This window comes from Lissotriton vulgaris, chromosome 11, assembly GCF_964263255.1.
Source record: "Lissotriton vulgaris chromosome 11, aLisVul1.2, whole genome shotgun sequence".
Classification (NCBI taxonomy): domain Eukaryota; kingdom Metazoa; phylum Chordata; class Amphibia; order Caudata; family Salamandridae; genus Lissotriton; species Lissotriton vulgaris.
This window is the reverse complement of record NC_141699.1, coordinates 1013995646-1014067734: the sequence shown is the minus strand read 5'-3', so window position 1 is coordinate 1014067734 and position 72089 is coordinate 1013995646.

The following is a 72089-nucleotide window of genomic DNA, read 5'->3' as shown; positions in this document are numbered from 1 at the left end:
GGTGAAGAGCAAGTCCAAGAACTACATCATGAACTTTTTTGCTGTCTCAGTGCAGAGCCGAGCTCCTATTGTGTCGCGGGACATGGCTTTCACAATGCAGCTTCAAGCACACGTTCCGTTTCACCCCAAGCTAAATTAAGCTTGCCTAAACCACGCATATGTGTGGTGAAGGTAGTCTGCGTTCTAGCTTACTAAGGAACTGGAAGGCAGGGCCTGCATGAAGGACGGGGATGCGGAGAGGTAAATTGACTGGGGGATAGGTTTGAAAGGAGGGAGCCCATTTTAGGGCTCAGGGTGGGGGGTGTCAGACAGGGGTAGGTTTTAACGGAGGGGGCTGGTTTTAGGTTTAAAGGAAGGGGGCGGTTTTAAGGCTCAGGGCAAGGTGATGAGGGTTTTACGGTAGGGGCAGAGTTTTAGGAATCAAGGCAAGGGTGTCGTGTTGCCCCTTTAAGTTTTGCTTAGAATTGTTTTGCCTTAATGTTCTTTTATGTCACTGGATTCTCTTCCTGGCTTCTGTGTGTTACAGTTGCTGGGAAGAAGTCCTGTGTAGGTTGTACCCTACCTTGCTCCTGTGTTTCCTTCCAATAAATCTACTTTATTCACCTTTATCTGTGTGGACTCAACACTACAATTTTGGCGACGAGATCTTGGAAGCACTAGGAACCCATGAACCCTGATGATTTTGATTTTTACTTGTTTTCCTTTTCTCATATTTACAAGGAAAATTTTTTATTGTCTAATTTTCTTTTACTACTGAATTTTCATCTCCTTGGATTACACCTTTACATTTGGGAACCTTCCTTCTGGAATTCCGCCTTCACTGCTGCTATTTGACTCGACCTTCACTACCTCCAACTGCCTCCACTCTACCTACGCCATGTGAGTAACTTTTTTTTTGTTATTCTGAGATCGCTCCCGCTTGCGCTATCAATTCTGACGATTCCAACTTTAATTGAAGCGCAGCGCCGGGCTAAATTACTTTCAGAAAAACCCATGGCATGAGTGCATTTTTTGAATAACCGGATTCAAGGCAGTGAGCGTTTCAGTCTCGAGCGCTCCCTACCTCGAGCGCTGGCATTCTCGAGCGTCTCCATTTCCTCGCAGCAACTCTCGTTCTCGAGTGCTGCCATTCTTCGAGTCTCCTGCTCCGCTACGATTGACGGCGCGTCATATGCTCGTCATTTCACTGATTTTGACGGCGCGCCATCTCCTACGTTTGACGCACGTTACGCGTTGACGAAAGACGCCGGCAGCCATATTTGTTTATCAGCGTTTCCACAACAACGTAGTAACGCGTCAACGCTGCATCTGTTCTTCGTCAGCGCTGCATATATTTTCGTCAAGCGTTGTGTTTCCATAACAACGTGTCAACGCTTCAACGCTGCATCTGTTCCTCGTCAGCGCTGCATCCTTTTTCTTCAAGCGTTATCCTACAGCTCCTCTTCATTCAATTCCAAGCAGTTCAAGGCAGTTCCCAACAACATTTTCAGCATTTATTTACACAAGTAAGACTATTTATTTCATTTTATTTTTCCTTATTGTCAATCTTCTCATGGCTACTCAGAACTTCACAATTCAATCGCCTCAAGCCTTTTGGCCTTCTGGATCAGAACCCTGCATGAAGTGGTTGCAATGGAAGGCATATTTCTTAAACTTTATTGACACCATCGATGAAGAGGCAAAGATGAAGCCTGAAAGGAAAAAGAAATTGTTTTTACATTCTCTTGGTGCTGGAGGTTTAAAAGTATATGAAGAAATGTCAAAATGTACTGGTGGTGGAGATTCTAATGTATTTGATGATATTCTAATTGATTTTGATAACCACTTTTCTCCTAAAGTATGCATTGGTATTACCAGGTATAAATTTTTTCGCAGGAAACAGCAACCTGGGGAGACTATAGATGTTTATATTTCTGAATTGAAAAAAATTGCTGAAGACTGTAAGTTTGATCACCTTCAAGAACAATTTATAAGGGATCAAGTTGTGATGCATGCGTCAGATCCATCAATCCAAGATAGACTTTGGATTAATGGTGATTCCGACCTCAAAGATATTTTAGCTATTGTTAGGAAAGCTGAACTTTCTGGTCGCAGCGCTAAAGCTATTAAGGTTAATGAGAAAGTCTCTCAGGATTCTAACGTTGTTTCGGAGCATACTGTTTCCAGAGTTCAAAGTAAGTCTAGTTATAAACAAAAGTTTCAAAATAAATCTAAGCCTGTGGAGGTTAAGAAGACGGATAAAAATCCAGACAACCTCAAGTGTTTCAGGTGTGGAAGTAGTTCACATCTAGCTAACTTTAAAATGTGTCCTGCCATTAAGGAAAAATGTTCCAATTGTGGGTTAATTGGTCATTATTCCAGAGCTTGCCACAGGTCTAAGGGTAAAAAAGTAAAAGTGATTTATGATTCCTCTGATTCTAGTGATGAAGAAAATCTGGTTAGAAAGGTTTTACATTGTTCTGTAGAAGAGGAATGCGTTAAAAAAATTTCACATTGCTCTATGGAAGATGAATGTGTTCAGAAACCACTTGAGAAAGTTTTTATCTTCAACATCAATGACTCCTTCAAAGGAAATGTTCTTAAAAAACCTATGTGTGACATGAGAATTGGCGGGGTTCCCATCAACATTTATGCTGATTCTGGTTCCCCGTACACTATTGTCAACGAAAAAGTGTGGAATTCTGATTTTGCACAATACTTAGGTAATGATTTTTATGCTTCTGATATTTCTCCTGAGGGGTATTTGGGAGAAAAGATTGAAATTGTTGGTTTCAAACCCTTAAAATTCAGATTTAAAGATAGGAATTCCTTAGGGAAACTCTATGTTTCTAAACGTGGCCCTTCTGTCCTTGGATGGAGAGATCAATACAATTTAGATATTATTCTTAATCCTAACAGTCCCGAACCTGTTTTAATAATTGATGACGGTGAGAAAATTGGAGATTCCATGCTTAAAAAGTATCCAAAAGTTTTTAGTGGGAAAATTGGTAATCTACAAGGATTTTCTCATCGCATTATTTTAAGAAGTGACGCTAAACCTAAAATTTTTAAGGCTAGAAACATACCTATCTTGGTTCGCAATGATGTTGAAAAAGAATTAGACAAGTTGGTTAAGGAGGACATCATTGAAGCCATAGAATCCTCTGAATGGATTTCTCCAGTAGTTATCGCCAGACGTGCGAATGGCAAAATTAGGCTATGTGTTGACCTTCGCCATTTGAATGAGAACATTGTTATTGACAAATTTCCGTTACCCAAGATTTCTGAAATGTTGTCTTCCGTTAAAGGTGCCACCATTTTTTCTACTTTGGATCTTTCTGCTGCATACCATCAGATTTCCTTGGATAACGACAGCAGACACCTTACTGCATTTATCACCCCGATGGGTTGTTTTCAATTTAAGAGGATGCCATTCGGCTTAGCCTCTGCTGCTGCCATTTTCCAACGTGTAATGCACCAATTATTTGGCAAACATCCCAAAATTAAATTTTTCCAGGACGACATTTTAATTTATGGTGTGGATGAATCAGAGCACAACTCTATTCTTGAAGAGGTTCTTAAAATCCTGGACAGTAAAGGGTTAACCATTGAGTTCTCCAAGTGTCATTTTGGAGTTAAATCCGTAACCTACTTAGGCCATGTTCTATGCTCTGATGGTGTTTCAACTAAACCCAAACTTGTTGACGCCATTAAAGAAGCTCCTTCTCCTACCAGCAAGGATGATGTCCGTTCATTCCTTGGCATGGTAGAGTTCTACTCTAAATTTGTCAAAGGGTTTTCTAGCAAAGTTTTTAATATCAGACAACTTTTGAAAAGTAAGGTCAAATTTGAGTGGTCTGCCCTTTGTGAGAACGAATTCAATGGTATTAAGTCAGATATCATTAATGCCCCAGTGTTATCCCCGTTTGACTTAGACCTTGAGTCTGTTATTACGGTCGATGCCAGTAATAAGGGTTTAGGCAGCGTCCTTTCTCAAATCGATGATTCTGGGAAAGAACACATTGTCGCTTTTGCATCCAGGGCTCTTTCTGTTCCTGAAAGCAAATTTTCTGTTATTGAAAAAGAAACTCTTGCTGTTGTATGGTCCCTAGAACATTTTCGAAGTTTTGTATGGGGCAAACGTTGTATAGTCAGAACTGACCATAAACCCCTTACCAAACTCCTCTCTACTGATGGCCTTTACAATGCCACTGCTAGAATTGCTAGGATGACTATGCGCTTACAAGATTTTATAATCAAAATTGTATATTTCCCTGGCAAAAACAATGTTATTGCTGATTTTCTTTCACGCATGCCCTCAGACTTGCAAGAGTGTACAATTAGTGAATGGGATTCCCTTCAAGTTGCTCTCATTCATGATGATAATCCTTTTTGCATTGAGAAGAAAGTTTGGACTGATGAGTATGTTAAAGACAAGGTTCTGACCTCTGTTGTTTCTTTTATTCGTAAGGGGTGGGTGGAAAAAAGTAAGTTACCATCTGATCTTAAACCATTCTGGGAGGTCAGAAATGAACTCACTGTTTTAGATGATACGATTTTTCGTGGTGATAAAGCCGTTCCTCCTGCAACGTTGAGGCACTCTATTTTAGTGTTATGCCACAAAGATCATTGTGGTATTGTTAAGACCAAGCAAAATATCAAGCAATGGTACTGGTGGCCAGGTATTGACGTGATGTCTGAAAGAATGGTTCGAGAATGTGTGGTTTGTTCCAACTCTGACAAGGTTCTCAATACTTTGAAACCTGACATGTGTGTGCCTACAATTCCTGATGGTCCTTGGCATACTGTTGCTATGGATATTATGGGACCTATCGGAATTGGTCACAAATTCGTGATTTCTATCATTGATATTTTTTCAAGATGGCCCTGCATTACCATTGTGGATAAAGTTGACTCAGCCACAGTTTTAGAGTTTATTGATAGAGTCTTTATGGAAGAGGGCCTCCCTACACAAATCATTAGTGACAATGGTGTCCAGTTCTTATCTAAACTGGCTAAATCTTACTTTGACAAGACTGGCATAATCCATAAAACCACTTCATTATATAATCCGAGTGGTAACGGATTATGCGAGAGATTCAATAAAGTTTTGAAAAGTGCCATTCAACTTGCCACAATGAAAGGAGATGATTGGGAACTTGGTGTTTACAAAGCTGTCTGGTCCTATAGAACCAATATTCATGATGCACTTAAGATGTCTCCTTTTGAGATTATGAGAGGCCGTGTTGCTAGAACCAAGTATAACCCAAATTGGTTGCATAAAAAAGACTGTTTAAATATATGCATGAATGAAATTAAAGACAATATTGTTGAGAAACATCTCCAATACAAGAAGGATTTTGATAGTAAGTTTGCTTCTGGCTCCACTAGTGTTAAAACTGGAATGATGGTCAAAGTTAAAAAACCATGGAGAGTTCGCAAAGGTGAATCTCAGTTTTCCAAACCCTTAATGATCAAAAAAGTTTTACGCAATGCCGTCCTTTTGAGTGATGGTAAGGTTTGGAATTTGAAGAGAATTGCTATTTACAAAGGAAAAGATGTTTCCTGCTCTGTTAATCCTGCAAGTTCACCTAACATATCTTCTAATCCTTCTATGGTTCAAAAAGAGGATCATGGTGGTTTTCTCTTTTCTGAAAATATTTCTACTCCACCTGAAATTGGAATTGTTCCTGCCCCACCTGGAACTACGCCTGTTCCTGAGGCTCCTAGTAAGAATGCTTTGGTTTCCTCTGGAAATGTTAATGATGCTCACAAGGTTGTTGATTCTTCCAATTGCCGCACCAACCACACCAGTATTGCTAATTCCAATTGTATAGATAATTTTGTTACTGGTAAGAAACGTGTATGTTCCAAACCCATATGGTTACGTGATTTTGTCTGTTGATTCATTTTGTTTTTTTTGTTTTTCATAAGGAAGAAGATGTGTCGTGTTGCCCCTTTAAGTTTTGCTTAGAATTGTTTTGCCTTAATGTTCTTTTATGTCACTGGATTCTCTTCCTGGCTTCTGTGTGTTACAGTTGCTGGGAAGAAGTCCTGTGTAGGTTGTACCCTACCTTGCTCCTGTGTTTCCTTCCAATAAATCTACTTTATTCACCTTTATCTGTGTGGACTCAACACTACAAAGGGGTAAGAGGCAGTTTTCAGAGCAGGGGGCAATGTTTAAGGTTCAGGGCTGGGGTCAGGTTAGGTTTTAAGGTAGTGGACAGAGTTATAGGGCTCCGAAAGATAATCTGAGTTATATGTCTGCACTTTAGACAGGGAAAGTGCATATGGGCTGCTCACCTTTGTCTTGAGCCGGGGCAACTGTTCATGATGCAATCCCAGGGACGTATCATGAGCAGCAGCTCTGGCACAGTGCACAGCCGAATGCCAGTTTTCTTGTGTTTGAGGTGCTTGAAGTCCGAAAAGATAACACAGAATTTCTGCAATTTAAGGCATGGACTTTCGATAGAGCAAGTCGTAAACAGTGAGAGGAAGTGACTTTTTCTAACTTGTGCTGTCACGATATGTATGGGCTTCAGACACCTTAAACCAGTGCTCAGCTCTGAGCCAGTGCAACTCTTCATCTTAGGGTCCCTAGTCAGGGCCGGACTGAGAATGCAAACCTCCCCTAGCAATTAAGTCGGACCGCCCCTGGGGTGGGTAAAGAGGTTGCTGGTGCTCCCACCGGTCCAAAACCAGCTCCAACCCTTCTGCCCCACTGGGAAAATGCCCGGTGTCCTCTATGGCCAGTCCAGCCCTAGATCCTGAAATAGGAAACAAGGAAAGTATTGGCACTAAGAGTCGGTCAAAGCACTGATGCTGGTCACTCATTGGATAGTTCATAGTAATGATGAAGCAAACGTAAATCTGGTGATGTGGCTTCCTCCTGGAGTGACCCCGAAATAAGGGACACCTTGTACTAAACTGCAACATTCACTGTATCATTCAAAATTGATGCTTCTCCTAAAGTTTGGGAAATTATAGATTTTCTGTTAAATTATGTTTTGGTGCCATATTAAACAGTCTGACAATACAGAGAAGGGTCGAAAGTCTTTGCTGCACATTATTAATTGTTTATGTCAGCTTTGTCCTAGAGCGTTCTGCAAAAGGAAACCAAATTGAGCACAACAACTTCTTTAAAATCCTTATTTACAACATTTTCTTTCAAAGCTCAAGCGAATGTTTGATTGATCACTGTCCTTTATAATGCGCTCGTCATTATTATGATGTATTGACAAGTGGGAGATAACGACTCGGCAGACATCTTTTTGATACGCTTAATGTTCGACTGTCTGGTCCTTCTCGCTTCATGTTACCATTTTGTTGCTGCATTTTTATTATCTTTTGATTTTTCCTGTGCATTTGCTCTCCCTCGTCACAGACAGTATCGAGTAATGCGTGAAGAATTGAGAGGAAACGCTATTTCTTAGCCCTCCTGCTAAGTTCGAAGAATGAGCTACTTGTACCTCTTAATTCCTTTCTAGGTCTGGCACTAATGGCCCATTACCGCCATTCAAGTCAAACGTATTGTAATTGAATAAAAGAATGTGAACATAGTGCAGTTTTCCACCAGAGCTCATTGATTCACTGCACTGCGACCTTCTCGCTGTAGGAACAAGGGCTGCATTGTGTGTGCATCTAGCTCACTTAAATAGTCCGGGCAGATTTACAAGCCCCTTGCGAAACTTTTGCGCCGCCGTTGTGTCACTTGTGTGATGCAGCGGCAGCGGAAAAAATGCGACCAATTTACAACGTGACGCATGTAGGGAGATGTGTCACAATATACCTGTGTCAGGTATAATGTATGCAGGGTGGGCATTGCCATGCAGGAAAGCCTTGTAAAAGTGTAAATACAGCGCATCCATGGTGGCGCAAGTGATTCTCAGGGTGGTGCAGGGAAAGTGACGCATCTCTACAGATGCATCACTTTCTTGTAAATCTGCCCCTCCATATCTGTCGCAAGATCCTACGTAAATATGTGACCTGCAATATTACGCTTCTGGGCTTGAGAGCTTTGAAATTTTGTCTTAACCTATTACATGCATTCACCCAATACTATGTTTTAAATCGAGCCTGCGGAGTTAATTTCAGTCACAAATTATAAAATTCAGTCTAAAACTATTAAGGCTCCGCTCCCCAAATTTGTCTATACTTCTAAAAAAGAAACATTGGAGCTGAAAACTACCTTTTTCCCCAAGCTATATTTTCTTTACATCTCATAAGTTCATTGTGTGTGTCAAAAATTGTTATTTTCTCCACGTGTACAATGATTTTCCATAAATATGTCATGGTCGTGGGGCATCGCCAGTGAACATTCTTAAAGCATTTTCCCATTTTAATTATAGAAAGGTTAATGCTTAATCAAACTTCATCTCGGGGCACAATATCAAGGGCAGTATCGCTGCTTTAGCGGCACTTTTTGCTGCTTAAGCGGTGATATTTTCATTGCCCTATTTACAAGATGGTGCTAACATGCATTAGCGCATGTTAGCACCCGTTTTCCCGACGCCTCGCTTTGCATCTCCAATGAGATGCAAAGTGAGCATCACTGGGAGTACCCCTGATGGACTACCTTGTAAAATATCGCTAGATGTACATCGCCATATTTACAAGGAGTCCTGCGCATTTTAGCAGACGTTAGTTTTTGGCGAAAAACACGTTTTTTGCCAAAAACTAATGTCTGCTAAAATGCTGACTTACCTATACCTAACAATGGGGGTGGATTATGCTGATAAAACCACATGGTCATATCAGCAAGGTTATTGCTGTTTTCCATGGAACATCGCTGGAAAACCAGCGATGTTCCATGGAAAAAAAACGCTATCGCTGTAAATTATCGCCATTGCGCTATGCGCTGTTGATACAGCGATACCATGGCGATAACTGCCAGCGATAGCCGGTGATAAGTAAGTTCTCGCTAAGAGCGTGTAGCAATAATTATTGATGCAGCTTGATAATATGCCCCCTCCATTTTCTCAAATCATCGTTAAATTTGCGCTGCTGGCTATCAGTCCTGCTTACCATATTTTCTTGACATGCAAGGAGAGTTATTTATATAAATGAAAAAGATCATTCTGTCTAACATAGCTCTATGAGGTAAATTTCAGACCAGTGCTTGAGAACATGAAAAGTTGTGCCAAATTGTTCTTGCAATGCATAATGAGGGCTAGCAGATCAGGTGAGGTAACACAGAGGTTTTGTAGAGGAAATGATGAGTCAGTTGAAGACACCTAGGAAATCTAAAAGACCAGTGACGAAATCTTAATTTTTCCAATTGACAGACTGGAATTACCTCAAAATGTAGGCATTTGGGAAAAACCTATATTCAACAAAGATCTAATACCATGTAATGCCCTTCCGCTGCACATTGATTTGAAGCTGACTCCCCCCACTCAATCTAACATTCAAAGGCCACAAATGTAAAGCAATGCTCAGCTAATTTCTTTGAAGTCCTCGTATTCTTCAATTCTTCTTCTTTATCACTTGTTGTGCTATACCCCATAAGTTATCATGACATTTCAGTTCATGTCCATCGAGCATAACTTCAGGGGGCATATTATCAAGGGGGTTTATCTCCGCTTTTTTGGCTTTAAAAGCCAAGAAAGCGGAGATAAAATGATCTCCCTATTACCTAGCTGTCGCTAACACCAGTTAGCGACAGCTAGTAGGAGATAGCGACCGTCTTGGGCCCCGCTTTGCATGTCAGTGATATTTATCACTAATGACATGCAAAGTGGGCGTGCCAAGATGTTAGCGACTGGAAACAGTCGCTAACATCGCTATCTCCTATTACCAACTTTTGGAGATATTCGCGCTAAGCGCGAATATCTCCATAAGCTAACACCTGCCCCTGAGCAGTTCTTAGCCATGTTATCCAATGGGAGGTGGATAACATGGCTAAGAGCATTAGCTCGGTAATGCATGAATATCGCTGACTTTTCAGCGATATTCATGCATTTCGGCCGATTTTTATCGCTTAGGAGATAAACCTTGATAATAGCAAGGTTCCTAAGCGATAAAAATTGCCGCAGCTCGGCGATAAAAATATTGCCGCTAAACCAACATAGCGATAATTATTGCTAGTTGTTGGTAATATGCCCCCAGGTTCTCTAACATTAAAATCCCTTAACAACATAATCACAGGTTACTTTGTAGCATCAACTTACAAAGTACAATTTCAAATCACAACTCAATATTGGATTTTTAAGAATAATATTAAAAAACACACAGGTTATATTACGATTTAAGCCTGGTAAATGTAATATTATGTATTTAATTCCTTCCTTTTGATCACTGGTGTATCTCATACGCAGCCCATATGTTTCACTCCATATGTCAGATATAGTTTTCTGCGTTATTTGACTGAAGATGCCTATTTAGTGTCAAACTATAGTACTAAAAATTGTAAAGAATCTAACTTGGCTCTACTGATCACCTGCATGGTGTTCAAGAGGCAAAAAACATACAAAAATTAGTATTTCAATTTTCCCAGACCTTTTGAATGCTTAGATTACATTTAGATTCCTGTACCATTTTGAAACAGGAAACACAGAGGGCAACATCTTAGCTATGTGCTTTTTTGTCCTTTTCTTTTCTGTCTCCATCTTTAATATGGATAATGTCCATTTTGTCAAGCTTTTTAATAACATTATATTATTTCAAATTTGTCAGTACTTCATCCCATTTAATGTGAGTTATATATTAATTTAGTACATACAATCTTTGAACAGATGGAAGTATTTTCGCACAGGTTCGAAACGATTGTAATTGATATGTAAATAATTCATCTCGTACACAACAAGATTTTGATGTGGAATAATATTTTAAAATGAACTCAATGTTCGAAATTTTGTCTTCATTATTGTTGAAAAGTAACTAAACAAAATTGGTAAATTATTTTGATAAACATAATGATTAATATTACAGTGCATGTAATTTTTTTAAACGTCAGTTGGTAATTCTCAGTTAATTAAATTCTGAGTCATTTCATTGCAGCAGTTTTTACATCACTGGATACTTGGATCATTGGATCCCTTTACCACTGCAGTCTTTTACATAACAGGGAAGTTGGTAAGTATTAATTTTAACACATAATACTTAATTTATATAAAATAACTTGAGATATTAATGTATATATAACAATTTACATTTATATATGTATCCCTATATATATTTTTTTTCACTAAAAAAACAAAGGTTAAAGTGATGTAATAGTAAGAAATTGTAATTGTATCCTACTTTACATTAAAAAAACGTAAGAATTTCACAGAAAAAAACTGAGAGTTAAAGGTCAGCTATGTTTAGGTGAAAATGCCAGTTAAAACATACTGTTTTAAAGTAGTAAAACCACTGAAATTCACCAGTGTTACTTATGTGAAGTAACTGTAACTCGTGAATTAAATTAACTATAACTAACGTCTCCGCCATGCACAGTGTTGTCATCAAAGAGGTCAGTTTGGTCGTCATCAGTAATGTTATCAATGATGTCACAGAACTTGTCATGGGTGATGTAATATGTGTCTCATAATCAGTGCATAGATGGCTCTAGACTTCTGATTGCAAAGTTGAAGCTGCTGTGGTATCACGTCAAAGTCCACTCAGATTTCACCCACCTCAGCAAGGAGTCTACTACCCAGGTCCAAAAGCATTTACACAGGCACCACTTAACACTTTCCGTGCGGTCCCGATTTACCACCGGTGCTGAGCCCTAATGAAAACGGGCGTGGTCATGACGGAACTGTTCCGTCATGAGCACAGCTCAACCGATGCTCATGACGGAACCGTTCCGACATGAGCATCGAAGGGGTTAAAGCTTCTCATAATCATAGTAGGTAAAAACGCGAAAAAAAAGATGAAGGTTCGGGGAAGGATGGGAAAGCAATGGACAATCTCAGGGGACACCAGAAGAGCATGGTAGAATGTTAGAGCACTAATGTGAGGAGGAAGTAGCACAAAATGGGGACAGCAAAGAAAATATGAACTGCTTTTCAGTACTGAAAACAAAGGAAAAGAAGTAGTTACCTGATGCAATGCCATGGAATATTACCAGTTATCCAATCAATAGGATGATACTGAAGCTATCCTCCTGGGGGTCACGACAAATACAAGAGGAAGAGAACCAGTGTGTTTGAAGCAAATGAGATTGAGAAGGAAGTCAATTAATCCTAAGAATGAGTTGACCCAAAGCACACTCTAAGTATTAGTAAAGTACACAATGGGTCTTTGACAACATAAAGCTCAATACTTTTTGTAGGTGAGATACAAAAGAGAAACAGTGGAAAACACGGATCAGACAAAAAAATGGCAGGTTGTCATAGACTTCCATCCGCACACTGTCAATTTACCAAAATGTACTGAATATAAAATGTAGAGACTATTTCTTACATTTGTTCATGTATTTATGCAGCTGTTGAAATGTAGTGGCACATTTACCAAACAGAAGAATCACTTAAATTTGGTGGACCTTTTTTTCTAAACATGCAAGAGTCTGTTATCTTATCTTATCTTATCTTATCTCATCTTAGCTTATCTTATCTCATTCTGCTTGATTTCACTAATCATTAGGTCATAGATCACCAGGGCACAAGCAATATCATATTAAAGTCTTTGGTTATTTCAGTACACAGATTTTGACAATTTGCAATCCACCAGGCTTCAATTGTCTAAGTTCTATAGGGGTTGAACATTGCATTGGTTTCTCACCCTCCTGAAATTCTGATAAATGAATATATTGGTAAGTTCTGGACTCTGGAATAGTGGAGTATTCTAAGTTTAAATTGAGAATGAGCAATTGCTGAGGGAATACCACACCTGATTCCCATGGTAATTCCACAGTTTTGCCCCTCCCACCCTTCTAAATTTCAGCATTGTTTAGTTGATGTAATTTTTTGTTATGAGTAAAAAATTGAGGGCCTCATTTACAAGCCCCTTGTGCCTCCGGTGTGTCCCTTTTTGTGACGCTCAGGTGGCGAATAAGCCCGCTCCATATTTACGAGGCAGCACTAAGACACTTTTTTTGGCTTAATGCTACCTCGTAAATATTGTTCCCTTTAACACAGTTTTCTGCATTAAAGCGGCGTGCAATGGGTGTTGCTGGGGTGTTCCCAGCAACATCCATGGCTTTTTGACACTGCCCCAGATTTATGAGAAATCGTAAATCTGAGGCAGAGCCAAAAACGTACGCATCCCGCTGGGAGGCCTAAGGGAGGCACAAAGAGGAGAAATGTCTTTACTTTTCGTTATCCCTTTTTCTATGTCTGCTGCATTCTGCAGCAGACATAGAAAAAGGAAAAAGCCTCTTGTGATTGTTATTGTGCAGGAAGGTTTCCCTTCCTGCACAAAAACAACCATCCCCCTCAACGCAGGCACCCTTGCACCATGGTTCAAAGGTGCCTGCGTTGGCGCACAGCTGCCCATCTGATAGATACAGCGCATTCCTACCCATTTCTTTTGGTAGGGCTGCGCCGCAGGAAAGCCTGATGCGCTGTCTTACGGTGACAATTAATAAATGAGGCCTTGAATGCAGTGTTCCTGTTTTTTTTGTTAATCTCAACACTGTTCCCATCAAAACAAGAACTACGCCTCACTCGTGATGGGGCATTATGGGTGCTTATGCTGAAGGCAACAATGAGGCAAAGAATATCTGACATAAACCTGAATATTATTGTATTTAAAGCACCAAACTGAGTGAGTAATATAATATAAAATATATTATCTCAGAAAATAATCATGAATATAGTTACAGAGGAATGAGGCAACAGCTTAAAGAATGAATCTATCATTTTTCTGACATTGAAAGAATCTAAACAGCCTTTTTTCTCTTTCTTTTGAGTCTCAATATGAAATGCATATCATTTTTCTCGAACAGACAGAAGAAACTGCATATCTGTGAAAGCGGGCGTGCAATGTGTTATATCAAGTATTGCTATCACTCCAAATTATACATGAGAAAAGTAGACACTATTCATTGCAATAAAAATCTCAATTTGGGCGCATTTACTGAGCAACACAAAGAGAATAGCTAACCACGGGCAACATGGACTTCTTGACCTGGGCGCTTAATAAAACATTGTTCATGGAGAGCCACACGCTGTTACCACCAGTGGATGTAATTTTACTAATGCATATTCTGTAAGATATCTTACTACGCTGGTAAATACCGTTTAATTAAATCAGTAGCAGCGGGACCGCTCATTTGAAAGACAGCTTTACAATACAGTACTATTGTAGCTCGGATCTCTAGCAAGCAAAATTAACCTTTCCAATGAACCATTTAGTGATATGACAAATATAACTTTATCAGTCGTTTTTTTTAGGACGTTATTTTCTGTTGTGTGTTTTTTCCCTGCTAATAAAATATTAAATATATTTTATTTGCAAATGGCCTATCATATTACATATTCTCCCATAATTAACAGGTTGAGAATTATAGTCCACAAAATTTAAATTACACAAAGACGTCTCGATTAGATTTTTTGACTTTCATCCCGGCTTTTTCTGAAACTGAATCGTTGCACGTGTTTTTCTTCCGTGCACACTGGGGGCCATCATTTTCTGTCTCTCACGCAATGCAACGCAGCAAGTAATCCCTTGCTGCACTGCGTGAAAGGAAGAGGGCAGCACCAACTGCTGCCTAGCGCCTATACAGGCACCCTTGCACCGAAGGGACACCTTCCTGCACAAAACCAATCCTCTAAGGCATTTTACTCTTTCTGCGCATATTGCAGAATGCAGCACACATAGAAAGAGGAAACAACAAGGAAAAATAAAGATATTTCTCCTCGTTATACCTTTCCTGGAAAGGCGGAGCATTCTGGCGCATTCCCAGATCTATCATTATTGGTAAATCTGGTAATGCTTCAAAATCCATGGGTGGATTTGTGGGAACACTGGGCCCGATTCACAGAATGAACTTAAGACTCCTGGCCCATAGAAATGAATGGGTAATTATTCCTTATTTACGAATTCCCAAATAAGGAATAATTGGAAATCGCAAAAAAATAGCGATTTTCTACATACATACCAATTTGCGATTTCTAAATAGCAATTCCTTAAAAATCGCTATTTAGGAATCGCAAATGGTGATGATGATACATATGGCCCTAAATACCCCTCTACGTTATAAACATAATATTAACTATCCTGTGGGACATTAAATAAAATAACAATCAGTTAACAAAAAAACATTTATTTACACCACATCTTATTTGAGGTAAGCTGCAACGTATATAAAATATATCACATTTGCCTTCAGGCAGACTTCAATACATTTCATAGTCCCACACAGGTGCTTTCCGGAACCTGCCATGAGTTTGGAGCAGGCTTGAGCTTAAACATCTTTTCCATTCTCACAGGCTCATTACTGATGCATTCAGTTAACCTGACACTCTTTTTCACAATCCACAAAAGGTGAATTGTATAAACGTCTAAACATTAACTTTTTTCACCTGTAATGGAACTGAGTACTTGGATATTACCTTCCACCCTTTGCAACCACAATGCACATACACCCAATCATCAACTTTAATCCCTCAGGCATTTGCACTACCTTCCCCATGCTCTCGGTCAGCATTTACATTCACATTCCACTTCTGCACTCCAATAGATGACAACATCCTCGGTTTCCTGCCCCTCATCAATTAAAATGTTGTCCTACCTGTAGCATCACTGGGTGAAGTGTGATACAGCCATATCAACTTCCACACAATCTCCTTCCATGAGCCACCCCGACCCAGTTGTAATCCGTCTTTGATAATTCTGTTTCACTGTTCCACCAGTACATTCCCTTGAGGATGATAAAATGACGAACAGATGTGCTCTACCCCCCCACTTCTCTAAGAAACTCTCTCACATCATGTGACACAAACTGCACACCATTATCCGTCACTATCATCTCCAATAAACCTTCTCTATTCCACATATCCTCAAGGAACCCAATCACCTCATATGTATTAACCCGATGGATGAACGTTACCTCCGCCCACCTGGAATGGTAATCCACAGCCACCCGAGCATAAACAGTTCTAGCACTTAAAACTCGATATAGTCCCAAAATGTTCAAACCTATTTTTTCCACGGAGAATCCACCTTTTCCGGTATCATGGATGGGTATGACACAGTCTTCTGCAATTTATCAATCCGTGCACATGCCAATCAGTTACGAATACAGTGCTCTACAAAATAATCCATGCCAGGCTGCCAGTACTTAGATCGAAACCTTTGCTTTGTTGCACTTATTCCCACATGACCCTGGTGTGCCAGACCTAAAATATGTCTTCTCCATACTTCAGGCACCACTAACACTTCATTCTGCCACAACACCTCTTCCACCACTGATAGTTCATCCCCCACTTGAAAATGCTCATTGGCTTGGTCCGAACCTACTCCTTTCTTCGGCCACCCACTCTTCACATACTTCTTGTAACACATCATCCTCCTTCACAGCTTATACCCATTCATCATGGGAAATTCCTTGCCCCTCTACGCCACTGATTCCAGTCACTGTCATGCAATTTTGACAAAACACTGTGCAATACTTTATCATGCATTTCCTTGTCTTTATCAAATAGTAGGATATCATCCTGTAATTAGGTTACATTTGGAATACTCTAGAATAGATCATGCATTGCCATTTAGAAAACTGCAGACACTAACTCAAAGGGCATGCACACAAATCTGTATGCTCCCCCTGGTATAGCAAATGAGGTCAAATGTCTTGATTCTGGATTGAACAAGATCTAGTGATACGCAGATGATAAGTCTAAGGTAGAGAACACTCAAGCCCCCTTAACCATCATCAACAGTTCAAGCTTGTATGGTAAAGGTTGTGTATCTACCCATACCTCCTCATTTAGATAACAGAGATCCACACAAGTCCTTAGATCTCCATTGGCCTACTTCGCTAGCAAGATAGGAGCTAGCCATTCTGATGGGTCCATCTCTTTGATGATGTTCTCTGCACACAACATGCACAACTCCTTTCTTAAAGGCTCTCTCATGGCAAACAGTACTGGACTCGTGTTAGAAATGGGATTCCTGGTTGGCTTAGGTATGCACCCAGGCCAGGCGGAACCACCACTCTAGTCGGGGTAACCTATATACAGACTAAAAGATAATCTGTGCTCACCCTCTGGTTGCTTGGCACAGATCAGTCAGGTTTATATAAAGAGGCAATGTGTAAAGTATTTGTGCAACACACCCACACAGCAACACAATGAACACACCACAAAAAGACTCCACTCATGTTTTTAAAAATAGAATTTTATTTTCTGAGCCAAACAAGACCAAAACGACAAAAATGCAATGTATAGAAGTTGAGATTTGAACTTTTAAGGAATTACTGCAGTAAAGCGCTTAGAAACAAGTAGCGCTAACAAGGTTACTTTAGGTCACTTTGGACTGAGGCAAAGTCAAAGTTCGGGCCATCTTTGTGGAAGCGCAGGCCCATGTGAACAAAGTACTTTTCCTGGTCACAGGCAATGAAATGCGTTGATCTCCTCTATGCAGTGAAGACAATGTTTCAGTTCTGCTTAACGCAACTGAGGCAATGTGTCGAAGTCGATCCTTGTGGTCAGGACCTTGGATCGGCACTGTGTCTTCTTTGAGCCTTGCAGTCGGGTTGATGCATAGAAGTTGAGCCTCACAGTCGGGCCCTCGAATTGGTGCTGGATTGTTGTATAACCTCTCTGTCAGGTTCCGCATCATTGCCGGAAAGGGCTGTCTCTGGATCAGCACTACATTGGCATCGAAGGGTACTATGTCAGTTCCAATCGGCACAGTGATGACATTGCATCGATTTTGTAACAAAACAGCTGCAGAACTCACTTCTGAAGCTCAGAACTTAGAGAGTGCTCAGGCAAGGGTAGAACTCACAAAAGACAGAGTTCAGCAGCACCAGCAGAATTTTAGGAAGTGTTTTGTATCCTGAGAATTCAGAAAACAGGAGGCAAGCCAGCAAGCCCATGGAGCTCACTGTGAGGGAAAGCAGAGTCCAGCGCTCCTTCAGCAGAGTCAGGGAGCAGCAGGCAGCAGGGCAGTTTGCAGAAAAAATCCAGTTTAGTCCTTTAAGTAGCACGGCAGTCCTTCTGACAGCGGTTCAGTTCAGGTTCCAGAAATCTCTGATTTTAGGGAGTCAGAGACCCAGTACGTACATACAAAGAGCCTTTGATGTAGGAGGTGAATTCAAAGCCGTTCTCTGAAGTGCACAAAGATATCTTTCAACCCAGTCCTGTGTGCCAGGCTATCTGTGGGGGGTAAATCAATTATTTGTGTGTGTAAAGGACACTACCTATTGAAATGTGAGTATATGCCCCTTCCATTCCTCTCTGTCCAGCAAGAGCCATCAGAATACAGATGAATGCAGATGAGTTCTCAGAATGCAGATGAGCCTCAGATTCCTTTGCTCGTGCTGTCTAGAGGAATGCAGAAAGTGTAGCTGACACTCACCCCAGACATGTATTGGAAACAGGCTGTCAGACACTTAGAGCAATTGCATTTCTAAAAGAGTAATGTTAAACCAAAATTTGCTGGTAAGGAGGGTTTATAATTACCTTCCAAACATATGAAACAAGCTACTCCTCTCTGATCAGGAATTACAGCTTAAAAGTGTATTAAGAAATTCCCAATGCTGGCCTATGAGAGTGGTAGGCCTCACAGTAGTGAAAAATGAAATAGGCTGTTTGTCACTACTAGGACATGCAAAACATAGAAGTATATATCTTACCTTATACTTACATAGCGCCCTTCCCTTATGGTTATTTGGGGCCTACCTTGTGCTGTCTCGCATGTAATAAAAGGGGTGTTTAAGGCTTTGCAAGCAGTTTTAAATGCCAAGTCAAAGCGGCAGTGAATTACACATACAGGCACTTCAGTCGCTGGCCTGAGACAGGTTTGGAAGGCTACTTATGCGGGTGGCATAATTGGAGCTGCAAGCCCACTAGTAGCATTTTAAGTTCAACCCTTGGGTTATTGGTATACCACTATGCAAGGATCTTACCAGTACATCAATTATGCCAATCAGGTATACCCCAATGCTATTATGTTTAGGGGAGAAGTATTTTAGCACTGGTTAGCAGTGTTAAAGTACTCGGAGTCCTAAGACCATCTAAGAGATTCAGCAAAATCAAGAGGTAAATGGCAAACATTCTAGGGGAAGACCACCCTAAGGATGGCAGGTCTAACACGTGTCATCCCGCAGCTGAAAGTGGGAAGACCTACCCAACTCTAGGGAATTCTCATCACTAAGGTGGAAAAAATAAGTTAGACCATCAGCATAGGCGTGCTCTTCTCCAGTTCTGTGTTAAACCCTGTAGGGAACAGGTCTACCTCAACCGTTTTCGATTCTCACCCCTCCTTTGCATGAGACACCTAAGGGGCCTGTGGTCAGTTTGAATCAGGAAGTGAGTGCCAAACAGCTGTGGCCTCACCTTCTTCAGTGCCCTGACCACAGAAAAAGCTTCTCCATCAACAGCATCCCACTTCTGGTCCCTGAGGAGTGACCTCCTGGAGATGAAGGCTACAGATCGGTTTAGGATCTCCTCATTAAGTTTGGATAGCTGCCCCTGTGCCATGATCTGAGGCATCTTTCTGATCCATAAACTCCTGGGTGAAGTCTTGGGCCTTGAGCACATGAACTGTCGACATGGCCTGCTTAAGGGTGTTAAATGCAGTTAGGCATGCCTCTGTCCAAGTCACATTTCTGGGCTGCTTCTTGCAAGTCAACTTTGTCAAGGGGGGCACAATGGTGCCATATCCCTTGACAAACCTCCTACAGTACCAAGTGAGACTCCAGAATGCTCTGCCCTCAGTGTGGGCTTTGGGACACAGCCAGGCCATGACGGTTTCTTTTTTGGCCTGTAGGGGTTCCACCTTCCCCCTGCCCTCTCAGTATCCCAACTACACCAAAGAATCCTGCCCTATCTGGCTTTTACTTGACTCTTAGTCAGGCTTTCTTGTTGCAGAGCCTATAGCATTATCTGGAGGTGCAAAAGGCAGTCCTTCCAGCTGCTAATTAAGACAGCTATGTTATCCAGATAAGCAGTAGAGGTCACCTCCATACCAGCAAGAACCTAGTTCACCACCCATCTAGAAGGTGGCAGGGACGCTCTTCAATCAAAATTTCATCAATCTGAACTGGTAGTGGACTTCTTAGGTGGAGATGGCTAACCTCTCCTTGGCACTTTCTTTTAGGGTGATTTGCCAGTATCTTGACATAAGATCAAAGCTACTTAGGTAATGGGCAGCCCCTAACCTGTCAGTGAGCACATCTGCCCTAGGGATGGGATGAAAAAGATAGGGGGTTGGAAGTGCACTACCTGTTCTGACTAATCTGATAGGTTCAACTAATTAAATAAGCAATTCTTTTAAAGGTGCCGCAGCATAGCACTGGCTGCCTAACAAGTGCTAAGAAACATGAACACAAAAGAAACTGCCAAGGTTGGCAGAGATTCTGCTGCGCACTGTGCTGATATAGTCCGTGTGGACTCTTTGTTTGACTATTCAACAGTCATTCAATAAACAATGCAAATGCAATGATACAAATCAAATAATATCACGCAAGAAAATAAATACACTTGTGAATACTTTTTTATGTGTATCTTCATATATTGAAAGCAAATAGTTCAACTATGTTATATTAACCATATATCTCTGGTTCAATCAAAAGATATACATTCCCAAATGGAGATTTCACAACATTAATGAATATTATACAATTTTCTCATCATGGCAATAGATAACAAAACAATATTTTTTGAAGTGCCCAATCCAGATAAGCAGTAGAGGTCACCTCCATACCAGCAAGAACCTAGTTCACCACCCATCTAGAAGGTGGCAGGGACGCTCTTCAATTAAATTGCATCACTCTAAACTGGTAGTGGACTTCTTAGGTGGAGATGGCTAACCTCTCCTTGGCACTTTCTTTTAGGGTGATTTGCCAGTATCTTGACATAAGATCAAAGCTACTTAGGTAATGGGCAGCCCCTAACCTGTCAGTGAGCACATCTGCCCTAGGAATGGGATGAGCATCAGTCTTTGTCACGGAATATAGCACTCTATAATCTACACAGAACCTCAGTCAGGTGTTGTGCCTGATAGGCCAGCTTTTGGTACCAGAACTATAGGACTGAGCCAGGGGCAACTGAAAGGTTCTATCCCCCACAAATCCAGAATTTTGGACACTTCAGCCTTAAGACTGGACCACACTTTATCTGACACCTATAAGATGTGTTCTTAACAGGGAGGTTGTTCCCTGTGTCCACATCATGGGTACACAGCTGGGTAGTCCCTGGTGTTGTACAGCTTATACTTGCTCAGTAGATCTGTGCTTTTGTTGGACAACATAAATGTCAAAACAGTTCAAGACTGATTCTATGCACACTAACAAGAGATGTGTAACTCCAAAGACCGTCAGGGAGGTACAAGCCAACGTGGAGTCAATGGTCTTAAAAAATGTGCCATCCCCATAGTATTGGAAATGTTAAAAATGCAGTGAACTAACACTCCAAAAATGGTGTGAAGTAGCAACTGTATGGCAGAGGAAGACCTTGCAACTTAAAGATCAAAATCTCCAGTGTAGATGTTAATGCCACTTCCTTCTGAAACATAAAGGCTTTCAGTGCTCTTAAAGCATTAAAGCTCACATTTGCAATCTTTATCGAAGGCCAAATTGTTGCATTCGTAACTGTAACGGCAGGGGGAAACAGTACTTGTGCACAACAGGTCACAACCTCAGAAACCATCAGCAGAGATGGTATTCCCGGTTTCATCCTACAGCAACCATGATTGTTTAACATCAAATAACTCCCATTCAAAGCAATACGAAAACCCTACAAATCACAGCAACCAGGAAACCCATCAAATGACATGACAAGTTTGCCTTGGACGAATGATATATGCTCCATGGAGAATAACCTCCCTGCAAACTAAATAATGACCTAATGTAGTCTTGCAGTCTGTGCCATTAAGAAATATTTCAGTTGCATCATTCCTCCAATGATAAATGATAGGTAGGACCCATGACTCATGTATAAACCCTTCTCCCAGTGCCTCATGTCTGTCTACTTGATGGTGCTGAAAGCAGTATTTGAAGTGAAGTGTTGAGATTGTCAGAGAAATAAATCTGTGTATTATTCAACTGCACTTCTGCAACAGTAAATTGTCATTTTTTCAGCTTTTCTATGTGTAACATAGTGTATGCTGTCTTTTCCTTAGCCATAATCATCTGTTCCTTAGTTAGATTGTATGGGAAAAACAAGCTACTGGCATTTAGGTGTTTCCATGGGACGTAACCTGGAGTCCAATTTAGTAGCATGATAGACCTAAGTTGTAATTGCCAATATTGCAAAGAGGGCATGTCACTCTGTATGATGTCAAGAACAGAGGACACAATGTTACTCAGAGAATATATCCTAGTGGATAAAATAGTCACCATTGTCAAGTACTGCCAAAGCCCTTTCTAGATTTGCTCTGTCAATCTCACGTAGTCTCTCAGCAGCTTCCCGCTGTGAAACCTTCCACACTTCATTGAATATTGCATGCAGAAAGATCTTTTGATGTGTCTTCCGAGGACCTAACAAAAAATCATGTAGGGCCATGCCATCTGAAAGAAGAGACAGGAACTGTTTCACCTCAGACAACATTAAATGTTTTAGCCAGTCTAGGCACACATTTCTAATGCTGTATGTTGCGACCACACCTGAATTTTCTATCTTCATGTAACATGGGTGTAGCCAGGACCCATCTTTCGAGATGTACACCTTTTACAGGGCTGACACACCTTGAATCTCCAAAGTACCATCAAAGTTGCCCACCAGATGAATTGGCTTGTTACTAAATGACACCGGCTTGACTGCTGGCAGTTTCACATCTTTCCAAGGAAATCTGCTCATGTGATGCCCCTAGTCAGTGATTAACATGTCCCCCTGAATCAACCATCATCTGCACCTCTACACTTTCAATGGTCCTCATGTAAATGGGTCATCCAACTGAGCAAAACAAAAAAATGTGCCTTTGCACACACTGGCAAAATGTCCATGTGAGTTGCATATCCAACATATCTGTCTCACTGCAGGACAATCATGATTGGTTACAATATGTCCCTTTAAACTGCACTTCTAGCATGTTACATCCACGTTGAAAATTTTCGCAGACTTTCCCGCTAACTTCTCGTGCTTTCTTACATCGTTGTCTTTACGAGTCTCCTGAGGTGCACTCATCACTTTATTTAAATCACCTGCCCCCAGTTCTTTCAACCCCTCCTTAGTATTCTTCACCCTGTTCACAAACTGTATTGCTTAGCTCACTGTCAGGTCCTCAGGGCCTTATTTATGAAGGCCTTGCACCACCGGTGCGTCACTTTTAGAAAAGTGACGCACCGGTGGCGCAAGGCTTTCATAAATGAGGCCCTCAGTATTTAGCAATTTCTCTTGCGTTTTATTGTCTCCAATTTTTTGCTCCAACTGATCTCTTAACATGCAATCTAGTTATTTTTTATAATCACTTGTAGAAGCTAGTTGGCGCAAGTCAGCCATAACATTATCAATCGTCTCACTTGACCACTGACTTCTCTTCAGAAACGTATACTTTTCCACCATCGCATTTCTTTTTCTTTCAGTAATTCATATCCAGTTTGCGCATAACCACCTCGAATTCATCCAATCCATCCTCCTCCTCATCCAAATAAGGAAGATGCTTTAATATGCATCTGAACTCTGCTCCTAAGCAATGTTTAAGCATTACTGTTTTGTGCGCTTCTGTAAATATATCAATACAAATCGGCAGCGCATGGGCCTCAAAGCCTTCTTTCCATTCCTCTCAAAGAATTGTGGGTTCCCTTGGAGAGTTGTGTAATGGTGCGAGACCTTTTGGTGCCACCTTTCCCTTCATTATTATTATTTTTATTATTTTTATATTTCACTCATGATAACCAGATTTTGCCTTTGTGTTGATTTTACTTTTGTCTTTTGTTTTCATGCTAGACCCCATGTGTGAAGCTTGCACTGCAGGGAACCAAACATTTGGGCCCAAAAATTGGCAAATGGCAACACAGTGGGAGACATATTATCAAGAACAGCGTTAAAAATTATCGCTGGTTTAGCGGCAGAAAACTACTGCTAAAGCGGCCACAATGGGCTTGATAATATGCCCTTGAGAATTCCCATAGAAGCCCATGTTCTGGTGTGAACATGGGCGTCTATTGGAATTCTCCCGGGCTTATTATCAAGCCCATTATCGCCGCTTGAGCAGCAGTTTTCTGCCGCCAAACCAGCAATAATTTTAACTCTGTCCTTGATAATATGCCCCTATATTTGGCCACTCCCTTTACAGGGCATTGCTTCCGATGCGACCTTCACACGTGTTCCTGCTTGTTCCTGCACCGTTACTGTCACCAACAGGTTGCTGCCAAGTTAGGATACAAGCGGCACTCTCTACATGCCCCTCTCATAGAACAGGTTTAGAAACTCATTGCCACTATAATGTTTGTGGAAGACGCTTCGACATTGATGATTGTACAGATTTTTTTTTACAGTAATAGGAGGAAGCTGCTGCATGACTATCCACCTCCCAACCTGTTTCTGGCAAATCTTTTTCTCATTGCATTCCATGATCTCACACATTGTGACATGCCTGCATTCCATGAATGCTGGATGCCACAATTGCACTTGCAATATTCTGAGGAAGCCCGTTTTACTCTTTCTGTGCAGAAACATTGTTAGGCCTGGCATGAGCCAAGACCTTTTGATTTTACTAAAATTATATGTATAATATACTTACTTAAGGGTGACTTCATCCTTTGGTCTGTTGTGTCATTCACATTTTGCTTCCGCCCATGACAGCATATAGTATTGGGCAGTGGGCAACCTACTTCTACCACTTTGAGTGACTGCATTTTGGTCTCTCATAATGAGCACACCCTCACACAAGCTTAGTCCCTTCAGTGCCAGTGTTTTTATTGTTAGTTTACAATTGCTTTAGTGTCATCTTTATGTTTAGAGTCTAATATGATAGGAGGATGCTTTTGTTAGATCCGATCAGCTGCTAATGCTGTTGTAAATTTCTTTGGATAGCCTTGTTTATTTATCTGACTGCTGCTACTTCACATCACTCACATAACTCTAAATGTAAGATAGTTAGTTTGCTCTCTCTTTGCAACCCTGTCTTTCTTTCAATGTTTATTTTTTTCTGGCTCTATGTTTTCTTTCCTGCCTTCATTTATTCTTTCTTTCCTTTCTTCTTTTTATTTTTTCCTTCTTTTTCCTTGTTTCTTTCTTTCTTTGATTCTTTCTTTCTGTCTTTCTTTCTTTCTATCTTTCAGTCTTCCTTTTTTTCTTTCTTTTCTTTTTCAATTCCAATTTCCTTCCTTCTTTTCCTCTTTCCTTAGTTTTTCTTTCTTTCCTTTTTTCCTTCTGCCCATTATTCTTTTCTTCTTTACTTCTTTCTTTTTTCTTTTGTCCTTTTCATGTGTCCTATTTTTCCTCTTTCTTTTCTTCTTTTTTCTTTTTCCTCTTTCCTTTCTTTCTTTACTTTCTTTCCTTCGTTTTTCTTTGCTTCATTTTTTTGTTTCTTTTTTCTTTCTCTTCTTCCCTTCCTCCTGTCCTTTCTCTGTCTTCTTTTTTCTTTCTTTCCTTTTTCCTTGAATCTTTCTTTCCTTCCATCGTTTTCTTACCTTCTTTTTCCTTCTTTCTTTTCTTCTTTATCCCTATTCCTTCATTTTTCCTTCTTTCCTTTTTCTTTTTTCATTTCCTTTTTTTTCCCTTATTTTTCCTTTCCTTCTTTTTTGCTTGCTTCAGCTCACATGCACTATGAAAATAAGATATTCACCGTGCTCTACCTGTGCCCGTCTGTCTTTCGTTTCCTTCCCTTCTTTCTGTCTTTTTTCTTTCTTTTTTCTTTTCTCTTTATTTCTTTCCTTCTTTCTGCTCTTCCTACTTCCTTTTCTTACGCTTTACATTCCTTCTTTCTTCTTACTTTCTTTTTCCTTCTATTTCTATTTAATTTTTCTTTCTCAGTCTTTCCTTGATTTTTTCTTTCCATTTCTTTCCAGTCTGTTTTCGTTCTTTCTTTCTTTCTTTTTTCTCGTTTCATTGTTTCCGTTTTTCTCCTGCTTTTCATGTTTCTTTTTTTCCTTCTTTGTTATGGTATGTTTCTTGCAAAGCACAGGTACACTGATTGGTTTCTTGGCGCTGTCCAAGGATTTTGCCGAACCCCTGTATGTTTGGTCATTTGCTTGGTTTTTAGATGTATGCTTGGATACATAGCCAGGTCTTGAGAAGCCTTCTGATTCTCGGAAAATCAGTACAGTTTCTGATGTCCAATGGACGGGTGTTCTAGAATCTGAGCACCAGTACTGCAAACCTGCAACCACCTAGTTGTTTCCGTTTTTAGTAAGGTGTGGTTAGGATGTTCTTATGTGCTGATCACAAGCTTAAGGGAGGTGTCTACTTTTGAACAAGGCTGGAGCTGAATTTTGGGCTTATGCCATTAAAGGACTTAAAGATAGGGCCGCCGGGGGGCGATAGAGGGCACAATGCAAGATGGCTGTGCTGTAGTGCGGCTCTGCCCGGCTAATCTACAATGGATCAATCAAAAATGTATTGCTGTTTTGCTGGTATACTCAAACAGTGCACTGGTCACTGCTGAAGGTTAGTGGCATGACCTGCTGTTGTTCCTGGTTCAGGTTACTAGATCACAGTAAGTAGATGTAGCTGCTATGTGTGGGCTGAAAAGTCAGGCCTTACAGAGCAATGTCAGTGCTAAGACGAAGTGCCATTCACAGTTCCATCTGTGGGTTCCCAGTTGCTTCCAGGCTCAACTGTTTAATTTGGTCTATGAGTGCTCACAAGAGCAAGTTAATAGACTTTGATGTCAATACTCTGCTAGAGGGTGGCTAGGCTAATTAGTTGCTAGTCAGTCAGGGGTCCCTCCCGCCCACACAAAACCTGTTCGCCCTATTTGGGAAGGGTATGCCCAGACATGGGTCCCGTGCTCACTACGCCACTGGAGTCAAGCTATCCTGGATGATGACGGCTGATAGCCAGAAACCGGTTGCTTGATTTCAGTCCAGGGAAGACATGGCTTGGCAGTTCAGGCTGGACTGTTCCCATGAGGCACAGGGTCAAGACTGATTTGCATGTGGCCATGTATGAACTGGGGTGGCATGGTGAGCAAAATACTGATGGATTAAACCCAGATTTGTGACTGGGGGTGAATGTTTTGCCACTGTGCAACATTCCGTCCATCACCTTGTGTGTTTTGATGCTTAGGAAGAACACACATTTTAATCAAATTGACCCACCCATAATGGGTTAGCTGGACGTTCTGGCACCTTTTTAATAGTACATCCACATCCTTGGAGACTCTCTCCAAGTTTATCATCAGAATGTCTCTAGGATCCTGGGTTATTGTTACTCCAAGATATCCTAACTACTTGGAGAGCTTCACCCCTGAGCTACAATATTCCAGGACATGATTTCTGTCTTATCATTTTTAACCTCGTAGCCAGACAAAACTGAACTTCAATAAGTAGCTCAGATAAAGTAAGATTGACTTTAGATGATAATAAAATCAAATCAGCAGCATGCAAGACTAGCCTTTTCGTAAACCTGTTTGCAACAAAGGGGATGGTCTTTTCATTCTGCCTTAATCTCTGAGCCAAAGGCTCAATACACAAATCAAAAAGAATGAGAGACAGCGGGCACCCCTGCCTTGTACCACGCTCTATTGTGACCGCCGCAGTAAGGCTACCATTGACCAAACTCTGGGTCCGGGGGTCTTTATATATTTTCTTGAGGAACTCCCTAAAGATTTCTCCAAAGCCAAAAGCCTTCAAAGCCCTATTCAAGTAGTGCCAGTTAATTCGGTCAAAGGCTTTTGCTGCGTCAATGGTGATAATTGAAAGAGGGACGCCCTGTGCTGTTGAGAGATCGATCGAGCCAATTTAGGTATAAACCAAGTCCAATATCTGCCTTCCTGTAAGGAAGCTCTTTTGATCTTCATGAATTATCGGCCCCACGATCTTACAAAGCCGGGCATAGAGTATCCCTGCAAACGTCTTATAATCGCAGTTTAATAAAGATATTGGACGGTAAGACTGGTATTGGGTCGGGTCCTTCCCGGGCTTCAGAATCAGTGAGATAACAGCATTGCTACAGAAGTCAGTTAAAGGAGAGGTACCCCTTAGAATTTCATTAAATAGTTTCAATCAGATAGGAATAATTTTGTTGGTCAGTGGAGCGTAGATCACAAGTGGAATTACATCTGGTCTTGCCACTTTCCTTTTCTTAGCTTTATTGAGGACAGCAAATATTTAATTCCCTGTTATATCTTGGGAAGGATTTTTTGGCTATCCAAATTCAGCTTCGGGAGTTGCTTCCCAGCAAGCCAATGGTCTATAACATCTTCCTCAACCGTTAAATCTTCCAAACATAAATCTTGAAAAAACTCTACAAAAGCCTGCTCAATATCCCCATTGTTCTCCACAACTTGGCTACCCACTTTGATCTTGCTGATATAATTGCACGATCTATTTACTCTGGTCTTCATGGCGAGGGGATTACCACCATTGTCTCCCTGGTCAAAGTCCCTCATTTAAGGCTTAACTTCAACTGGAGATCTTCAGCCTTTCCTAGCAAACTTTCTTTTACAGTACCAGAAGCATGTCAAACCTTTAAAGCTGCCTCAGCCACTGCTATCTTCTCCTCCAAGTCAGCCATCTTCCTTTTTCCAGTTCTGACCCAGCCCACAGCAGCATCCTTTAGTATCCCTCACAGCCAAGCCTTAAAGGCATCCCACGCTGTATATAGGGGGCAAAATCCAAATTATGCTGAAAAAAGATTACTGTTTCCCTCTTTATCATTTCTGGGATAGATGGGTATAGGAAAAGTCTCCTATTCATTGTCCCTCTCCTCACAGTAAGCTCTGAGGGGAGTTCTATGTTAAAGGCTATGTCCCATGATCAGAGAGATGGATAGGTAGATATTCTATTACCCTTACTTTTCCTAGTTCTGGAAGTTCTATAAAGATGTAATCAATCCTTGAGTAATGGCCGATTTTCTCACTATAGAAGGAGTATTCCCTGGCATCATTATTCCTACGCCAAACATCACAAAGATTAAGATTCTTTAATATTGCTGAAAGATGGGCTTTAACCTGTGGTGCCGCAATCTGCGTTCTAGGGGAGGATCTATCTAACTTATTATTTAAAAGGACATTGAAGTCTCTACCAAATGTCAAGAGGGCTTCAAAATCTGCCAGAGAAAGACAAAGATTATTTAGAGGGGTGATATCATCTTCGTTAGGGCCATAGTAATTGACCAACATGTAGGTAGCACCCTGACTCCTCACCTCTGCTATTACCCAACATCCTCTCCCATCCACCTTCCAAATGTATTTTAAGAATTATGACCACCCCCTTTGAGCAACATTGTTGATCTGAGGCTACAATCTTATTGACCCATCTTTGCTTATCAAACAGTGCCCTACATTCTAAACATAACAGGTGGGTATCTTGAAGCATGAGAATCCTGGCTGAACTATCCTTGAGTTATTGCAAGACCAGGCGCTGTCTACTTTGACTCTCAGTCCATTCACATTCCAACACAGAATTTCACTGCAACCACCTCCCCCAGGACCCGATCTACCTCCCATCATTGTTGTGTTTCCACCCCAGTCTACATCTACAGGCAGTTGTTAAGTCACATGAAGTTCCTATTACAGGTTTTTATTTTTTATTTTTTCCCAATGCTCCCCACCCACCCTCATGCCATGCCCCCCTCCCCTCCCTCCCACCCATGGTAACCCGCCCAGACTATTTATTGGCAAATAACAATTGCCACTTCGAGCCTCAACAGACTAACCCCCAAAAAATAAAAGAAAACCAAGGTTAAATTCCCCACAAAAGCTGAACTCCCTGCAAAACATTAAATGAAAGCCTCAACTAGCTGAAGGTTTATTGTGTAATAGAAAACTGTCCACTTCCTCAGGGGATTGAACATTGTACATCTTGTTAGCCCACATCACTTTCAAAAAGGCAGAAAGCCTTAACTGCCAGCCAGTGCTTACGTGCAATCAACAGGTTTTTTTTAAGATTAACACCACATGACCACCCCCTAGTAGTGTGTTTACACACCACATGACCACCCCAGTGGTGTATTTGATCTCAGGGCCTTCAATCTGTAGAAGTGCGTGAAAGTGCTATCAGTGATGCCCTTTGCATAATAGCACACCTATCATATCACTTTGGCCTGCCCATGTGCTCTCTACCCACCCACCCTTCCTTACCTCGTCACACACCACAGCCTCTTGAGTGAAGCTAAGCAACAATACCCCATTCACAATTGTCCCTGACACTCAAGGTCAGATTGGTAAACCAGGCATTCAGTGCATGAGTCCCAGTTGTGGGCTGTGTTTCTTATCCAGTCCTGTGCCCATTTTAAAAGGTTTCATGGTGAGCTGATGTGTGTTGTCTGGCATCACCAGTGACTACTTGGAGCATAAGCACGTTCTCTCAAAGCTTGCAGCAGGAACAGACGAAATCTTGTAATCTCACTACCTGTTAGGTGGGGCTGGCAGCATCCTTACATGTCCTCTGCTGGGCCTTATTGTATTGGGCTGGCTTGGGCCACACATGGAAACAATAATGTGTGCAGTTTGAGGCCAGTGAAGGGGGGGGGTATTAGTAGGACCAGGAACCAGCATTGCTGGAGCCCAGCTTTGAAGAGCCTACAGACTGGTTTACCCATGCATGAATCATTGGCTCTGTATTGTGTGTGATGTAAAGTGCTCAGCCACCCTACACTACTGATTTGAGTTGCGCTATAAAACAATGAAATGCCTGTGATAGAGTGCCATGTTATTCTGAAAATAGGGGTGCGTCATAATCATGGGTAGTCAGCACCCGCATATTTAGAGGATTGTACTAATGTGTGATCTTCAGAAACGTAGTAATTAACCAAAATGATGTTAGAATGTTTAGGAGTGTTCATGTCGGTTGGAACCTAATGTAGTGTTAACATGAAAAGTGCCTTCAGTATTATTGAAATTATTGATTCACGTATAAGATGTTGTATTAGGTTAAACATGCACCATGCTAAAAGTTGCACGTGTAGGTGGTTTACTCATGAGTTAAATTGTGATGCATTAACATGATTTTGAACCTAACATTATAATGTAGTTTAGAAATGTGTTTAAAATGTGTGAAGGCGAAACTGTATGAAGGCATTAGTAAGAGGCCTAACTGTGGTTTTTAGCTTATTGAGAAATTGTAGGCCTGAAAATGTATTTTTCCTTGGGATGGCTCCTTTCTTAGTCGATTTTTGTATTGTAGATCTGTGTGTGTACAAGGCTAATTCGTTCACAGGCTTTCTGTTGCAGGTGCAAGGACACACGTTTAGTTAGGCAAAAAAACTCTTTGTTTTAGGAGTTAGGATGGTAGGAGTGAGAGATGTGGGAAGGTATTGGAATGCGAAGAAGATACTTTTGGTGGAGAAGGTGCCTGGGACCCAAAGACACACCAACGGTTTTTAGACGAGGATGCACTTTGGATGGAAAAGCACAGCCTGAAGACCTGTCGAAGGGGCGTGTTTAGGACATGGTTAACGATTTTGGGGTTTTGTATTAGGGACAGTGCCCCGAGGGAGGAGAGGCAGTTGGAGACGGATCTTAGATTTAGCAGGAGCAGGGCAGGAGGATAGAAGGAGCATCTTAGAACAAGCTCAGTAGCTTAGGCTGCTTACCCATGGAAAGTGAGTGTACTTCTTAGGAAGTCTTCACTGCTAACACCTTATTCTCTTGCCTGGGAGGGATGCTAGGTAGGGATGGCACTCTAGTGTTAGTGTAGGGACAGACTAACTTTATTTTCTTTCCTTTGATCAAATGCAATCAAAGCTTCAAGCAGGGACTGTCATCATTTGTCTAATGCTTTTAAAGATTACTTTAGTAATTATCTTAAGTCGTATGAGACTTCTGAGTAGGACTATGTATTAGTGCCCGTTCATTTTCTCAACCTTATACTGAGGTGCCTGTATGTTCAGTTATTTTTGCCTTGTAATAAAACCTCTAAAACTTTATTCAGTAGTCAGTGGTTCTTGAGTTGGATTGAATTGGTTGTTTCTAAAGTTATTATGACCCTGTTGTCCTTCGCTTCACACTTCTTAGCAGACCAGACGGTCCAGTTGGCCAAGGATTCTTAAGATTGTTAAGAGAAAGACCTGGGTAAGAATCCCGCTGCAACAATTGGTAACTGCAGAGGATGGTTATTTTCTAGAGTAAGTGGAGATCTATCAGGTTAGTCCTAGATTAGGATAAGAGTTTCCCGAGCCCCATGGAATTCAGGTGATGATTGTTCAGCGGATTGTCAGCAGAAGACAGTGTTTCATGGAAACCGACGGAGAGTGAGGGTGGCGCGAAAGCAGCGGTTTGTGGGAGAGTGAGTATAAATGGGGTTATGTGTTGTTAGATTGCGGTATTAAGGTTGTGATGTCTTGCGGAGTTGGAGTGACTGCTGCGTGATTGCGAAATCAGGCTGTGAGCGCGCGCAGCCCTGGAAAGTCTTAGGCTTGACGAGTAGTTTAAGCGGTTGGGGTGTAGCAGACATCCAGAGTAATTGTCGACCATTGTTAAGAGAGTCGTGAGGTACCATCGACTGCCTGGACCAAGATAGGGGGACCGAATGTGTGAGTGCGTGATTAACCAATGCTGGTCGTAGGCTGCTGTATGTGGAACATTGAGCGATTGTAACCTATCAGTTGAGGGGATTGTCCGGTCGTTTTGTGGACAGACAGTTGCCAGTTGAGGTAGACAATTACACAAGACTGTGGACTTACAGTCAGACTGTGGACGTACAGTCATAGAAGTAACTTGTCCGGTCGTTTCTTGGACAGACAGTTATTTTAGTGTATGAATGAGACACGTGAGAGGGTGAGAGATAAATTGTAAAGGAGGGGAACTGCTGCGAGCAGAGAAAAGTGACGTCAGAAGGTGCCTCCCTACGATAGGGCGGTTGGTGTGAAGCCGCGCTGGTAAGGTGTATTGTCATCAGGAAGTGAAAAGAGCGCTGTGAAAGGAGAAATGCTGGTTTCATCCTGAAATGTTTTACATTTTTGCGTGATTTGTGTAGAAGAGAAAAGAATGTGGCTACTCTGGGAGGAGAAGATGCTCCACCCGAGGACACCCCAGCACATGGCCACAAATGTGGGTTTGCATACTAAACTTTGGCTTGAGAATTGGTTCAAAATGACAGAGGGAAATGAGGAGTTGACCTTTCTCCGGTATGACACCTTTAGATTGGAAATGTTATACCAGTTGAAAACGATTATGGCTTCTTTGCGACCTTTACCTAGACCCACAAAGTTTGAGGCATTAATGCATGGATTAGCCGGCACACGAACGAAACAGAGACAGGAAAGAGTGAAAAGATTGGTCAGGGCATTTCAAGACGCAAGGTGGGATGCCTTGGAGAAAAGATGGAGAGTATAGACAATCGATGGGGATAAAGTTGTACCCACTGATAGTTAAAGAAGGGAACAACCCAGAAGGGGGTTGGAGAGGAAGATGACAGTGATACAGATGATAGCACAATAGAAAGGCTGCTCTCTGAGAGACCATCCCTATACAATCCAGAGTCAGAGGGGGAAAAAATCAGCCCCGCTGGTGGAAGCCAGAGATTCGCAGGCTCAACCGAGTGTGGGAGTAGAGGGGAAGCTCTCGATAGGAGGAATGGGAATGCAGCATCAAGAGAACACAGATACTAGAAGGTTACCGGATGCACTTACGGTGCCGGTTACCATTGGTCCCATAGTGTCGATGTATGATCCAGATCAGGTGAGGAGTGGAAATACATCCCAGACAGGAGCCAAAGGGAGATCTAGCATAGGAGGAAACGGTGTGGTGAGTGATTAGCTCATATACCAAGACCGGTGGAATCGAGTACACCATTGCCAGCTACGGCAGACTCGTCGAGGGGACGAATGGATCTGAGAGTGCCAAGACCGTACTCCTTTGCTGTGTTAAGATCAGACCTGAGAATGTGGGATTCACCCGAAGGGAATCAAAGTGTCAGGGCAAGGGAAGATTGGGACCATGGCAATACAGAGAACAGGATGAGTTTTAGAGATACATCTGAAGCGAATAGGTGCCGAGAACAGGATAACGACTGTAGGGAGGTGAGTGGCACATCCAGTCGAGGTTCACTGAGAGCAGCAATAACAGCAGAGAGGTTAGATGTGATGCGGTTAAAAGCAGAGGTGGATGAGATCGTTGAGGGAAATTTACCACTGGAGAGAGTGGAACTTTACGACCCAGATGAATTGCTGTTTGTGGCAAAGGTTGTGACTCGCAAAGCAAGGTTGGCACATGAGAAACTAACTGAATTGTCAAACAGGTATGAGGTGGATCTGTCTAAAACAAAGATGTTACAAGGTAGTCATAGGTTGCAGTACAGTGACCAAGACTTGGACGAAAAGAGGGTCATTGGGCTAAAGACTCACATTAGAGAACTGATCATAGGGATGCAAGCATGAAACAGAGTTGACAAGTGGGAAGAAAGATGGTCCAAGAAAAAGAGTACCAGGAAGAGAATGGCAGAGATACCTCCTCCGGGAGGGGGGACACCAGATATAGGGAACTACCCTTTACGAGAAGTAGCTAGTGGAGGGTACATGCATGTGCCTTGGAGTAGAGGTGATTTTGCAGCATTCACAAATGATTTCCCTAAACTGAGGAAGAGTCCAGTCGAGTGGTACAAGCAGGTTGAGTGGTTTGTCAAAATTTCCAAAGTGTTGTGGATCGATTTGAATATACTGTTTGACATTGTAGTCCCGAGTGATCTGTGGGCAGAATGTAAAATTGCAGTTGAGTGGCCTACTTCAGAGCCGTACAGGGATGTTATCACGAATGGCCCATCACCTATTGAGATGAAAAAATATGAGCAAGCGATTACATGGTTGAAAGTGTCTCCACAGGATATTGATTGGGTAAAGATAGATCGGACGGTGTAGGAGCCAAAGAAACAGTGCATGAATACTATTAGAAGCTTTTGAGAATCTATATGCAATACAGTGGGTTGGATTTGATCCAGCGCCCCTATAGAAAATCTGTCTCAACAACACTACCCAACACCATGTTACTCACCATTAATCATAAATTCTCACAAGGCCCATAAATAACCGAGACAAATATTGGGCAACTGAATCATGTGACCTAATTAATCAGAACTATTCACAAACTATTTACATATTATATACAACTGCAGTTTATTATCATCATCCTAATCATGTAAATATAACGGAAACATTTAATTAAGCCACTTAGGCAATGGATCAACTGATGGTAACTGGGCTAAGAATAAACAAGACCAGCTTGTCATTTCAAAATCTATTATATAAATCTTTATTTTCAAACAAAGAGTATTTTAGAATTAAGAAATCTTTTTATTAGCATTTATGACAGCAACATTTAATCAAATAAAGGCACATTAAACTGGCACTTTAAAACAGATCAGCTTGCAAAGAATCAAAGCAGCAAAGGTCTCATTCCCTAAATTCTATTTCCCTGACTAAACTCATTAAAACCTAAAGGAAAAGACATTAATTCAGCTATCCTTACGTGAGTCAAAAGTCCGACAGCATTTCATGCCCTTCAGGATTCAGGAACAAGCCAGCAAAGCTCCTCCCCAGGGGTCAGGTTTTATACCTTTTCTCTATCTAAAACTAACTAAAAGAATACTTTTTCTCCGTCATTCAGCGTTTCCATTGGCTGACAGCCGTCAGTCCATATGAGATCATAACCTTTTCAATCCAAAGTTGTGCCTTTCTAAAACGTCTTTGTCCTTTGTCCACAAGCGACCTTAGCTTCCGAGGATTTTGCAACATCTTATTAAATAACAGTTCGCTGCTTCCTCAGCTTAGCTGTTCAGCCGCTTCCTGTCCTTGAAGTTATTCAACACAGAGCACATCTTGCACAGTACCATTTATTTATTTACTGACGGACATCATTGTGGCAAACTTTTCCATGTTCTTAGCAGTGCTCGGCTCAACACGACAGGATTCCAAACACCCTTTTAAAAAGCTAGGCCTCAGGCCTCTTTCTTGAAGGCTAATATGCAAAGAAACACAAAACATTAATTAATTAGAGTAATGAAGATTATTCTGTTACCCCCCCCTTGCTAAATATTAACCCATTAGTTTATGTTAACTAGCTTTGAGCACATGAATGCAGCATTATAAAAACCTTCTTCCTCTAGGCCTCCAGGATTCTCCACAAGCCTTTGTCACATAAAAGACACAACATAGACAAAAGCACATTTAAAATAAGCACATACCATTAATTAAACAGCCGCAATTAATATTGACAAGACAAATAGACAAGGTTAGTTCATTATTTTTCAACGTACTTGCAAGTGCAACAAAGAGCACATAATGTTAAACCCATATGTCGTGAATGCATTTTAATCTAGGTTGATTAGTACATTTTCGTGCATAAACTCATTAATATAATTAAGTATTATGGAAGTTTAACTTTGCGAGCCAAAAACAAAAATTCATTTCTGAAACTCGCTTCATCAGATTCCATGAATCCCAAGGATATGGGACAGTTTGTTTCTAAGTTTATTCTGGGTTTGAGACCTGAGATTTGCCTTATGATCCAACAGCATTTGATTTGTTGGCAGAACAAACCGATAGATGAAATACTGCGGTATGCTAGATATTGCAGTGATTAAGTGGATTCGAAGCATAGGAAGCTTAAGGACACACTGATGCTAGTTCAGATGCAAGCAGCAGATAGGGGAGCTCAAATGCAGTCAGGTTGAGGAACCCTAGGGAGGAAACAGAATGGACAGAACAAGGGGAAGGTAAATGCCGAGGACCCCAAAGTACGAGTACATGTGGCGACGCTGAAAAAGACTGATGCGTATCACCTTTGTCACCATGTTGGACATTGGAGACGCGAGTGTCCCTTAAATCCGTTAAATCAGCTGCAGCAGGAGGAAGAAGTAGTACAGGTGCCTGTAGTGACAACTACTGTAATGAAACCAAGATCGATGAAAGGGGGGACACAGGCCCCACAAGTACAAGTCCCCCAGCCACCGAGGATCCCGCAAGGGACTCAGACTTATCAGCAGATGCCTCTTTTTGATAAAAGTGATGAGTACTACTCAGACCCGTTGTTATGATGGTGCCTGAGGGGGGAAGAAGGCTGCACTCTTGGGACAGTCTTGGAGGTAGACCAGAGGGGACCGTTTGTAGAAGCTGATGTTGATGGTCACCCTACCACCTTTTTGGTTGATACTGGTGCTACCCTTTCTACTGTGAGATCTGCAGTAGTCCCGACAGTGCCGGTCCTAGGCCTTGTGAGGCCCCGGGCGAAAGGGAAGATGTGAGGCCCCTTAAGTGACATCACAGAAAGTGACGCAACGGCGGCGTAAAAGAGGCGCAAGGGGCTTGTAAATCTGCCCCTTAGTCTCTAGTAAGTGGGCTTCTTGGCTTCTTCCATTTATAGGTGTGGACAGAGCCGCAAGTTAAGCATGTGGGGTGCATTTGCTAAATAAATAATAATCACTCATTTTTATAAAGCTATAAATGCGACTTTTTTTCTGTTTCTAAGTGCAGTAAATAACATATGGTGCAATTTTCCAATTTATGGGTAAGAGAAACCAACAATTTCCCCACTCAGACAGGTGAAAGGCTGAATCTTCCACGCTGGAAATTAGTCATGATCTTTAGAACACCGCATTTGGGAGCAGCAAGCATTTAGCTCACAGAGCCATACAGCTGGTTTTTGGGCGCTTGGAAGTCCAGGTGCTCAGCGAGTAGTGTCTTCTGTCAGAAGCGAGAGATTGCAGTACAGGAGGTAGGTTCTTCTTCAGGTTGTTTCCATCTTGGTGGATGTGACAACCCACATGTGGCTTCCCTCTGTGGGACACTGTAACCAGCTCTTGGAAAAATATTGTTGTGGAAGTTCAATATACTCTTAAGGGTTCACACTCAAAATTATACTTTTAAACCAAGGCATAATCCATGGAGGTTTCTAGTTTACTGACTTCAATTTGGCGAACTGAAGGCTTTTTGCGGTCCAAGAAAAATAAAAGAGCAGACTCCCCTCTGTCCCTCTACTAATGGTCACACATTAATATATTCATTTAATCTCCAACAAAGATACTGGTATAAATCACGGAATGGTGCCCTTGAGAGCACATTGCTAACCCAATTAATCAACAATAATCAATAGCACTAGACTAACCACTACGCTTGGATTCCAGAACAGTTTGTTCCCAATTAAAACGCTTCAACACCTCTTCAGAGGAAGAAAGCACTACATGAATGCACTTGCAATACAGTACGATAACCAAAGCATTCTGTTTGTGCTCTCTTCACTACTTTTTCTGAACAGAATTCATGTCTGCTTGTCGTGAATTAATTCCTAAATCTGCATATCAATCAAATCAATAAAACATATATTTATTTACATCATTGGCCTTTAAACAACACAACACAACATTTATATCCATTACATTACACTATATAAATACCTTATAAAACATTATTTTTTATAAGTAGAGAGCAAATACATATGTAATGGTAAATTCCATCTAATAAGACCATAAACAACTACCCATGTAAAATACATTTTCCATTAACGGTGAGTTAAATAAGTGTCACCCCTCCCCGCAGTCTCGTCCAGAGAGATCTGAGTTGCTTTCACTCGAGACGATTTCTAGTGCAGCCCTGTGCCCTCTCTGGCGCTCAACTCCTCTCTGGGATGTGTTGAGTGGTACCTTCGGGTCACACAGCCATAGCTACCGCGAACAACATGAAGTACAATGAGCTAGAGCGGCCTGCCTAAGATCACACAAAGTGTGTGCATGCCACAATAACATCTAGCTCGCTCATCTAAATGCCACAGACCCAGGGTGGTAATTTCAGGATTACAGGATGCCAGCGAGGGGTCAGGGGTGAATAGGAACTCTACCCATCGACCAGTGATGCCCAGCTTCCACACGTGACAAAGGCTTGGGAGATTTCTCCAGCCGGTGTTTTTGCATTGGGAAAGGAGGGGCCAGGGGGCGGGCGTTCCCCCGTGTGGGGAGATGGCATTGAACCCCAGGCTCTTCTCTGCTCTCAATTACCCCCTTTCTGTTGTGTACCCCCTTTGAGGATGCCCCCACCCACCCCCACTGCTTGCAGGTGTCTCTCAGCAGGAGCGGCGGATAATTTGGGAGGGGATTAGTGTGTGAAGGGGGTGTCCTGACTGCTATTAACATGATAATTCTGGGAGGAAATGGCAGCTTAGGTAGACGAGAGGAGATGACGTGTCAGCAGAGCTTCACACTGCACGTGACCTCCAGGTCAGGAATTCAGAGTCTCTAGGCCAGGGGGGCATTTCTCGGTTTTATACTTGCACTTTAGTGCTTCTCGTCGGTAGCCCTCACAACCACCACCACCAAGCTAGGTGGAGGGGTGCATAGCTGCCAAGGTTTCAGATTGCTCATGTGTGACATTTTCATAATTTCAGTGTAATTATGAGTGACATTCAACGACTATGAGTGACACTTTCTTGCAAGTAAAATCAAGCAATGAAGACGAGGGAAGCATATTAAATACTATCCTCCTCCTTTCTCCTCGTGTTTTTTTCTCTCTCTTACTCTGGGTCCAAGTCATGATGAAGAAAAATAAGTACTGGCCTCCAAAGATTAGTGTTGGTGGGCCCCATCTGCAACCACCAGCTCAAATTAAGCATGGGGTGTTGGAGGACATATAATGCTGACAGAGTATGTACTGGAACTGATGGCTATGTTCTATTGCTTCGCGCTCCAATTCTTAAGTAATATGTCAGCAGACATAAACCTATTGAAGAAAGGAAAGTAAGTACCACAGAGAAACGTGTCACCCACCTGAGGGGAGGCCGTAGCATCACATCTTTAGCTCCTGAGTTTAAAGAGAGGGTTAGCGAAGGTCAGAGATGTATTACCACCACACTTGGCAACTACAACAAACCCACACTATGTCACTCCTCTTGACACACATAATTACTCTAACAAACACAACTGTACACCACCAAATAAATAACATCACACAAACGCAGTCAAATCATGAGGAAAGCTTGCACTGCTGAATCTGAGTGTGGTGAGCTGAAAGCTTTCCCCTATGTATGTGTGTACTGTGCTGCAGCTGGTGCCCTTATTGAGATCTGTAAACTCTTCCATAGAACACAACAACTCCAGGGTCTCTTCACCAGACTCTGAACTGGCCATGATAGTGCCATGCATGACCAAAATAGCATCTGTTGAGATCCATTTCAAAACTGAAAACTCGCACATGACACTCAGAAACTTTCAAAAACAAAGCTTTGCTTTAACACTACCTTTTTTTCTTTCTGTATTTTGAGCTATTCATTTCTTCTATGCTCCTTCCGTATATCTTTCATCCCTCCACTTCTCCCTTACGGTCCCTAATGCCCTTCTGTCACTTCCCTTCCTTACTTTCTTCCTCATTTTCAATATTTACACGTTTTTTACAATGATATGCAAATGTTTATTAGTGTCACAGTTATGCGCATTTGTTGAAAAACAGTCCTGTGCAACGAGTCCCACGGTTTGTGAATAGTTCTGCTGCAGGATTTATGTGGCAAATATTTGAAAGGCTCAGCTTGTGTACAGGCTTAGAGTCCGAGCCGGCCCCGGCTCGGCTCTGCTCTCCCTGTTTTCTTGTTGCCTCACTCACCGGGCAAGCTCCACTTGTGCCAAGGAGCCGCCTGAGTTTCAGGCTGCCTCTCCACGCCAGCTGAAGTGGGGAGACTGATTATATACTGAAATAAATCCAGTCGCTCGCCTTACCTCATGCACAACACCAAGATACCCGGCATCACACTGGCTAAGAAGAGGCATAAAGCAGGGGGGTGCTGCCCACGGGCACGGCTGCCAACAAACATCAGTTACAGAAAAGGACACAACGCGTTGTCTCTTGGTCGGGACGTGGAGTGTAGGGCACAAGAAACAAGCAGAGAACTGCCGCCTCCAAACCCAATAAACTCTGGCCGTGACCTGCTCACAAGAGCTGTTGAATCACATGTGCGGCTGTTAAACAGCTATACACTATAACAGCTGCTCTGTCTTCGTTTTTAATATTTATCAGTACCCAGCTTTGCCCGGAATGTACACTTACTTACCTGGACCCTGTCCGTTTGGCGACCCGTTTGTTGTGACAGCCAGGTCACATAAGGATGCACCACGGCCAGGCTGAGAGAGTGAGACTCACTCGGTTGATGAATGCAGCCAGCCCCCAGGTCGCGGCGTCACGGTGCGTGCGGTGCTTGCGCAGTCGCAGGCAGTGTTTTTCCCGGCCTCCTTTCCTGCCTTACTTTTACTGCCTGCTGCGGCGCGAGCGCGACGAGAGTGCAGCAGCGCTTATTGCTCCTGCTGCCAATGATTATAATTTATGTATTCCCGCTGGCGCTGCAGCCAATTTATTTATTCCCGCTGGCGCTGCCCGCAACTGCGGGGCCGGCAGAGGGGCCCCCCTGAGCGCGAGGCCCTGGGCAGCTGCAAATACCGCCCCATGGCTAGGACCGGCCCTGAGTCCCGAACCTACCCCTCTCTGGACAATCAATCCAAGTTGTAGGCATTGCAAATAAGAAAATGACCAATCCATTGGCTGAACCGATTCCTGTGAGGATAGGAACTTTCCGCGACAGGCATCAATTTGTGGTGTGCGACTCAAGTCCTGTCTGTCTGTTAGGGAGAGATCTCCTGTGCAAGCTCAATTGCACAATCTATTGCACCCCTCGGGGAGTGGAATTGCAGCCCAATGATGACGATGCCACCTTTAAGGTTGCAAATCAGCACTTATGTGTAGAGATGTACCCTGTAGTGACAGTGGAAGAACTTCACTTGATTTGAGAGATTCAGTCTCACAAGAGGTGTGGGACTTCACAGGTGAAGATATAGGTTTGATTAAAGGAGTTGAGCCAGTCAAAATTCAGGTTATCATGAATGCTGAATTCCCAAGAACGCCCCAGTATAATCAGACACCATAAACAGTCGCAGGGATAAAACCTGTGATTGACTCCATGATTAAGCAGGGGATCCTGAAGGAGATAATGGGCAGTCCATGCAACTCATGAGTATGACTGTGCCCTCCACACAGAGGGAAGTCAGGATGTGCCTAGGGATGGTCGGCTATTGTCGCCAGTGGAGTCAAAACCTTTGCAGAGATTGACGCGCAAGGATGTGAGTGAGTGAGTGATGGCGTTCCTGGAGTTGCGAGAGGACCTTTGTCACACTCCGGCACTGGGAATGCCTGACTACAACAAGCCTTTTTTGTTATTTTGCTGTGAAGGAGAGGGTTGTGCATTGTCAGTTTTAACCCAGGAACATGGCTGTGTCCGTAGACCAGTTGCCTATTTCTCAGCTCCTTTAGATCCAGTAGCTTCTGTGTTGCTCGGATGTCTCAAATCCGTTGCTGCAACAGGTGTCAGCGTTGAAAGATGTGAAAGTATTGTCATGAGACTTTCAGTCATCGTTTTTGTACCGCATTCTGTTTAATTGTTGATGACAAGGACCAAGACACAGAAAAATACACAAAATGCCCACACCAAATACGTTTTCAACTACTTATTTTAACAGCTAAACCAAAAACAGTTAATTTTGGTTTGTATGGGTATCTTTATTTACACCCTTATGACTTTTGCAATTCTTTTTATACACTCTTTTTATCGAATTTGTGAATGAAAAAAGAAACATGTGTACATTCAATACTATTTACAACACATATACATATTACATGACATCACTACTCATAAAAAATAAATACAACGTAAACATCCTACATACAAAACAAACAATACATCTCAATGTGTTTGTACTTAAATAAATTAGTATTCAAAAATCAATATTCAAAAGAATAACTTTCAGACAAAGTCAGGAAAGTAGACTATTTCACCAGAGGGTGACCAAATTTACAATCAGCTAAAGCTAGTTGACTCTATTAATGAGAGTGTTCGCTCCTTAGGTTTTGCCGACGCGTTTCGAATCCAAGTAAGCAATTTCTAGGTCCGAGTGGAAGAAAAAGAAATTTAGGGGCTTTCTGTAGATTTTGGAGAAGGGTTAAGAAAGCCTTTTGTGATGTAAATAACGAACTGAAATCAAATCAGGGGACTTTCAGCTCTCTGAGGTGTGGTTCAAGTTGGTTCGCAAGCAACTGAAAGAGGAGAAAAGGGACCTTTGAACATCGTTGCTGAATAGAGAGTATCTAAGACTTTTGAGGCCATGGAGGCTGGAAATCTAAATCGTAGAGCTATGTGTATAGTAGGCCCACTTGTAGGAGGAGTAATATTTTTCATAATTCTAGTAGTTGTAGTTTCATATTTAGCCCCACATGAGCAGGCACTGGAGGTACAGGGAACACTTACACCCACCACTCCTAGCAAGAAAGAGGTCAAAATAGAAGACAAAAGAGCTTTGCTGCTAGAAGAGAGTTGTAGGTTTCACATAGATATTTCTAGAAGAGACTTTGAGCTTAATGCGTATGCCAAGTTGTTGTATGAATATATTGATGGTATGGATGCGAAGGATTGCTATGTTTTATGCTGTTGCCTGCCTCAGTGGTAGGCATGGGCGGAAAATCCGTTCCGCTCGCGGATTTTGCGGATTTTCGGGAAATCCGCAATCCGCGAGATTTGCGAATTTCCTGAAAAATCCGCAAATCCGCGAGCAGCGGATTTTGCTCGCACTGCTCGCACTGTTCGCGTGAGTTCGCGCCCCGCGAATAAGTGCGAAATTGCAGAAATATGATCTAAGCAAAACTGAAAGTAACTACTTACCAGGTTCAAAAGTTCAGGCACATCATTAGTAGCCATTTCCTGTAGTGCTTCCTGAGGGGCCCCTCCAGAGTTCAGTTGCCAGTTGCAACTATTATGTGACCCTGCTCTGAACCTCAGAATAGTTACACATATGCCACAAAGGTCCTGAATTACAGCTAAGGGAGACAAGCAGGAGCCAGGCTGGAAGTTAAAATCCATTAATCAGCCCCTAATTCATTATTGTCAGTTGGGGCAGGGCAGGTGTTGTAACTAATTTTGCAACAATGAAAGCACTTAGCAAGTGCAAAAGATCACTAATCAGGGCGCACTAAGGAAGCAGGTGCCAGCTAAAAAAATATTCTGTGACACATTAATCAGCCCCAAATTAATTCAGGTCACTTGAGGCAGGGAAGGTGTGCTTTGCTTTGCCGAAAATAATGTACACTGGACAACCAGAGGGTGTGGTGATGAAACAGAGGGTGGCATGGGTGGGCCAGAGGGTGGCATGAGTAGTCAGAGAGTGGCAGTGGTGACAGAGAGTGGCAGTGATGAAGAAGAGTGTCCCAAACAGGTTGGACACGTAGAAACAACAAGTTCGCAAAACTTGCGACCCGACAGGTAAGTTCGCAAATTGCGAAATTGTAAAAACCCTCGCGAACTGGCAGAAACACGGGCGAACACAAAAAAAAAAAAAAAATCCGCAAATTCGCGGGAATTCGCGGATTTTGCGGATTGCGAGTTTGCAAATCCGCAAATTCGCGGATTGCCAATCCGCAAAATCCGCTCATGCCTACTCAGTGGACAAGGGTATTAGATAACACCACCTTCCACTGACGTATGGTATTACGTGTAGTTTGTTGCTTAGCATTTTCTATGAGCGAACTCATTTTGAGTATTTCTTTTCTAATTATGATGCAGTGCTTTCTGAAGTGTCAGCTTATAAGCATTTGAATAAGTAGCATTAGAAAATGGAAGATAGAGTTATAAAAAATGTCATACCTTCTTTAGAGTTAGACACAGCTTATGCACATTGACATAATCTGACGTGTTTGTTGTCAGATGTAGAGAAAAGGTTCATAGAGCTAGTAGAAGATAGGTACAGGAAACAAAACAGTTACAAGATTCAGGGGAAGGTAGAGTGGATTGGACGGATGAAGAAAAGTTGCATAAATCAAAAGGGAGCTATGGTCCAATAACACTGGATGAAAAGCAGAAGGGAAAGCTAAGCATAAGGCATCCTCAGACATATTATGAGAATGGTAATGTGGGACAGACCACATGTGATCATGTTTTCACCATAGAGTATTCAGCTAAGGACTTTTTGCAGAGTGTGGTGCAAGTGATACCAACTGTGTATTATGCCTGCGGAAGGAATGCCTATGTGAGGTTGCCTGCAAAATGGTATGGCACGTGTTATTTGCTGATCATTTTACCTAAGATTTATCATGCAGAACATCTGGAGCATTTGGAAAGGGGACAGCATGTGAGATTAAAAAGAGGTGAAAGTGCAGCAGCAGTAGTTGGAGATATCTTTGGAGCGATGATACCAGGTTTGGGAGTGATTTTGAATGACGTGACCACAGATCTGGGTTTCTGGTCCAGGGAAGACATGGCTTGGCAGTTCAGGCCGAACTGTTCCCATGAGGCACAGGGTCAAGACTGATTTGCATATAACTGAGTCTGGACTGGCCATGGTGAAGTGAGCTAAAGAACGATGATGTATTCAACCCAGATCTGTGACTGGGAGTGAGTGTCTGAAATGTTTCAGTGCTCGAACCATCATCTCCTTATGTTTGCCTTGTTCGCCCTAAGTTGGCAGGGAATGACCCTTGCTCACTTTGCCACTGGATTCAAGCTAGCATGGCTGATGAGGGCTGTTAGCCCGAAACCGATCCCAGGATGATTGTTTCTGGTCCAGGGAAGACATGGCTTGGCAGTTCGGGCTGGACTGTTCCCTTGAGGCACAGGGTCAGGACTGATTAGCATATAGCTGTGTCTGAACTGGGGTGGCGAAGTGAGCTAAAGAATGATGATGTATTCAAACCAGATCTGTGACTAGGCTGAGTGTCTGAAAAGTGTCAGGGCTCCGTCCATCATCTCCTTGTGTTTGCTATGAAAAGAGTAAGAAGCACAGAAAGACGTGAAGATTAGAAAGAAAGTGCTGGATGGAAAGAGTACAATTGTGGTAAAGCAGCGGGCAAGAGAAAGGAGTACCATAAGGAAGTTAAAGAGTGATCAAGAAAATAGAGACTGTGAAAAAGTGAACAAAAAGAATGAGAAGTAGTGAGATCAAGTGTATTGAAAAGGTGAGAAGTAGAGAATTTTGTGTGCGCATGTGCATAAAAGAGAGGGAGGGAGAAATAAGAGAAAGAGGAGCGAGGCCATGTGCCTCCTTAGCGGTGCTGCCTGGGGATGTGCAACTATTCTGCTTGAATTGTTGGTGATGCAAACTCTGCTGGGACTAGACTTGATACTCTTACCTGTTTATCTGTAGTGTGTATTTGTAGAGGATGGCCAAGTGCTTTCTTATAACACTTCACTTTGTATTTTTGTAAGCACTGAATGTAGAAGAGTCACTTTCACCCAATTGAAAAATACTCCATATTCCAATCTCAGAAGGATGCTTGAGTTTTGCCCTTATTAGAACACTTCACCTGCAGACCACAGCAGATGTCATCAGCAGTCACAACTCATTATTCACTCTTGCGGGAGCACATCACTAGTAAAAGAGTCTATGTATCCTTTGAGCCTTTGTGGGTTTGATGAAAAGGCCTCTATACTCACTGCTACTTATGTCATAGAGTTTGCAAATAGACACACAATTGATGGGTGGAATGCAGAAAAAAATAATTCATCCCCATTTAGGACATCTAGTTTAAATCCATCATTCTTTTGCTCACCATGTCATCCCAGTCTGGACCTGGCCATATGCAAATCAGTCTCGACCCTGAGCCTCATGTGAACAGTCTAGCCCGCACTGCCAAGCCCGGTCCTCCATGGACCAGAAACAAGCATCCTAGGACTGGTTTCAGGGTTTCACCCCTCATCAGCCAGGATAGTTTGAATCCAGTGGCATAGTCAGCCCAGAACCCACGTCTGGGCATACCTGGCACACTTCGTGTGAGGAAGCAAATGAAACACAATCGATGGATGGAATGCAGACATCTCAATGCCAAGGCATGAGGTCTTTGTGAAAGCTCAGAAATAAAGTAATCTGTATGTAATGGAGCGAGACAGACTCTAATATCTGTGGTGGTTTTACTGATATTACTCTGTTAGAAAAGTACAGATGAGATTTGAGGCTATTATCGTTATTATCTGTGTAATAGAATCACAACAACATGACTAAGAGTCCTGTTCAGGAGTCAAAGGACTTCTTAAGAACATTGAAAACTTTGATTTCTTGCTTTCATTGCAGTGTATGGAACTCATTCTCTGAAAGCTTCCCAGTCTATCCAAAGTACTGCAAAGCAAAGACCTTGACTTGCCAAGAGCATGTCATCTAATTAAGTCAACAAGAAGTAGATTAATGAAATTTGTCAAGACAGTCAGTGGACTGAATTGTTAAGTCAGACTAAGTATTGCAGAGAAGGGTGGAATTGAGCTCTAAGAAAAATCTAATCCAAGAGCTCCACCTTGGAGACACCACAAATTGAGTTACAAACTGGCAGATTATTTTCTAAGTACCACACTATAACCCATGCCCCATGGATTGTGAGAAGCTAGCCTGTCTGAAAGGAAAGGAGCAGGTCATACCAATTGGATGTACCTGTTTGGAAAAGAGAAATCTTTTCTTTAGTCCCCTCACTCACCAGAGGTTGCCCTTAGGTGACATGCTTCATCATTGGGGCTTCCCAAGCATCTACTGCTTGGGGCGTGCTGCGACTTGTGAAGGATACGTAGGAGCACTTTTTGTGAAACTATGTGTAGTGTGGTGTACGGTGGAGTGGTGTTTTTTAAGTATGAGTTAAAAATACCTAACTAGTAAGCCTACACATTTATTCTTGCTTCTAGTTGGTATAGTAAAAAGGGGGTTAGATGTAGGAATTGGATCCTCAATGTGGTCTAAAACCTAACTATCTCGTCAACATGTTTCAAGGTGTCCCCTAAACCTTTTCATCAGGACACCATGAGGACCAGCCTCATGTTTGTCACTCCGATTTAGAACCTGTAGTTAGGTATTTTTAACTCACACTGAAAAAACACCACTCCACGATACACCACACTACACATAGGTTCACAAAAAGTGCTCCTACGTATCCTCCGCAAGTCGCAGCACGCCCCAAGCAGTAGATGCTTGGGAAGCCCCAATGATGAAGCATGTCACCTAAAGGCAGCCTCTGGTGAGTGAGGGGACTAAATAAAAGAATTCTCTTTTCCAAACAGGTACATCCAATTGGTATGACCTGCTCCTTCCGTTTCAAAAAGGCTAGCTTCTCACAATCCATGGAGCATGGGTTATAGTGTGATACTTTAGAATTAAGAGGCCGAACCTAGCCTTAGCTTCTTTCTCCCTCCTTTTTTGGTAACTATTTTCTAAGTACCTCTGTGGGGAAAATATCTAGCCATTCTCATATCTCAAAAAGTAAAAATCCATTGTCTGAGCACTTAAAGCAGAAAGGTTATTTCTCTACTTTGGATAGATTTGTAAATGAGTTTGATGATCAGTTTACCGGCAATATGGACCTCATGTCTGCTGTTGGAATGTTCTATCCAAAAGCTGCAAATTTTGGGCAATTTTCCTCTGCTCTAGTTACTGTTGACAAGTATCCAGAGGCTGCAGTAGACCGAATTCTTCTACAATCTGGACTGGAAACTACAAAATCATATCTTTCAATACGAAATGTTCCAGTTATTCACTCTTTCAGGTAGTATCTCATGTTTGTACTAGGAGTGTTTCCTCAGTTTTTTTTCTCTACTACATCTAGTTCTTACATAACCTATTACTACAAATACAAATGAGAAATTTGTCTCCTGTATAAAAAGGGTAAAAACATATTTGTGCAATAAATGTGGAGACAAGAGTCTTAAGGGCCAGATGTAGGTCGCCAATTACCGGTCGGTAACGGCCGATTTCGGCCGTTACCGACCGATAATTGATTTTTGAGATGTAGGGGGCCCGAATTTTACTGAATCTGTAAATTTACCGATTCTATAAATTTACAGATTCGGTAAAATACCGACTCGGTATATTTACCGAATCGGTAATTCCAGATGTAGGTGGAACTTAAAATAGTGCCACAGGCCCTTAAGAATTCGTTATTTACCATGAAATACTATCTCATGGTAAATAACGAATTCCTGTGTACATGCACATCTGTGCATGTACACCGGTGCCATGTGGCACACATACATGACCTAAGGGCATGTATGTGTGTCACATTGCACACAAGCCAGAATCAGGGGTGCAACAGGGTGTCAAAGTGACACCCTGTCCCCCTTGTAAATTAGGTAATTTTACCGAATCGGTATTTACCGATTCGGTAATTGACATTGATTCCTATGGGCCTCAAGGCCCATAGGAATCAATGGCAATTACCGAATCGGTAAATACTGATTCGGTAATTACCGAATCGGTAAATACCGATTCGGTAATTACCGAATCTTACCGATTCGGTAATTGATTCGGTAAATATACCTACATCCCGATTGCCATTTCTTAAATACCGAATCGGTATGATTTGATATTTAAGAATCGGTAATCGGGGATTACCTACATCTGGCCCTAAGTGATTTAATGATAATGCATTGTGAAGCTAATGAGGTTAAGCAGCTCAATTTGAATGAAGGAATTGACAGATTTGATGACATGCACCACCTGTGGCATCCTCCTAAACAATGAGCTAGTCCTACCCTCATTCAGAGAAGCAGACTCAGAAAAGTAGTCTCACAGTTTGCCAGGCAAACAACAGTTACTCCTCAATCAGTCTCTATTTCCCTTGAGGCCTATGCCAACTGAAGAAAGCTGCCAGTGATCACAAAAACCAATAGCCTATGCAGGAACACAAAGATAGCAGCTACCACCAGGCCATGCAATACCAGTCTTCTCTTGAAGGCCAGGTAAACAACAGTTACTTCTCAATCAGTCTCTATTCCCCTTGAGGCCTATGTCACCTGAAGAAATCTGTCAGTATTCACAAAAGCCAATAGCCTATGCAGGAACACAAAAACAACAGCTACCAAGCAGGCATGAAATACCGGTCTTCTCCTGATGGCCAGGCAAACAACAGTTACTTCTCAATCACTCTTCATTCCCGTTGAGGCCTGTGCCACCTGAAGATATTTGTCAGTGATCACAGAGGTCAGTAACCTAGGCAGGGGCAAGAAGAGAGCATATAGCACAACAAAGTTGGGGAGGGTCCAAGGGGAAACTATATTTAAAGACCACTCAAACCAGCCTGCACCCCCAAGTAGACAAGTAACAAAAAACAAAAACTGGTTGCGGTCTATACTGAAGACTGAGCCAATGGAATAGAAGCAAGCGCATTTGTGTTAGACAACTAATGTGTGTGAATGAAAGGAAATGAATCCCATCAGCCCACCCATATGGCGGAACTTCATCATCTGGGATTGAGAAGGGTCATGGTCCAGAAAAGGAGACACACCTGATGATGTTGTGTGTGTTTCTCCAATTCTCCAAGACCACCCAAATTGATCCGACCTTGAATGTTATGTGTGGGTATAATGGTGTGGGAAAATAAATTGCAGTGAGGTAAATAATATGAAACAAAGAAAAAAAAAAAAGGTGCTAGTTAAAATTGGCTACCATGATGTAAGGAAATGTTTATTGGGGATAAATCATGGTGTCAAGATTAAAAGAAAAGTGTATGGCGGTCTGAAATAATGACTGCCCTATACAGTTGGTATCGGGGTCAACATGTTTCTGCCATGCCTGGGCGTCTCCCCTACCAGGCTTTTATCTGGACCAAAAATAGAATACACTACTGCAATGATGTACATAAATCAAAATAAATTATGTTACCAAATAATAATACTGGAGAATGGGCCGTCCGCGAGTTACTCACTGCGTCAGTATTTCCAGAATTCTCAAAAAGGATTCTTTCCCAAAGAGTCTTGGGAGTAAACCTCACCTCTCCTGGCCACGGCTCAGGATTTGGAGGCCCCGATCTGTCCGTCGGTACCTCTGGCCTCGTCCTGAGGCTCGGGGGAGGTGGGCAGCCAACAAGGTTCTAAGCACTACCGCCAAATCACCAACTTGCTGTACATTTTGCTTCTTTCTGTCACAGTGGATATGCAGCCTTATCACATCAGCTTGTCAAGTGTGGAAATATGAAAACTGTATTATAAAGAACAGTTAGGCACCTTGACTTCTTGTAGCCAAACACTTGCTGTCCACCTATTTGTTCTCCCATCCAGACTGGTAATGATCAGTACAGCAAATATTCTTTGTACCATCAGTATCCTTTTCAGAGATCGGTATACCATTTGTGTGGCACTGTCAGCCTATTCTGGATTTCTTATTAGCTGAGCATCAACGTACCCTGAAGTCAGTTTGTACATAGGAGGATGCCCCACTCATCACTGAAGCCAGCAGCTGCTCATACCAGCAGATACAATTCTAGATGGGGACATGTGAACTGTTGGCCTCTTTGTATTTGACCAGTCACCGCCTTCTTCTTTCAAAAGTAGCTGAGCAGCAATATCTCTTCTTATCAGTAATGCACTATCAACATGACAGCCAGTATCTTCGTCCCTGTGAGTAAAATCTGCCCAATTTTCCTAAAACTCTTTAAATTGCTAATGCTGATATACTGATCAACACAAGTGTTCTGTACCAGTCATGTGTATGTTTTCTGTAGAAGAAATTAATTATAATACACCTGGAAAGATTCAATGGCTGCACAGGTTTAGAAGTATGTATACAATGTCATGGAAAGAAAAGTCGCTGGGAGAACTTGACCTGCATTAAATAGAACTGATACCTGTGTTCCATGACTTAGATTTAATTACATTGTACTCGGAGGTCCCGATTCACAGAACTAACTTAAGACAAAATCCTAAACTTACTACTTTTGGTATTCACAGAAGTTAGGATTTTGTCTTAAGTTTGTCTTAAGACAGACTTAAGACAGACTCAAGTTAGGATTTTGTCTTAAGTCTGTCTTAAGTCTGTCTTAAGACAAACTTAAGACAAAATCCTAACTTCTGTGAATACCAAAAGTAGTAAGTTTAGGATTGTGTCTTAAATTAGTTCTGTGAATCAGGCCCTTAGTTTCTAATACAAATGATAAAGTAAACTTGTTTTGCACATTATAGGCCCATCAACCTTCTCATTTTATAAGTTACTTGATAATGATAATTACTGATTTCAGCTTGCCTGGTATATTCTCCATTGCTATACTATTTTTAATAGGTTCTTAATCAATGTTACATTTTCTTAATTGTATACCTGAAGATACTTCATGCAATAATGTATACAGCTGCATTTACAATAGGAGTTGAAGTATTTCTGTTTATAGGGTACTTCTTTTGAATCTGTAGAGATGTTACAGCCTCTGTGTGTGATGTAAGGAACCAAAATCTAGACGCTTCACTTGATGTGATAGCACTAAGTCAAATGTCATGCAGTGTCCTACCTTTGGTTTCATGAGGGTCCAAAGGGCAGGTGATGTCAGTTCCAGTGATGCCACCAGGTCAACTTTCATGTGATGTCACTTTCATGTGACTTCATCGATGTGGGTCAAAGGGCAGGAGTTGTCACTGCCTGTGATGTCAGCAGGTCAAAGTTCATGTGATGTAACTTCCTGTGGCATCACTCTGGGATCACATGGCATGTGATCTCACTTCTGCTACCACTGGCTTTTTCATGAATCGTCGGCCATGGACATTGTCACAAACGTTTCTTTGCAACTGTCCCACACCATTTTAAAAGCAAGAAAAAACAATAAAGCTCAACGCATACAGACTCTAGCTATGCATTGGACACTCATGGGACACTCATTGTCAGCGGTCCTTGTGAGGCGAACAGCATCACCGATTAACTCAGTCGCCAGATGCTGCTTAGAACACACTCTATAGACGAACTCACTCAGGGTAAGTTTTCCTGCTCTATTCTTTTTCTGTGCTTCCTTCATTTTCCTCTCACTTTTCTTCTTCTTCAGTTGTGTCCTTCTCCCTCTGCTTTTCTCCAGAAATACATTTTTCCAAGTTCTCTTTCATTATTTAATTTTCTGCATTTCTCTCACTATTTCTTATCATATGGGCCAGTCTTCCTTACTTTCTCATTCTCTGTCTACTCCCTCAGTCTCCCCCTATCTATCAATCTGTCTCAGAGTTTCTCCTTCCTCCTGTCTCACAGAAGCATAGTTGGCATTAGTGTAGCAGGTGCAGTAGCAAGAGAACATACTGTTATTTTAGCGTTATTAGTATATCTAGCAACATGCAGGGGGCACCCATTATTGCTGCAATTAGTGCCTGTTGAATCTTTTCTGTGTCACTGGGGTCTCACTCTATTGGTCACCCTCACTCTCTCACTCACTCTGTCTCTCATCCTCAATCGAAAGTTGGGTCTTATCTCTAATCCACAAAGACGTTCCTTTTTCCTCTTTGTTAAAGCCCCTTGTGGGTGGGGGTACAGGAAAGAGTCTTTCTAACCTCTAATCCAGAGATCCATTTTTTCTTTCTCATGATATGTTTGTTATTACATTGTTGGCTGTTTCACTTTAGTTTGGAGCAAGTGAAGAACAGATTTAGGTTTGACAAATGGGTTACTCATCACAAAATAGTGCCTATCCCATTCACCTTATTACAAGTTCATTATTCTATGGCATTTGTAAAAAGGCAGATGAGGATATCATTTACATTTGTGATGGAATATCCAATCCACCAAAATCTAAACCAGGCTCTAAGTTCATTATTAACGAAGATAGTTGACTGCCTGATTGCCTGATTCTTGAATTCACATCACATGCAATTACCTTGTAGAAGACTGATGCTGGAGATAAGAAAACAAAAGTAAGCAAGGGTTTCCTCACTGTAAACAGTTTACCCTTGAGGATTGGAACGTTTGGGCCACGTTGAAGCTTAATTGTAGCTTGCATTACGACTGTGGCCTTTAATTCTTGTAGAATACCACCTGATTCCCTGCAGTAATCACTGAGGAGTCTTCAACATCATATGTTGGAAATTCAAGCAGATGTGCAGGATGAAGCTAAGCATATGTCTCACTCAACGGAGTCTCTGAAGGATTTTTCACTCCTATTTCTCAACTATTTTAAAGCTCACATTAAGCAGCAATATGTCAATTTTATAATCACGTTGGACGGACCTGTCTAGCAGAATGTCCGACACTGCAGTGTCTGGCACCACAAGGGTTTGTTAGAAGAACCCTCACACACCAACCTAGTTGGTGTCATGCTTCATCTGGTTCCCAGCTGAGTAGCTGAATGCTACTCAGCTGTACTGCAACACCTGGTTACAGTGGAGGTATTTATTTGTGAAAGTGTGATGAAGTGGTGCATTAAAAATATCTCTGGGACTCTGACTGATTAAAAGTTTTTTATTCCCAGTGGCCCAGAATAGGATAAAAACAAGTGAATAACTACAAGAGACATTTTTAGTTGAGTCTTAGTTATTTATTAGGTCGACATGTTTCAGCCCATATAAAACGGTGTTGGCCTTTCTTCAGGACCTTACTCAAAGTGAATTAAAATTGTGGTGTAGGTGAAAAAAGTGAAAGTGAGTGGCAAAAAGTAATTACGCCACATGTATATGCATTTTAAGCAGCACACACGCTAAGGTGTGCAAGCTTGTGCTGTGAGGACTGACCGTATTTTGTGTCCACCTTCGGTAATTTGCTTTGGTTACGAGAATACAACGTAAATCAGGACCCGTGGGTGGGGGACCCTTAGTCTCACTACTTGTGATAGAGGGCTCATCCGTCTGGAAACCTGTTCCTGGATTTCACGGGACCTGACTGGTGTTTTTGAAAACATTCACCCAGAAACACGGACGGCCCACCACCAGTCCTAGCTCTCTCTCTTGTTTTTTACAATTTTATAATCACTTCTGAATGGAAATGAGGCTGAATAGTAGCACTTTCTGCTGAACCATTGTATCCTTCAATTCTTCCAGTGCTATGATGAACTCTGGCTTTCTAGTGTCAGTAAGGATTAACCAATAAGACCTTGTCAACAAGCAGATGTATGATTATTGGTTAAATTATGCTTTTGGGAAAGCCTTACCCATTGCTGCATGATGTACTAGATCATACGTATTCTTAGGTCCTTCATTACAATTGGCTGATTAGTTTAAGATTTCTGTGCAATCTATAGTTTTCACAGGGATTGGAATAACAAGTGTTGGGGTATTTACCACATGCCTCACAATCTTCCTCAGGTAAATTACAGCAGGTGAAACCTGCTGAGTTTAGCTGGAGGAAAATGCATGGTAAATACAAGTAGATATGGATTTTTGTGTGCAAAGCACTAACATCCACATGTTATATCCCATTTTAAGGTGAACAACATGTAATAGGCGATAATTATTGCATCTTTTGGTATTGGTTTTTAAAAGGTCCGTTAATAATCATCATCCAAGCTGAGCCACTCGTTACGTAGGGCTAAGCAGCGACACAATGTACACCAAGTCATGCCCACTCTAATAATTCAGAATATTTGATTTCTATCAGTGACAAAGTGGTCATTATTTATTTAGTAGAGATCTTTCTTGGAACATTACAACTTTTTTTGATGCTGTTATACAGCTGAAATAATGGAAGCTTTTACTCAAGCATGTCTTATTTTCTTTCTAGCTAAAACCAGGAGAAAACAAATGTGTGATAATTGGGCACAAAAATAAAATTAAGATGTTAAAGAACAGATTATTTACAAATGCTACTTGTATTTGACTTGAGAAAGAAATTGTGTGAGCAATTGGGTTGTTGTTTGAGGGAGTGTGAGCCCTTTTCAAGCTATATGGCCTCAAACAGAGACATCAATATAATTTTTTTTAAATGTTTAAATATTTTACTTATGCCTCCTTCACAGTCCTACTCTATATGAGTTATTGGCCATACACAAAGAGGTGGCGGGTTGAATTGAATAGAATTGAAACAGCATTTCTAAAGCGCATGGGCATCCCAGCGCTTCTAGCAGTGCAGTCAAAAAGGTTCCGAGCAATATTTAGGGTAAGAGAAAGGTTTTAATTTGTTTTCGAAAGATCAGATAGTTTGGTTCAATACGGGTCTGGAGGGGAAGGCGATTCCAATGTTTGGCAACATTATACGAAAAGAGACGCTCTCCACTCCTTGATTTTCTGATTTTCGGTACTACCACCAGATGTTTATTGTCCTACCTCTAGGCCCTATAGACCGGTAGGGCAGAATGATAAAGCAGATGATGGGTGGTCCCTTGCCTGATAGAGCTTTGTGTGCCGTGCACAATGCCTTAAACTGGATCCTCTTCTGAATAGGAAGCCAATGTTCAGGAGCAAACGTCCTGCGCAGTTTTGCACAATATGTAATTTTTTTGTGGTGCAGCATGGGGCTCCTAAATAGGGGACGTTGGCATAGTCGAGCCGGGAAAAGATCAATGCTTGCACCGTCAGTCTTCTGGCCGAAAAAAGATAGCAGAGTGAGGATTTTCCGTATCATCCTTAAGATCCCATAGCAACTGGCTGCAACCTTCCGTGCTTGCACCTTGAGACCAAGATTTCGGTCGAGCGAGACGCCTAAGCTCTTAATCTGGTCTTTGGGGAGAGGAACTATTCCAAGGAAACTTGGCCTGAGTGGTCCCACATTCGGGTTGCCAAGGAACATCAGCTCCTTCTTTGCCCCATAAAGTTTCAGATAGAAACATTCCATCCATATTGGAACCTTTTCAAGGCACCGTGTTAGACCAGGTCCAGTACTGTCCAGCTGATTGAAGGACACAAACAGCTGGGTTTCATCGGCATAGGTGACAATCTAGACTCCGAAAGGTAGAACCACTTCAGCTAGGGACCTCATATAGATGTTGCATAGTGTGGGTCTTAGGGAAGATCCCTGAGTAACCCGACATCTAGGCGGCATCCGTTCTGAGGTGGTTTCATCTTTGAAAACTTCGAAAGATCTATCCTCCAGAAAAGACTGCAACCATTTCAGAGCTGTCCCAACCACTCCCACATCCCTGAGTGTCTGGATCAGCAGTTGGTGGTTAACTGTGTTGAATGCTGCACTGAGATCTAAAAGAATGATAGCAGCGCTGCCTCCGTTATCTAGAATTTATCTGGATTCCTCTACTACTGCCTGGAGGGCAGTTGTCCTCACACACCACCAGGTGTCATGCTTCATCATAGGACAACCCACCCTCTCCAAAAATCCGGTTTGATGGGGAACGGGCCTTCACCTTGAGTCAGGGAGGCACTTCTACCTGAGAGTGGACCCGTGATTATAGTGTGTTAAAAACCAATGTGGCATCCTCGAAACTATTTTACTCATTAGACATGACATTTGGTATGTCATGCTTTTTCAAATACCAGAATTTGTAAAACTTACTTAGGGCCTACCTTAGGAGTGACTTATATGTATTAAAAAGGGAGGTGTAGGCCTGGCAAAAGGTTTATTTATGTTGTCAGGTCAAAATGGCATTTTCAAACTGCACACACAGGCTGCATAGGCAGGCCTGGGACATGTTTTATAGGGCTACTTAAGTGGGTGGCACAATCAGTGCTGCAGACCCACTAGTAGCATTTAATATACAGGTCCTGGATACCTATAGTACTAATTTGCTAGAGACTTACACATAAGTTAAATGTGCCAATTGGATGTAAGTCAATCTTACCATATTTAAAGGAGAAAGCACAAGCACTTTAGGCCTGGTTAACAGTGCCAAAGTGCACATAGTCCTGAAGGCCAACTAAAACAGGTTCAGAAAGCATGGGAGTTGAAGGCAAAATGTTTAGGGGTGACCCAAGTTCAACAAACCTCTTATCATAAGACCTTCATATTGGGCAGAAAACGACCTCACTCATTCTGGGTACATTTCGAAATACCTCAGGCAGAAGTCTCAACACCCTTTTAACACCCTTTTAATACCACAAACACTCAGTTGTTGGTACCAGTACTCTAATGGGCAAGTGACAAATCCATCCCAGCTCCCTATTGGCGCCACACCCCCCACCCAGCAGCCCACAGATCCCTGGTCTGCATGGACAGTTTACAAAGTCTCTGATTCTAGCGTGTGACTTTCAAAGGCCAGTGGGGCAGTTTAAGAGTCTGTGACATGTTCTACACTGTGTGAGTGTCTTAGGGAGGTTTTAAAAACACAATAAGAAAAATCATCAAAAATGACTGACTGTGCCCAGGCCAGGCACTTTCTCTTGCTTTTTTACAGAAAGTGATTCAAAAGATTTGCATCAAAATCCTGCCAGATTTTGACTGAAGGCAGAGGTCGTCATTAGCTTTTCATCTACTGGCTAGCTCAACTCATCCCTTTTGCTCAGAATAAACAAACAGAGGAACATTTTGTTGTTGTTGATCATCTGGTACCCTCGATCAGGGCCAGCTTTAGGGTGGTGCGATCGGTGCCACCACACCCGGCGCTGACTACAGGGGGCGCTCTGTTGTCAAATATGCAGTGGATTTAAAAGCACCTGCTGCAGCGTTCCAAGCTTCCAGCAGTTTTGGGACAACAATAAAAAATGTCAAGATAACATTAGTGATTAATGCACCTGCTGGAGAGAGAACGAGTTTTGTCTAGCTGAAGCTTTGACTCATCATAAAGTAGGCAGAGAGCTAATGTGCCCTCTGCCCGTTTTAGACCCATCACATAAGTGCGCATATTATAAATAGTTCAGTGGTTTACTGTTTTGTTGGAGCAATCCTTTTGTTACTTGCAGTTTATAAATGAAATCCTAATACAGAACAGTGATCTTTTAACTGTCAATAAAGAGCTGCATGGAAACTGCAAGGTATATGTTAGAGCGTTCTGATTTTTTCCCCAGTCTTTCTTATACCTAATGTTGTAAAAAGAGTTCATTTGGGTTGAAATAAATTATTATTATAGTAAATGACTAGTAAAAACAACCCCCAACCATGGCGGTAAGTTTTTAGTTCTGAACTTGTCCTTCTCCAGATCAAGCACTCTTGAAGTATACTGCCTACCAGTATGGAGGACATGGGACTCCTATACCTTGTAGTCTACTTTCTGATGTAACCTTACGTATACACTGATTTACACATGTGTGATTTTTGTCTCTGTGTAACTTGTGTGTAATGTAAAGAGCTCTGACACCCTATACTGGTATGAGTAGTGCTATAAAAAAAAAAAGAAACACATGTGAGAGAGTGGTTTTGGAGACTTTAGGGGTACAGTTAAAGTGTGGGCGTGAAGGAATTCATGGAGAAGTCATTGGGGCCAGTGGCATAGCTAGCTGTTGTGCCGCCCGTGGCGGTTACTGCGTTTGCCGCCCGGCAGCCGCATTATGAGTGAAGGGGGGGGTGCTGACGAATCCCGCAGGTAAGAGTGGGTGGTAAGTAGGCCGCCGGATCCCTAACACTCGTGCTGCGTGTAGTGGACCACCCGCCCCTCCTCCCACCTCACCTTGCTACACCACTGATTGGGGCACCAACAAACATAGGGGCTTATTAGGATTGCGGTTTTCCCGCATCCTCCGGCCCGGCGGAAGCCACCGCCAGCCCCGAGGATGCGGGAAAACCGCTGCGGAGCCTCCACAGACCCACCTCCAAATTAGGATGGCTGGTGGGTCTGGTATTCTGTCCGCAGCTTTTCCGCCGCAGTCGCCTTCCGACCGCGGCGGAAAAGCACTAACATGTCTGGCGGTGTCTATCAGACACCGCCAGGCATATTAGGATGTCTGCACTTCTATGCTTTTCCACGGCGGCTTTTCCGCCGTGGAAAAGCATACGGACCTTCACTTCGGGGAGCCGTTGCGGGCCCCCTGGGTGAAGGGGTGGTGGGGGGTGCACATGGGGGGGGACCTATGGTACCCCCCTGCATTTGCGTGCACACAGCAGCAGGCACCGCGCGGTGCCTGCCACTTTGTGCACGCAAATGCCGTGCAGGCATTTTTAACATTGCGGCGGGTGCAGCTTGAAGCTGCACCTGCCGCTATGTTAAAGATAGAGGATGTGACCGCCACCCTGGCGGTCACATCCTAATCTGCACAGAGGGAACACCGCAGCCCATGCGGACGTTCCCTCCTACTCTGGGGTCGCGGACGGACTCAAGTCCGTTCGCGATCCTAATGACCCCCTTAGTCTTACAGGGAACCACCAGCAAAAAAAGCCTGACCCGCCCTCATTCCAAATTATAAGCAAGTAAACAATTATTATAACTCTTATTGCTTTAAAAACAGACCCAAAGCACTTAGAATAAATTCATAATCAATCTGTTTCCTCTACTACTTAAATACTCAAATCATATCACCTTCTCCTGTGCTCCTCCTCATAAAATTAAAATATCTTATGAAAACAACCATTTTAGTTCCCTCACCTGCCTTACCCCACCCTATCCCAAGAGTAAAAATATCCAAACAACCAAATTAACTGGTTTGATGTTAAATAATCCAAGATACACACAGAAAAAAGCGAATAATTATGGCTTCCAATTACTCTGAGATTTCGAAGCCGGCACTTAATAATTCTGCTTTTTTTTATACCTGGCATGATCTTATTAGCGAGAACTATTTCAACTTTTCTTCCCTAATGCATTTTTATTACAAAATGATGCCACTCTCCCTGTCTAATAATCGAGAAGCCCTCTAATGCAAGATTTCCAATGTAGATCACAGTAATTATTTTCCCTTTTACATGTGCCTATTTTAATTAGGTTTGTTTAATTTCAGCTTTCATGCTGCCTTCAGATGCTGTAATACGAGCGTAATGCTATGAGATAGCAGACCGCATTCCCTATGAAATTTTGTCTGCTTTTCTTCTTGCGTGATGTTTGTTTATTCTTTTAAATGGGCCTTTCCTAAAGCTCCTGGCAGTCTGAGAAGCAAGATGTTTTCTGTCGCAAAACTCTGTTAACACCATAACCTGGGCTTTTATGGGAATACACAAGGGCCTATTATCAAGCCCATTATCGCCGCTTTAGCGGCAGTTTCCTGCTGATAAAAGCGGAGATAATGTATCACCCTTTCTAGATAATATGGCCCAAAGTTTTATATAGCGCAAACTAGACCCGCGACATCAGAGCACTTAACATGAGCACCAGTTTCGTTACAGATGAACACTTTCATTTTTATTAGGCACTGGGAGATTAAGTGATCTGCCCAGAATTACAGCAATTTGAGAGTCATTGCCGAGACTCGAACCCGGCTCCCCAGCTTTGAGGTCGACCGCTGTAGCCCTGAGGTCACATCCCCTCCTGAAGGAAGAAACCATGAACTGCCCAGTTCCCTTTTAAAGATCGGGAAAAAATGAGAGTTGCAGGAAAACGATTACCCACAGTGGGCACCATTTTTCAAGAAAATGCGAATAAAAAATGCATTTTAAACTACAGATCATTACTTACCCACCCTTCCAACAATGCATTTGGGTGAAGATGTACTACCGGTGGGCACGCACGGGTGGAGCTGATTTGAATAAGATCTTCGACATCCCCAGGAGGAGAAGGATCATGCATTATGTATGACATCATGTATCATGTAAATGCATGTGAATAAGCATCACCTAATATGAAAGCGCCATCCGAGTGTATGTTGCAACAGTAAATGAAATCGCTTAGCATTGACAGTATACATTAACTTCTCAGAGTCATGTCCAAATCTGTAACAAATGTTCGTACATTAGGAAAATCAGGTCACAGACGCGACTACCAGTTTTTAATATTAAGGGATGGATTTACAAAGAAAGTCATAACCTGTGGAAAGCGTGATGTACGTCCATGCATGGTCAGAGTTGCTACTTATAAGTTAAATCACAAAGACTCAAAGACCAGCACCTTAAAAATGTCCTTCCTAGCCCCCAGGGCACTATGGTATTATTATAGAAGGGTCTGCAAATGCTTGTGGGGGCACGTCCAGGGCTTTAAGTGGGCCAGGTCTTGCCGGTACTCAGCGCCAGCAGTTTTTAAAAGCAGGTGCCTATCGGTCTCTCCATTTTTATCCTCAGGGTGAAAAAAAAATCTTAACTCTGCAATAGCAGGTCACTGCCTTTTATGTTACTTCAAAGAGCCTCGTTTTTCAGTTTTATATAGCGCACACTTGGAGTCTTTACATGGGCGCCAGTTACATTACACAAGGGTATATTAATTTTTGAATCCCAGGACGTAAGGCTCAAAGCTCTTTTCACAGCTTGAAGGTTGGCTGCTCTAGCCATACTCCACAACCTCGCCCACAAGAGCGAGTAACATTTTCAATATTCTATGCAACGTAGCCATAGTTGTTACCTATTTCTCTTATGCAAATTACAACCATTGACAAAGCCAATAGTCCGTCTTGTTGTAGGTGTAATGTTACTTGTTGTGTTATATATCTAGATGAATGGACAGAAGCAGCAAAATACCAGTCGGGTGGCGCACTATTTCTAAGCACAGATTTTTAGCTTATGTGTTTTTAAGCCACACCCTTAATTACAGCGGCCATGCCCCCATAAAAGACCCTCAGTTTTTTCATTACACTTAAAGCCCTGGGCACGTCTATAATATGGCTCCCACTGGTGAACAAAATGCTCAAGTGCAATTAGGAGGGGGTATTCCCTCATTTGATGGGGTCATGACCCCCTGTAACTGGGAAAAGGCATAGGGCCATATGTATCATTGAAATTCGCATTCGCAAAGGCCGAAATTAGCAGAATTTCGGCCTTTGCGAATCCGAATTCCCAATATAGTATGTATTAAGCAAATGTGGTTCAAAATAAGGAATCGCACAATTTGCGATTCCTTATTTTGCGATTGCATTTAAGTAATTGCACAATTTGCGATTCTTTAAATGCAATGTATCATGCAAAAAAATATTGCTAATTGTCCCTAAGGAATCGCAAATTACCACCAACTTCAAGTTGGTGGTAAGTTGCGAATTCCTTTCAAAAAGCAATTTTTTTAAAAACAAAAGGTGCCATGTGACGTGCGCCATATGCGCACACATGTCATTTTCAGGGGTGCAGCAGGGTGTCCTTTTGACACCCCTGCACCCTTGAAAATATTCTCAATTTGCGATTAGCTAATTGCTTATCGCACATTTCCCCTTCATTCCTATGGGCCTCGTGGCCCATAGGAATGAATGGGAAATGATTCCTTAATTGCGATTAGCAATTTGCTAATCGCAATTAAGGAATTTTAAGAAATCGCTAAAAAGAAGCTGATTTCTACATACATACCATTTTGCGATTTCTAAATAGCAATTCCTTAAAAATCGCTTTTTAGAAATCGCAAAACGGAACTATGATACATATGGCCCTTTGCCTCTGCCCATCCTTTTACATTTTTTTGTAGTAATCTTTTTTTTAAAGGGGAATCCACAGGGCAGCAAAACACTCAACAGAGTCAAAGGAAACAACACAGGCCTGATTCACAAAGGTAAACTTACAGTATGGGTACGTTTCAAATTATTTGTTGTTCACAAAGGGATTTACTAGCAGTAGCTTTATGAGTACAAAGTGTCCGCTCATTAAAAGACCACTTTTTATATGCGAAGACCCCACATTCTTAAATAAACTACTCGTAAACCCCTTTGTTGTATAGCAAACAATCGGAAACTTGCACAAAATTGTAAGTATACCTTTGAGAATCAGTCCCACAGCCAATGAACACCTGTGTAGATGCTGGATGCAGAGAGTGGTAGTCGACTGTTACTTTATCATGATGTAGTACACTTTAAAGAAGTGTGGCTTCACCTTATCCCTTTTGACAGTCGGGCCAAAAACATAATGATATTTTTTGCTGTGAACACATGTTTACAGCCGAAACTCCCTTATTTGTGCCTGCTAGGAATTTAAAAAAGAATTCCTAGCAGGTGTAAAATAATTTACTATTGCAGTCTTGTCTGCCATGAGTGTGGAGAAATCCAAAGAAGTAAATTACATACAAACGTTGGGACGTGGTGGTTCAAGATGTGGATTATCGTGTAAATTTGTGAGTTCCCACAAACATGCATTTTTAGACATTGCCAGGTTCTGAAACTACCCCTACCACCCTGGAAATGGTTGGAAATATACTCCAGTCAAGGCCTGGAGTAACGTCTCTTCCAGGATGTGAAGGAGAATGGATCACTGAACGCTTGATTGGGGAGTGAGGAAGAGTTTTCTCCACAGGGCAACAAAGAACAAAATGTTCATTTGCAATTTGTTTCATGTCCCCAATCCATAAAATATGCCAGGCAGATTTGCCCACAGGGTGAATAGGAGCCTCTGGAAGATTTCAAATGACATTCACCATAGTAGCCTTGGAGACCTATGGCTGGATTAGAGTCCATGAATAGTTCTGCCAATGTTTGTAAATAAAAAATTGGTTGAATGTGAATTTGCCTTGAAAAAAAAAGACATGAGGCGTTTGCAAAACTGGAACAGTTGGTTCAATCAGACGCAGTAGCTGGGAGAACAGGCGACCGAGTCGGGGTCCGAAGACTGTCTCAAAGTGCCTTTGTTTTGGCTGTCATTTTATACATTTCACAAAGTGTCATAAAGCAATTTGTAGATTCTTTTAGAACAGGAATCTGGGCCGAGTCACAGGGCCATAAATCTGGTCATTTGATAAGAAGTGCAGATAGGTCTCAACCATGCGTGGACACAATGTGGAGCCAGTGGGTATGTGCTCAGATGTCCGACAAGGGAGCGCATGATCACTACGTGTAGTGTGCATGCAGGGTTCTGATTGGCTTAGTGTTCCCAACTTAGGGGCCTATTATCATGGCGGGCGGATCGCCACCACCAGTCAGGCGGTTACAGTCCACCCACAGCAGTGTCGATCCGCCCGCCGTCACAAGCCCATTTGCCCAACACCAAATTAGCATGGCGGTGGGTACCGCAGCGGACTGAAAGTCAGTCCGTCTGCCGCTTTTCTGCCAGTCGGGTTGCCGGACGGGCGGAAAAGGCACACAATATGGTGGCGGTGCCTTGCAAGCACCGCCATCCATATAATGATGTGTGTAGTGCTTATGCTGTCCATGGTAGAGACTCTGCCATGGAAAGGGATACAGGAAATGGCTTTGAGGGCCTGTTGAAGGACACAGGTTTATGGGTGGCTGCACTTGGGGGTTCATTGGCATGCACAAGGTGGCAGGCACCACGCAGTGTCTGTCTGTTAAGTGCACATGGCATGTAATGAGGTTTTCCCTAATGATGTTGGGTGTTTTGACTATGCCCTTTTTCTGGAAGCTTTTTCTACGTTGACAAGCACAAGCTGCACCTTATTCTCCAAGGTCCAAATATTTCACTTATATGCCAATTACATTAATATTGCTTTTAAAAGGTTGCAAGCAATTCTGTCCATAGAACTCTATGGATGTGGTGAATTTACACAAAAGTACCTCAGATGCATCAACATCCAAAAGGTAAATCAGTTGAAGGAGGGAGAAAGCGCTGTAAAACACAGCGATGCGTCTGTTCCTGAGTCAACAGGGAGGCGATGCGTCAGTTCTGCTGTGCATAGGAGAAGTGTTGTGTCAATCCACTGTGGGGGAAGCGATGTGGAAAAATCCAAGAAAGTTCTGGTCTGCGGGTGATGCGTTGTAAATCCGGATGTGCCAGAGGTTGATACGACGGCAAACAGGGGCTGTGTCGATTTCTTTAACTGTGGTCCCACGGTCCATTGATTATATCAGCTGCACAGCGGGCCTGCATTGGACTCAGTGAAGGGCTCTAACAGGTAGATTCATCAAAGACCCGTTTTGCGAGTCTGTATTACCGACTCGCAAAACGGGATTCATGTAGGAATCGCAAAATTAAATGCAATTCCTACACATTCCTTATTTGCGATTAGCAAATTGCTAATCGCAAATAAGGAATAACTCCCCATTCATTCCTATGGGCCAAAAGGCCCATAGGAATGAATGGGGAGTATTCCTTATTTGCGATTAGCAATTTGCTAATCGCAAATAAGATAGCGATTTAAAGGGTGCCAGGGGTGTCCAAAGGACACCCTGTAGCATACCATAAATGCAAATTCAAACAGGTGTTGCGCACACACATGTCCAAAGGACATGTGTGTTTGTAACATGCAAAAGAAAAAAATGCACTAAAGTGCTTTTTACTCTTTTTTCGCAATTTACCACGAAGTCAGATTTCGTGGTAAATTGCGACCAAATATTGCGGATTCGCAATTTCAGAATTGGGTGATGAATTGCATTTAAGGAATCTCTATTAGAGATTCCTTAAATCCAATTCCTCGCAAATATGCGATTTCACAAATAGCGATTTTTGCATTTGGGATGATGAATCCCAAATGCAAAAATCGCACTCGCAAAGGGCCAGATTCTCAGAATCTGTCCCTTTGCGAGCGCAATTTAGTTTTATGAATCGGGCTGTAAGACTCTGGAGACACATTGTGCTGAACTGGGGCTGTGGTGGTTTCTTTGGCTGATGACCAGCACTGTGTTGATTCCTTCAGCCGCACAGCAGTGGTGCATGGAAGTTTCTCTCGCATGACAATGCTGCATTGGGAAAACAAATGCTGGAAGGAAGATGCATCGATTTTGTTGGCTACAAGCAGGTCTTTGCAGCAGGAAGAACCTCCAAGGGCCCAGAACTGGAGTTGGCACCACGTGGCAGGTCTGAACCCCCAGCAGTGGTGTTCAGGGACACTGCAGGTGGAGTCTTTGCTGGCCCTGAGACTTCTTAACAGGACACAAGCACACACAAGCCCTTGGAGAAACTTCACAAGCAAGATACAAAGCAAAGTCCAGTCCTTTTGCTCTCCAAAGCAAAATAAGCGACTACAGGCCAACCCAACAAAGCAACACACAGCAAAGGGGTAGTATACCTCCTCACAGCTCTTCAGCTCTTCTCATTGGCAGAGGTGTCTCTTCATCCAGATGTGTTGTACAGTCTTGGGTCAATACAAATACATACCCCTTGTGGCATTGAAGTAGGTATTCTTCAAAGGATTGTCATTGTAGTGCACAAGTTCTTGTTCTGCTTGGTCTTGGTTTCAGACACACTCCAGGGGGATGGAGACAGTTTTGTAAAAGACCAGGCACAGACCTATTCAGGTGCACATGACAGCTCCTCCCACCACTCTAGCTCAGGAATGCCCATCAGCCTGGTGATGGGCCATCAGGATATGCACGGCACATCTCCACTCTCTTTGTGTAACTGTCAAGAATCAATGCACAAACAGGCCCATGTTAGTCTAAACCAGAGCTTGATTCCACGGGCAGGCAGAAACACAAGATGGTTAAACAAGAAAATACCTACTTTCTAAAAGTGGCATTTTAAACACACACTTTAAGAACCACCTTCTCTAAAAGATGTGGTTTTAAATCCTGAGCTCAGAGAGCCCAAACTCCGAATCTCTAGCTGTTCCAAATTGAAAGCTACACTTGTAAAATGTTACAAGGCAGCTCCAATTATAGCCTATGGGAGAGCTAGTCCTTGCAGTAGTGAAAAACTAAATTGGCAGTATTTCACTACCACGACATGTACAACACACCAGTACATGTCCTACCTTTCCATACACTGTGCCCTGTGGATGAGGGTACCTCAGGCCCACCTTAGGGATGCCTTACATGCAGTAAAAGTAAAGGTTGGGTCTTGCAAGTGGGTGCAATTGCCATGTCGACATGGCAGTTTAAAACTGCATCTAGAACATGTAGAGAGTAAGGAATTTCGTCCTTGGATGCTGGACGGGGAATACTCCTGATCCCCTGATCAAGAATTTATAAAGAACAACTGAAGGAGTATTACCCGATGAGGGAGATGAAGGCTTTTTCCAGACTAGGAAACACTGTTCCTTTGTTAGTAAACCCCTCACTCACCACCTAGTGGTGACTTGCTTCATCATCGGGGCCCACCCAAGTGGCCTAGCGTCACTTGGGTGTGCTTCAACACCTAGGTTACAGTGGAGCAGGTAGTGAGGTGTGGGGTGCAGACAAAAAAAGTGTGAGTGTTAAAATTGTCCTGGTTAGTACTTCATTATAGACTTTAATAAAAAGGTAACTGGACAAAATTAAAACGTATTGGTGAGATACTGGCAGGGGAGTTACGACCTATGTATCTCTGCTATGTGTTGGTCAACATGTTTCTACCATTAGGGGTGATCCCCGGTATTCTTCAGGACCAAAACAAGGAAGTGGGAGGTGTGGATCCCCTAAAAGACGCACCCTGTCCTAAATCCTTGGTCATCCAGATGAAAAAATGTTTCTCTGGGAAGTCACTCCTAAATTTTAGGGTGTGAACAAAAAACCTAAGGAAGGAAAAGAAGCAAAGGAAGTAATTACTATCCTGTTACGAAGTGCAGAAATTAGGTGCAAACGACGTGTAATTATGCTTGCTTTCCACGGTGGTGAATGGAAAAAGTGCCTTCTAAAGTAGAGGGCGTGTCTACTTATGGGGTGGGAGCGTGCTCATTCCGTGAGAGTGTACGCTGCAGCATGGTATACCTAGGGATAAATCAACAGGTAAAAATAGGCGTCCTTGGTGCGTGCCTGGGTCAGCATGCTTAAACATAAAATAGAGTTCACTTGGGCTTTAGTGCTCATATCTTTATCAGCGTGAATTGCACTACGCCAGAAGATTGCCATACATTGTATAATGGGCTCAAAGATATCCAAATGCGGATGAGTGGTGTACACAAAAGACACACAAGACTCACACAAACAAATATCACGGAGAAAGACACGAAACATGACTCGTCAGAACAAGGGCTTACTGGAGTAATACTCAAGTTGGGCTTCAGCGAGCAGGGGGTAGGTGCTTCACTCGTATCAACATATTCTATGTGGAAAGGTATGATTCAAATTAATATGGGTTGAGGAAGCTCGCCTGCGTGCTGGCTCGTGCGTTCAGGTATCGGGTGGAACCTGTGTGGAGGGAAAGTCTACTTACAGTTGGTAGTGAAGAGGAAAGGCTAGTCACCTACTTCTACCGTCCGCCGCTCGGTTAGAGTGAATGGGCGAGCGCGGTGTAGATATGACTGTCAACCTGCTTCCGGGGTAGGTCACGTGGACGCTACGGTGGCCCGTGAAGGAGTTGGTTGGCATGGGGATGGTTCGAAGCTACGCATGCGCATGGGCATGGGAGCTGCGCATGCGCATGTGCGCTGCGGAGAATGAGTGGGTCATAGGAAGCTGCGGTTGTGCAGTGAGGTAGGAATAGGGTTGCTACGCAAATGTAATCAGATGCGAACAACGGAACGGGGAAGGCTATACTCAAACACTAGTGCTACTAGCGTAAGGTGATAGCGCAGGGAATGGGAGCCTACGCAAATATACTTAGATGCGAACCACGTGACGTGGAGAACTGTGCCCAAACACTAGAACTACTAGCGTAAGGAGATAGGAAGGGAAAAACCTCAGCGTTCAGAGTGGGTATGATTACAGTGCCCAGCGGAGTTGGGGTACTGTGGTAGTGATCATAAATACACGGATGCAGTGTGTGCCTGGTAATGAATAGGAGGCCATCGATGTTAAAGGCATATCAAATATATGCATGGCTGGTTAGACTGAGGGGTGGCGGATGTTAGTAGGCAGAGATTCTATTTGAATACAGAGTTCCACGGGATATTGTCATTAAGACCCCGTTTGTGAGTGGAAAGTCTGTATATCCATCTCTGTTCTTTTTCGAATAGACGGGCTTGGATGTTGGTCCTGACGGCAACTGTTCTATAACTGTCCACCTCATATCATTGGTGGTATGATGGGCAGTTAGAAAATGATCCGTTAGTCTTGTCATATTCTTTTTGCATCTTATTGTGCTTCTGTGTTCGCAAATGCGTTGTTTGATTTTGCGTGTCGTCATACCCACGTAGGGTTTTCCACAGGTGCTGGTGATAAGGTAGATGACATTACTACTGTTACAGTTAGTGTGTGATCTCTGCTTCCATACTTTGCCAGATTCCAAGACTATGGTCTTCGTGTTTTCAGTCAGGTGACAAACACTGCAGTCCCCACATCGTGAATGTCCAGTTACTGGTGGGAGACCCCATATCTGTGTTATGGTCGGGTCATTGGAGTTCGTGTTGTTTCTGGGTCTTGTATTGACCAAGGTGTTTTTTAGACTTGGCGCTTTTTTATATGAGAAGAGAGGTTTTTCCCAATTAAAGGTTCCAGAGTTGACTATTGACCAGTGTTTCCTGATACTTTTGCTGACCTTGTTGGAAATCACATTGTATGTAGTCACACATGTGAGGGGTATGTTGTCATTGTCTTTTATTGTTTCTTCCAACAGTGCTTGGCGCGGTTGGTTTCTGGCTCGTTTCTGGCATTTCTTAGTGATCTTTGTTGGGTAGCCACGTTGTAAGAGTTTCCCCGTCAGGTCTTCAGCCTGTTCTTTATAGTCATTGAGTTTGCTGCAGTTCCTGCGTAATCTTAAGTATTGGCCATAGGGGAGGTTCTCCCTCAGTGGTCGAGGATGAAAGCTCTCAAATCTTAAGAGGTTATTTTTTGCTGTGGGCTTAAAGTGTGTTTTGGTAGTCAGAACTTCTTGTTCTCTTTTGATCTCAATGTCTAGTAAGACCATTTCGTTCTTGTTCACATTGTGGGTAAAGTGAAGGTGTTGATCGCAAGTGTTGAGCCAAGTGATAAATTGTGTTAGAATTTCTTGTGGACCCTTCCAGATTGCTAGCACATCATCAATATATCTGCGCCAGAACATGATGTTTTCCAGGTATGGGTTGGTGGGTGAGAGGATGTATTTTTTCTCGAAATCAAACACATACAACCCCGCTACGCTCGGCGCGAAAACGCTGCCCATAGACGTGCCGCCTATTTGTAAATATAGGGACCCTTCAAACTCAAAGAAATTTCTTTTGAGTGCCAAAGTTGCACACTTGATTAAGAATTCCTTTGGTGTTCTATGTTCCCAAGGGGTTTGTTCTAGAGTTTCTTTTAGAACATTTATGGTGGCATCCTGGGGGATATTGGTATAGAGGCTTTCTATATCGAAGCTAACCAAGATCATATCATCGTCCATTTCGATGGTTTCCAGGAGTGTTAGGAGGCTTTTAGTGTCTTTTAAGTAGGTGCTGGTTCCTTGCACAATTGGTTTCAAGAAATAGTCACAGAACCTGGACAGAGGTTCAAGGAGTGAGCCTATACCAGATACTATAGGTCTACCCGGAGGTGGTATTCTGTTCTTGTGCATCTTAGGGACCACGTAAAAGTAAGGTATTTTTGCCTCTGTTTTTGTAAGGTAATCAGCTTCTTGTTTGGAGATGTCTCCTAGGTGTTCTGCTTCTTCCACTAGATCCACTATTTCTCTTCTTAGGTCATCAGTGGGGTCGTCGGTGAGAGGAAGATAGTTTTTACGATCCTCTAGTAACCGTTTGCATTCTTGTTGGTAGTCAGTTAAGTTCATGACTACTAGGCCTCCGCCCTTGTCTGCTGGTTTGATGATGATGGTTTCATCTCCTTTGAGGTCCGATAGGGCCCTTTTCTCGGCTCTGCTGATATTCTGGAATCGGGTAGGGGCAGTGGTGGATTCTATGTCGTTGAATACCGCCTGTTCAAATGTATTTATTTCCACTGGAATAGTGTGTGGTGGGGGGACAAAAGTGGATTTTGTTCTTAGTCCGGTTTCGTTGGGCACTTCCTCATTGTTATCCATGTCTGTTTTTTCAAAAAAAGCTTTGAGTTTCAGTTTTCTGAAAAAGGCTGCTAGTTCGCAATGTAGTTTAAACTTGTCCAGATTAGCTGTGGGGACAAAGCCCAGTCCTTTGTTGAGGACTTTCTTTTCCATGTCTGTTAGGATGTGTGAGGATAGGTTTGTCACTAGGTCCTCATGTTGCTGGGGCCTGCTCTGTTGGATGCGGTTTTGTTCCTGGTGTTGCTGCTCACCATTTCTTCTTCTTCCCAGTGGACAGTGTTTCCCCGTTTGTTGCGGCCTCTCCCGTGCCTGCCTCTGTTCTGAAAAGGAGGACGGAACTGATTTGGCTGGAAGGGATACTGTTGAAATGGTGGTTGCCAACCATACATCGGGAATTGTTGGGGTTGTTGATACGGATTTTGGAAGGAGGGGTGGGTATATTGTGGCCACTGATAGTTTCCTTGATATCCCCCTCTCTTTTTCTGTCGTGGTGTGCTTGAGTTGGAGCCTCCACTGCTGTTGGAACTGTGGGAAGTGTTGCTTGAGACATCAGAGTCTTGTTCCTGTGTGGTGGTCGCTTTATAATCCGGGTCCGAGTATGGGTAAGTTTTTACGAAAGAGAATTTCTTCAGATCTTTTGGAAACTTTGATACTTTTTGTTGTGTGAGATTCTCTCTGT